The sequence below is a fragment of the Hibiscus syriacus genome, unplaced genomic scaffold, assembly GCF_006381635.1.
Source record: "Hibiscus syriacus cultivar Baekdansim isolate YM2019G1 unplaced genomic scaffold, ASM638163v2 tig00000405_pilon, whole genome shotgun sequence".
Lineage (NCBI taxonomy): Eukaryota > Viridiplantae > Streptophyta > Magnoliopsida > Malvales > Malvaceae > Hibiscus > Hibiscus syriacus.
Window position 1 is genome coordinate 505,350 of NW_024061786.1, and position 72,089 is coordinate 577,438.

General features: G+C 33.6%; 1 long non-coding RNA gene and 2 pseudogenes across 1 annotated transcript; 1 reads left to right on the forward strand and 2 right to left on the reverse strand.

Moving 5' to 3' along the window:
• Positions 1–9,500: 9,500 nt before the first annotated feature.
• Positions 9,501–16,166, reverse strand: LOC120205285 (annotated as a pseudogene).
• A 6,150-nt stretch (positions 16,167–22,316) lies between these two features.
• Positions 22,317–40,267, reverse strand: LOC120205171. The gene is made up of 4 exons (XR_005524008.1): positions 40,247–40,267; positions 40,010–40,076; positions 39,835–39,909; positions 22,317–22,328 (listed from the first exon to the last, which is right to left on the reverse strand). It is a non-coding gene; the product is annotated as an uncharacterized LOC120205171 (long non-coding RNA).
• A 22,395-nt stretch (positions 40,268–62,662) lies between these two features.
• On the forward strand, positions 62,663–65,477 carry LOC120205366 (annotated as a pseudogene).
• Positions 65,478–72,089: the final 6,612 nt, after the last annotated feature.

A 72,089-nucleotide genomic window follows, 5' to 3' on the forward strand; every position in this document is an offset into this window, starting at 1 on the left:
ATAAAGTGCATAAAATTCAGTTACTAAACTCATGGTTTACCCATTTTTTATGGGATGAATTATAAACCCCTTTGTCGTGCTCAGTTTCCATATTGTTTCCAGCTTTCCTCTTCCCCTCAACCCTCCTTTCAACTCCGATCTACTCGCCGTCCGACCTCTGATCGACGAATCAAAACCTCCATCGTGTTTGTTTTCGACCGATGAACAAAAACCCTCAAACCTTTCGTCGTGAATCGTCTTCGTGAATCGTTAATTTCAGTTGGAAGTATCGTTTGTTTTAACTCGATTTCCGTTGGTTTTTCGTCGATTCACGACGATCTGGCCATCCATTTTCAACACCTCCCTTACCATCGTGTTCCTTGCATCGTTCCGAGTCCACCGATGTTCACCATTTCTCCGTCGTCGCCAATGAGTGGAGGGGTGAGAAAGTCAAAGTTTTCGATGTTTCGGAATCGAGCTCTCCACCATTCAAAATTGTGAACCGAGCTTGGTAAGTTTCTTAAAATGCCTTAAAATAATTTCTAGAAAATTTTCGGGAATTTTTCCGACACCGTATCACTGTTCACGCACCGCACGTGCTGCAACTGCGCGTAGGGGTGCTACTTTTGTAATTAATTTATGTCTGGGTGATATTGTGTAAAACTCGGGTGCTAGTTTTGTAAACATTGTTAAAGGGTGCTAATTTTGTAATTAATTTTTTTTAGGGTGATATTTGTGTAAATTGTTGACTGTTGACATGCGTTAACCGTTGACCATTGATCACTGTTGACCAGAACTTTGACGGGCGTTGACTTTTTTCGGGTACACCTATCCTGACATTTTTCGATGTCCTGAGTTCTATTCCGCAATCTGTTTTTTGAAATTCAGACCCGAAAGCCTCGAAATTGCTAGTCAAACCCGTTAACTTTGACTTTGACCAAAAGTCAAATTTTTGAAAAGTCATATTTTATGTTTTTCGACGTCCTGAATCCAAATCCGAAGTCTGTTTCGCCAAATTCGAACCCGGTAAGCTGGGTTTCACTGATTTATCACCTGATTATATCCGTTTTTTCGGAATTAAGCTTCGTTTTTATGTAATTTCTGTTGATATGCATATGAGGAATTATTGAAAGTTGATTTCAAGATTGAGGGCGTTCCAATGGAATTTAATGGTCGATCATTATTGCACAGAAATTGAGGTAATACATTACTATCTCTTTATGCTTTATAGAACATGTTGAAAATAGAAAAATGCATGGATGTATATGATTAGACTATTATGCCTGTTTTTTATAGATTGACTCGAATCGAATATGATTTAAGCGATAAATTATGAGAATACTTCAATTAGGTAAAATTACGAAAATACCCTTATGTTGTAAAAAGACAAGAACCGATCTTGAAAGTTGGATAAGAAATTTGTAAAGATATATTGATATGATGAAACTACTGATGTATATGGAAAATACTAGTTTTGCTTAGGAAATCTGGATAACCGATTTTTATACCCAAGATGGCTTGTACAAGGTGCTAGAAGTTGATAAGGAATAATTTAAAGTTTAAAGATTATCCAGAAAAACGATTAACCCTAGAATCTCTAAATTATAATTATCTTTGTTAAGAGTTTTAATACCGAAAGTATATGGTTAAGAAATTACAAGATTACCCTTGAAAGGGAAAAATAGCCCGAATTGACCCTGAATGGAAAAGTACTCAAGAAGTCATACCTAAATCGATGAATTACTAGTTTTATAGTTAAGTTCACATGTTTATATAGAAAATTCTTGATAAGCCGTAAATCTCTGAGTTATGAGTAAATACCTAAAGAATAATTTATTGAGGATGCTCTTCTGTCAGAATTATTCGAATGGAATGGAATAGATGATAAGTCTAAATTAAATAACAAGATCGGACGGAAAGAACTGATTAAAATACGTTGGATCTGTAAAATGACCAAAATACCCTTGTAATGGAAATAACTCAAGAATATCACCAAGCCAGGAATGAATGGATATCCTCAAGCTTTGAAATGTATGGAAAAATATTGAGCACCAAAATGCCCTTATGGTCTAGACTAAGTAAAGGTCTTGGGTTAATTAAGGAATTCAAATAAACATAGGTGTTGTTGTACTACCCTTAAATGTAATGGAACACAATTTAAGTGAGTAGATCAACCCTAATATTATGTCAATACCTGAATGGCATGGATATCACTTGAATGCATGTTCGTCTTCTTAAGTTTGGATCGATGATAATTCTGGAAGTACTTAGCTCAGCTCAACTCTAGAGCGCATTCGGTACTAAGAAGTGGATATTCGTAAGACAAATCAACCACGAATACCGGAATAACTTTATTATATAACTAAAGTGAATTGAAAGGAAATACAATGTGTATTTGAAATTCAGAAATGTCTAAATTACTTTGGAAAACTCTGAATTAACCGGGATAGAATTGATTGCTAAATGAACGAAGTAACCTCAATGACTGAGGATTAAATAAGTGATTGGATGAGTCTGGAAACACTGTTGAACTTACATGATGAATTATTCTTATGGGTTATGAACCATGAATCAAGTATGTCAGTATTTCCTGATATCGTTGAAACGTGGAAATGAAATAAAGATAATTGGAAGATCTATTCAGCGATGATTACGAAGATGATTTATGGACAAGAATTGTTAGTATTAAAGAGTGAATACCCTGGAAAGGGAATAAATTGATGGGTCGACATGCATTAGTTCTGAGAGTTGTTCAGTTTGAATAGTTCGATAAACCGATCGATCAACATGAATTGTAAATGTCTGGAATCTCCGTTTCTCTTTTATTAGCTCAAATCACTCCGGTTATTCCTGAACGCTTTCCTGATACACATGAATCATAGTGGAATTCTAAAGTATCAACCTTAAATGTCTTATTAGATCCGTTAGCATTCGATTCCCTTCAATAGGACCTTGTTCCTGGAATCCGATCAAATTACATCAGTTTCATGTTATCCATTTTGATAACTATCAAGTGTCTATGAGAAAACTTGGATATCCTAGTGTATTCCACATGTACTACATGACGATTTTATATGTTTTTAAATGAGTTTCATCAAATTATGATTTATTGGTTTATGAACCATGGCAACATGTTATATGTTTTCCGATTACGGTTTTCACCGAAAAATATTAATTATTCCTGATTTACGACATCATGGAATCTACTGGTTTTATGATCTATAGTTACCTGAAATATGTTATTGAGTTTCCTATTTTCACTGGAAAATATGATTATAATAGATCACATACTGAATATTTTTATGAGACAATACCCGATATTCTGAATACATTTTATTTTGATATCTGATTTACTACATATCTCTGATATGGTTTCTGGTTACAGTATTTTTGTACCTAATTTCTAAATATGGAACATTTTCATATTTTAATGGATTAATTACAGTTTCCCCATGTTCCTTTGTTTTGTGAAAGGGTAAGCCTTACAGTTTCCCCAAGTTCGTTTGTTGTGTGCAAGGGTAAGCCTTACAATTTCCCCCAGGTTCCTTTGCTGTGTGCAAGGGTAAGCCTTACAGTTTCCCCAAGTTCCTTTGTTGTATGCAAGGATAAGCCTTACAGTTTCCCCAGGTTTCTTTGTTGTGTGCAAGGGTAAGCCTTACAGTTTCCCCCAGGTTCCTTTGTTGTGTACAAGGGTAAGCCTTACAGTTTCCCCATGTTCCTTTGTTGTGTGCAAGGGTAAGCCTTACAGCTTCCTCAGGTTCCTTTGTTGTGCTCAAGGATAAGCCTTACAGTTTTCCCAGGTTCCTTTGTTGTGTGCAAGGGTAAGCCTTACAGTTTCCCCTAGGTTCCTTTGATGTGTGCAAGGGTAAGCCTTACAGTTTCCTCAGGTTCCTTTGCTGTGTGAAAGGGTAGGCCTTACAGTTTTCTAGGGAAAATTTGACCAAGGTTAAATATTTTAGACCCCAAAGCGATAATGAAGATGATGAAAAACAATTAAGTGATGGTAAAGGAATCTCCTCAAATTGGAATAAAAAAAACAAAATCCACCATTGGGATAAGAAAAAAAGAAAGACAACCATTGAAGTGCTACTTTTTTATGGTCCTCACATTATGAGAGTTTATCTTGAGAAAAACCACCTCATTGTTACTATCAATAGTCATGACAAGTTATGAGGAGAAGTGACAAGTCTTAACGTAAATAGAAAGGTTAAGATTTTCAAATCGAGAATCAGGGTGGAACAATCAAAGTACTATCAATATAAGGGGTTATATAAGAGGGATGGATGCCAAAACCAAGTCAAATCATCCCAAAATAATAACAAATCCTATAGTAGTACGACTAAAAAGCTCGATTTGATGATTCTCAATTCTATCAAGGCAAGAAAATATCGAAAGCAATAAGGATAAACACATATGACATCAATATTGAGGGTTAATTGAGGAATGTTCCACAACTAACCTTTTCATGTCTGAAAAATTGCCAACAAGCTTTTTCTTAAAATTAAAAGTTCAATAAGGTGAATCATGATTTTTATTTTTAAAGAAATCTTAATTATGGGAGTGGCACGAATGATCCAACTAAAGATTGATGAATGGAGAATCCAAGAAGACTTTAAAGTAATCATTTTGAAAGACTTTAAAATAATTCCTTTGGATGACTATGACTTTGTCTTTGGTTTAAGCTTCCTTAACCGCATTAATGCCCTTATTTTCCCTTGTGCCGACTTTGTTTGCATCTTAGATGCCTACAAATAATATATTTTGTCAATCCATCTAGACGTAAGGAAAATAGTTGAGACACTGACAATTTTCCACTTTACTAAGTGTTTTTCGAGAAAAAGAAGCGAAGCTACATGGTGGCATAGGCAAAGGCAAGTCATCCAAAGGCATTAGAAGGAAGATAAGTCCTTCATGGAGATTCGTGATTATTGAGTCCAAGATAATTCCAGAGAAGAGAGGACATCATCAAATTTAGTGAATGACAATGCCACGTGTCACGAATCAAGGCTCAAGTCCTATGAAAACATAGACACTCAAGGAGTTTAAAGTAATGCGTCAAAACCAAAAAGTCCTCCAAAGTCAAATTACAATTACTACCATCCAGAAGGTCCACATTCAAAAAACTCAATTAATTAAGTAAATAGAAACATAGTGAGATTAATATTCAAAAATAAAAGATAGACTTCAAGTTGAATTAGGAGTTGACCTTGTGGATAGATGTTTTAATCCTAGTCGTAAATGGGGTTTATGTCTAATTAGGCCATTATTGATTGTAAAGATACTTTAGTAGGACACTGTTAATTGTAAAAAGACTTTAGTATTAATTAGGACATTATTAATTATAAAGAGACGTTAGTATAAATAGAGGTTCTCCCCACTTGAATTGTCAAGATCGATTTAATAAGAAAATAAATAGACATGAGCATTCAACTATAATCTCTCTTGTCATATTATCATCTTAGGTCTTTGTTTTTCAACCATTCGATCTGTTATACCCTTTTTAAACCAACTATGCGTATTTTATGGAAAGAACCAAGTGGCTTCATTGGTTAAGAGATTTTTTGTTATACCTTAAGATTCCAGGTTCAAGCACCGCGTATCCAGGGGTATGAACGTTAAAAGGTTAAGAACCTTTAAATAAATACTATATTGTATTCACCCCAGATTTTATCAAAAATGCATTTTAGTATTATTCATCCATTTTGAAGGCAGAATTAATCACACAAATCATGTTTATTGATGTTATGATAATGCTACAACAAAGTGCAAGCATACGCTATCGTATCTAAGTAATAAAGTGGAAGCTAAAATGCTTCGATGTCGAACCCACAAAGAGAAAAACATATTACAATAAGTTGTGTGAAAGATTTCAAAGGATGTATGGTTGGATGATGGAATAAGAAATAGACAGCAAAGTATAAAAATCAAAATGGTTAGTGTCGGGCAGTGCAACAACATTAAGGAGAGCAACATATCAAAGATTTAATGGATGTGGGTGTTATTTTTCAGTTCCCACTATGGATACATCTATGTGTCTCACAATGATTAAAACCATTTGATTAACAAGAATAAAACTTCATTAGTTCAATTTAATCAAATAGTTAACAATGATGGACAATTGGCAGCATATATTTCTATATACTAACTTTTCTTTTCACAAACACCAACACTGCACAAAAGATAGTATGAAAAATCTATAACTTTTATTTCTAAAAAATATAGAAATCACATACAAAAAGATAAATTTATTTCTAAATCTTCCCATAAGCACGATAGCACATAAAACAAAGTTTAAACATAAAACATAACAAGAGACATTTAATCAAAAAAAAGCTTATGTTCAAAGACCAAATAAAATCCAGATTAAACAGATTATTCAATTAAATAGTCTTCACTTATTTATCTCAACAAAAAGGACAAAAATAAATTAGAACTCTTCTTGATCATCGTTGCTACACGACAATGCTCCCCGCCTACTGCTGCACTCCCCGGTGAATTGTTTAGGCGGCCATGTAGATGGTAGGAGAAAAAAATAAAAGGTGGTATAGAAAAGTTTTTAGAAAATAGTATATTTATAGCTATCAAATTCAAACTATCAACCAATCGAAAATTGTTTTTTTCTAAAAATCTTTTTTAAATTCAAATTCTAGACTTTTATCCCACAATTTTATCAACTCTTAAATTTTCTCCAACCGCCTTGTGACTCAGCAGTTGCTGCAAAATCATCTCAACAATCAAGTCCAGCATCAGTGTACAACAACAACAACAACTACAACATTAAAAATGTCACAACATCAATATATCAATTTGTAGCAAAAACATTAAAATTAGCCCAAGTATCAACAATTCACTCTCAATATAAAATGGTGTAAAATATGCTAAAATAGATCTAAATATGATTCTAAAAATGCTAAAGTACAATCTTAACCTAAGTAAAAAGACTCTAAATAATGATTTAAATAATAACTCTTTTGGAAAGTTATCATACCCTTAAACCTAAGTGTTAGCTTGTCCTCAAGCAACTACAATGCAAGGAATATTATGTTGAACAACAATGCTACCAAGCCAACTTAGATTTTAAACCAATCTTTTTAGTTCTTAGAATTTTCATTGATGCCACAAATGTGATAACATTAACTGATCTCATATTAAGGAATGCATTGTCAGCTTACCAAAGTCAGAATCCATAGAGTGATGTAGTGTGCAAGTATAGTGTATCCTATATATACTTAGCTAAATTAGAAAAACTTGATCCTACTCACTTATTTAAATTTTTAATTATATAGCAACATTATCCTCACTTTATTTTATTATTGGAGCTAGTGTCAGACACCTCTAGGATTTGATTTTATTTTCATTTCATTATTAGAACCAGTTTTATGCACCTTTAGTAAATTAGAAATTTTGACAAGTATTTGTTTTCCATCTTTTTTCACTAGAGTCGATTTCGGGCACCTCTAGTATCTTTTTGTTCAAATCAATGCTAGAGCCAGTGTTGGGCATCTCTAGCATTTTTTTGAAGTTTGAATGTTTGCTACAATACTTGCTAATGTTGTGAGATTTGTAGGGTTCAGCAGTTTCTAATGTCTATAAGTATTTAAAGCATACACTCATTGTGTTAAAGTTTTTCCATAAAATCCTAAGCTTAGCAAGAATCTAACGCATTCCTCATACATTTCACTACAAAAAATTCCTCATCAAACTTCGTAAAAAAGAGTTTAAAATTTTCATCTATTAAGGAAGTGTAGTAACAATAATAACAAATGCATCATGACATAACAAATTCAATTGCAATATGAAAAAATGAACAACACCGCCCCCCAAACTTGAGATGTGTATTATCTTCAATGCATGCAAACAAAATGAAAAATCAAATCAAATCAAATCAAATATAACAAATCTTGCGAGAAGAGACAACAACACTCCCTTAATTCGGTGAAAATACTATGTAGCAATAATTGTGTGGTTGTTTTACCAATGCTATATAGTGATGCAATCTAGAATTCAAAACGGTATTGGCAACAATGGTGGTTTGTAACTCCAACTGATATTGTGAAGCAGAGGCAACATATGATGACTGATAGTGTGACAATTGTTGTGGTGGGAACCTGACCTTAGAAAAAATATCAAGAGAAAATTGTTAAACAAAACTAATCTAATGTCATAAATGACTTATTAAAAGCATGTAGAAAAAGAACTGATTTCACATAGTGAAATTGAAGGTTGTGGTAGATTCGTCTGGATCCCAATAAAATAATTCTCCTTTATGTTTGCATATGGTTGTTGTGACATCATCACAATTCTCTAGGTTCTTTATGCCTATAGGATCACAATATTGTTCACAGCAAAACTCTTGCTTGTCGGAATCAGTCGTGAAACGCACTTCTTCATTGTCACAATATAAATGTATAGGCTTGATGGTTTGAATCTTCAAATAAGTGTTTTCATTGTAAGAGCCTTGTGAGATATTCTTTGATGTCTTGGCTACTACTGTGTTTTTCTGCACCATGGTAGCATTTACAGTTTTCCTCAAGTGCTCATACGACAACACTGTAGTCGTCATTGTAGATGTAGAGTTGCAGTTGATTGCAGGATCAATGTGAAAGCTTTGGTTCCCCTTGTTTTTATTGGTCTCTTTATGATTTGGCTCATTTAATTCTTTTTTTGATATTCTCGACATCGGGAATATCAATCTCAGTGTTGTAACATATTTTCATGTGTTCCTAAATAATTTCATCAACGATGTTAATAGAATGAAAATAAACATTATTATCAATCATAACAGGATTTAAAACATTAAATGTAATGTGTTCGTCATTAAGATGTATAGTAAGTTATCCTTTTTTAAACATCGATTATTGCTCTACTTGTAGCAAGGAATGGTCTACCAAGTTTGATCGACAATTCTTTGTCAGCTACACAGTCTATAACAATGAAATATACAGGAAAATAAATTTATCCACTTGGACCAACATGTTGTCTATTATACCTTCGAGGTAAACAATGGATCAATCAATAAGTTAAAGTGTCACGGTAGTACGTTGGGCCTTACCAATGCTAAATTTCATGAAAATAAATAGAGGCATTAGGTTAATGCTATCACCTAAATCACACAATGCTCTACCTACAAATCGATCACCAATAACACAAGGGATAATCAATCCCTTAATTTTGGTGGCAATCAATCCATGGCACTACACCCTTCAATAAGTGTAACAGTTTCGAATTCACCAAGTCTTCGCTTCTTCGAGAGTACTTCCTTGATGTAATTCAGATTTTGCTCCAATGCATCAACCAATGGGATGTTTATTGTCAATTTTCTCAGCACCTTGATGAAATTTCTAAATTAGTGGTGGAGTCCTTGGGTTCAACTGTCTCGACATTGGTGGTGGTATAACAGGAAGTACTGATGTTGATATTGTTGCTGGCATTGCCCTAAAATTACTACATTTTCATGTCTCCCTTCCTGTAACATCAATAGTTGATTCAAGGTTCACTTATATTTTTTTACCTTTATCTTGTTATCCAGGCCCATCATCATCCTTCTTCTTAGGCTTCTCAGTAGGCTTCCCAATATAGAGATCGCTTCTCACTATGATGGTTTTGCTATGCTCATAGCAATAAGCATTCCCATATGGTTTTGGATTCTCGGTGTTGCTAGGTAGTGTTTCTTGCTACATATTACTCAAAGCATTTGCTAACTGCCCCACTTGATTTTCCAATACCCTCAGTGATGTTGATTGAACTTGGATCAAAGTGTCATTCCTTTAATTCGTTGCTTCATATCTTTGATTTGTTTTCTCAGTTCTTGAAATGAATTCTTTCAGTAGATATTCAAGAGATGTTGAGGTCAAAGCTTGATTTAAATATTATCCTTGATAATTTTGACATTGTTGTGTTTGGATTGCTTGTTGTTGTGATTGACGCTAGGGTATCATCTATTGACTGTAGTGTTGTAATGGTTGGCAATGCTACTGCTATTTTATTGAATTGCTATGTTGGGATTCACAACATTTTGACTCCTCCAAGATAAATTTGGATGGTTGCGGAAGTTGGCATTGTACTCATTCCTGTAGGTATTTACATTGTCTTGAAATTTCTCACAAAATAGATAGATTTATGTTTTTGGGGGTACTCCTCATAGCTATTATCATCTCCATAATAAACACATGAGAGAAGAGATATTGTCTTCACGTCTTACATACCTCCTGGCTTTTACAGCTTTTTAAACATATATGTCAATGATGTGATTTGGGAAGCCATGAAATTGAAAGCATCAGAATCCACTGCTGCAGTATTGCGTCTACCAAACATGTTTCTCGTGTTGGAGTATTGATAATCATTATTTGATATTATTTCCAAAATATCATATGCCCTCATTATATGTCTTGTCCAGCAACGCTCCGTTTGTTGAAGCATCAACCACCATATGAGTGTGCATGTTCAACAATGTTCAACCCATTGTAGAACATTTCCATTTGCGTCCAATGTGGAAATCCATGCATTAGACATTTTTTAAGCAAGTCCTTGAATCTTTCCATGCCTCATATAAATTCCCATCCTCTAGTTGCTTGGAGGATGTTAAATCATTGTGCAGCTTCACATTCATATTTAGTGGATTGAATCGCAACAAAACCTTTTGTGCTAGCTCGTTCCAGGATGCTATAGCACCATGAGGTAGCGAGTTCAACCAAGCTTTAGCTTTATCGTAGTGAATAAGGGAATAAATTCAACTTTAGTGTTCTTATTGGACTCTTTGCAGAACAAACAAGTCACACACCTCTATAAATGCTTGAAGATATGCTCAAGGATCTTCCGTGAATAAACCATCCTATTGCCCCATGGACTGCAAAATCTGGAACATTACTGGATTTAGCTCAAAGTTGGCAACATTAATTACTGGTCGCACAATGGCAAGATGTAAATCATTGAGTGTTAGCACCACGTGCCCTCAAATTGGCCTGTTATAGTCGTCAATATTGTAATAATGTTATTGGTTAAATCCATTGCCAGCCGATAATCCATTCTTTTCATTTGGCACTGGTGGCAAAGTGATATTACCATCACCCTGTTGGGCCATATTCGCTCTGCTCACCTACGATGTTCATGTAATGTATGTTCAATTTCGGGATCAAAAGGCTTTAGATTTGATTGTTGCTATTGGTTATGCACCAGCAACACTATGTTAGAAAAAAATAAATACCTACAAAAAGAAAATAAACAAAGTAAGTAAATAAATAATGAAACAACTCTAACGTAAAACAATTACTGTCCAGCAACAGTGCCAAAAACTTGATGCTATGATAATGCTACAATAAAGTGCAAGCATACATTATCTTATTCAAGTAATAAAGTGAAAGCTATAAAAGCTTCGGATGTCAAACCCACAAAGAGCAAAACAAATTACAATCGAGTTGTGTGAATGATTTCAAAGGATGTATGGTTGAATGATGGTATAAGAAATAGATAGAAAAGTATAGAAATCAAAATGGCAAGTGTCGAGTAGTGCAACAACATTCAAGATAGCAACAGATCAAAGATTTAACGGGTGCGGGTGTTATTTGGCAGTTCCCACTATGGCTATGCTTAAAACATTGCATTCATGTGTCTCACAATGATTAACACCATTCAATTAATAAGAATCAACATTCATTAATTCAATTTAATTAAATAGCTAATAATATTGGATAATTGACAACATATATTTCTATATACTAACTTTGCTTTTCACAAACACCAATATTGCACAAAAGATAGTATGAAAAATCCATAACTTTTATATATAAAAACTACATAAATCACATACAAAAAGATAAATTTATTTCTAAATCTTCTCATAAGCAAAACAACGCATAAAAACAAAGTTTAAACATAAAACATAACAAGAGACATTTAATCAAACACCTTATGTTCAAAGACCAAATAACATCCATAATAACAAAATTATTCAACTAAATAATCGTCACTTTTCTATCTCAATAAAAGGGACGAAAATAAAGTAGAAATTTTTTTAATCATTGCTGCTACAAAGTAGTGCTTTCTGACTGTGCTGCACTCCCTAACAAATTGTTTAGGTGGCCATGGAGATGGTAGGAGAGAAAAAAATAAAATGCGGTTAGGGTTTTCCAATATAAGAAAAGTGTGTAGAAAATAATATATTTATAGTCCATCAAAGTCAAACATTCCACCAATAGGAAAAAATCCTTTTTTCTAAAAAGTCCTTTTTAAATTTAAATTCAAACCTTTATCCAACAACTTTATCAACTACTAAATTTCTCCAATCGTCTTGTGACTCAATAGTTGTTGCAAAATCGTCTCAGCAATTCAGTCCAACATCAATGTACAGCAATGGCTATAGCATTAACAATGTCACATCATCAATATTTCAATTTGCAGCAAAAACATTAAAATTAGCCCAAGTATCATAAATTCACTCCCAATATGCAAATGATGTAAAATATGCTAAAATATATCTAAATATGATTCTAAAAGTACTAAAGTTCAAGTTTAACCTAAGTAAAAAGTCGCTAAATAATAACTTTTTTGGAGAGTTATCATTTATTTGTCTAAAGTCACACGGTTTGCTAGTTTCAACCCTAGCCTCATGACTCTCATGACCTCTTGAGGCATATGTTGAAGTAAACCTTCTAGGAAAACGCTAGCATGCAAATGGATTAATAATTTCTTGGAAAATTTTGTTAGAAATTAGTTGAGTTATTGGATTGGAGGCCTTTACCAACTCAAATTTGTTTGAAAAGATTTTCAACCGTCGAGAAAGTGAAATGTTACACAAATTAATAAGAATGTGAAGTTAATTGAGATAATAAATTTCAAAGCAAGTATGAAAAAAAACACATATAAATATGAAAGTTATGCTAAGGATTAACTGATTTTATGGTAAGAAAATTGATGATGTTATTGTAAGAAATTTGTTGCATATAATAGAAAGGTGAAACTTGTACAAGTTGCAAGAAGTTGAGAAATAAAAAGAAACATTATGATTATGAGGGTGATGAGTTTGATGAAGTAAAAGAGTAACCATGTGTCTCTTTCAGAGTAAGAGATCAAGTATATTTAATTTTAGTTTATCATATGTCCTAATTATTGTATTTAAATTTACGATCTCTAAAAAAGATGTCAATCAAATTAAAATATAATTGGCATCATCTAATAAAATTTTTAGTATTGATCTAATATAAATTAGGGCAAAGAACGTAAATGGTCCCCTGAATATATGATACTATTTTATTAAGTCACTCGACCATTAAAAGTTATAAAATGGTCCTTTAACTATGGAGTGTTATTTTTTGTTGAGTCCCTCAACTATTCAAAATTACAAAATAGTCACCCGACTATTCATTATGATCCAGACTCGTCCTTTTCCATTAAAAAATGGTGGTTTTTAAGTTAAATGTTAACATGATGACTGAGATATGATAGTTGTTTAAGATTTTGAGATCAAATTTTATCATATCACAGTCAACAAGTTAACGTTCAGCTCAGAATATCATCCATTTTTTAACAGAAAAGGATGAGTTTAGAACATAATGAATAGTCGGGTGACCATTTTGTAACTTTTAATAGTCGAGTGACTTAATAAAGCAATATCCTATCATCGGGGAGCATTTGCGTTATTTACCATATAAATTAAATATTAGATATAATTAATAACTAAGAACAACAACAAAAAGGAAAATTGTGATTGTTTAATTGGTATGATCTGTGTTATAAAAAATATGAGATTTAAAGTTTAAATTTCATGACATAATTATATTAAATATGAATTTAGCATAAAAAATTATTGAAGTATAATCTACAGTTAATAAAATAAATGTGATTTCGTAAATGATATGCTCTTTATAATAAGTGCTTTTGGAGATGGTAAAATAATTATAAGAATGTATAATTCTATATAATTACAAAAAATAATTTTGTAAACATATTTAATTAAAAAAATAAATTTATATTTTAATTTCTATGTCATTTTAATCCTTTCCATAATAACTAAGGGGGTGTTTGGTTCAAGGATTGTAGGATTCCCATGAGATGGGAATCCCACATTCCCATGTTTGGTTGGCCGGGAATCTCATTCCGGTAATGTTTTATTACCAATAGTATATTTTTTTTGAGTATATTACCGGGAATGTCATTACATCCATTCTCTTAAGTATTGTAACATTACCGGCGTTTTGGACTAAAATGCCCTTAAATTTTTATTTTTTTTCAAAAATACCATTCTTCTGTCATTGAATAATAAAAAATTCTACGAAGGTTAAATTACAAATTTATCCTTAAATTATTTTAGATTTACAAAAAAAATCTATAATTAAAATTTTATATGAAGTTCAGGGGTTAAAAAAATTTTACCCTTTCATTAAACCTTTTTTATATTTTTAATTTTGTAAAAAAAATTATATAAATATTATGAATTTAATTTTTTAAAGAAAATATATAAATATTTTACAATTTGTAATATTATACAAATATATAATAAGGATAATTTTGTCAAATATACATTCCAATAATCTTTTATTCCTTTAACCAAACACGGTAATCTTACATTCCTGTTAAACCAACCAAACACAAAATACAACATTCTCAGTAATCATATTCCCTGGTAATCTTTTATTCCCACTGGTAATCTTACATTCCGTGAACCAAACGCACCCTAAAAGTATATCTATGTTCCTAACTCTAATGGTAGCTTCATTATAGTGGACCCAAAATGTGAGTTCAGATTACATCAGATAATTTTCTATAATTATCTATTTATATAAAAATATATATTTGAATAATTTCTCTATCTATAAATTATATGAATGAGTTTTCTAATTATTTTTATACAGTATTAATTACCGTACAATCTTTTATAAATTAATTACCTCTGACATTCTTGATGTTCAATTCAGGACCTAAAAAATAACCACAATTAATATGAAAATGAAAATGATTTTGTGTCAAATGTTGGTGTTCGGTTGAGAGATGAACCAAATTATATCTCACTCTATCAGTTTGAGACAAAATGAGTAAAATAGATAATAATGAACATGGATTTACAGGAAGCCAACGGCAATTGCATCGATACGATGCCAAAAACGGAGTTCTAAGGACTCAAATTCCAGGTAGACTCATTTCCTACACTAAAACTTCAGCAGAAAACAGCGGCCGGGCGGTCAGCAGACGACATATACCAGTAACAAATACACCGAGAAAGAAAAACCCCACATGTCGCGGATGCTCCTCGGAATCCCCTGCCATATTAGCTTACGGCCGTTTGCACCAACTTCCAGACTATAACTGAACTTCTTTGCTTCATTATCATCCCCCATGAAACGTAAAAAGGCCATGTACACAGGTGCCATCCCAAGCTGGAAAGCCTCGAAATGCAGGCAGAACTGTCTTCCAAAACAATTGAAAACCTGCACAAAATGTCAAAGAAACCCTTTGTAAGCACAAGATTTGTAGTTTCAAGAAACCTGTATAAAATGAACTTACAGTAAGCATCCATGTGGCCTTTTCAACTTCATGTGGATTTGATTTGACATAACGATGGTTGAAGGTACATCCATCATGCATGTCAACGTTGTGATCATCCTTGAGATGAGCAACAAGGGTAGGTATGTCACCTGTGACGGAGCACTCAGAACCAGCATAAGGGCAGTTGTAGGGACGGAAGCGACAGTGTTGCTCATGCTTAAGCTTGCTGTAATAGGAGAAGATATCGTGGCAACCTAGGTTCTGGTATTTACAAAGGAGTTCCAACGATTGTGCAACTTTCTCCAAAGCTAAACACCTTATATTTCCAAGATCGTAGCGGCATGTTGGGCAACAGTTGTGCACTCAAATCTTGCAGTTGGAACACAGAGTGTGTCCATTTAGGCACTGAAATAGAAGATTGAATGCAAAGTATCAAAATTTTTAGTAATCTAGTCACTTTCACACCCAAAAAAAAAGTGTATGCATGCAGAACACACCTGGTGAATTGGTGGATACATCAGATTTGTACATACAGGACACTCGAGGAGCTCGTAAACACCGTTGTTTGAATGAATTCCATGTTTTCCAACAAAACTAACAGCATTTTTCATCGTTGTAGTATTACTCTCAGTTTTTGTTGGACTGTCATGATCTGCAACAGGGGAATGAGATTCAACAACTTCTTTGCAAGCACTTCCTCCGGGAGCCATTGCTACTCGTCAACTACTGCAATTATTGTATATTTATCTACTTTTGAGAGGCTTCGCTCTCTATTTCCCTAAAATAGAGGATAATAGTTAGATGTCGACGGGAAGAACAACATATTATAAACATACCACTCTGAAAGCATATTACTCAATCATATGCAGAACATCATTAAAACGAGAACTGTTTTGGTAACCAGATTCTTTTATCAATGGCTAAACTTCATGAAGAGTTCCTAACATCGTTCATTAATTTTGCAATAAAAACAAAAAAATTGCTGGTAGCATTTTCAAATGTACTCGACCCTTTTAACGAAAAATCTCGCTACAAATTACAATCTTATTACATTCTGCCAGGGCAACTCAATATCCATGGCGATGATTGTTTGTTAATGTTGCACTAGAACACCTCAATGTTCATGTAAGAAGCCTTCTTTCTATTCATTCTCTCTTGTTCTTAAAATTTCTAAAAGATGAAAAGAAAGTTTAAATTCTTCCAAAACATTGGACAGTGAAACTAATATATAAACAGATAGAACAGGAAAAGCAACATCCTAATACGGAATATCGTTTTCGATCTTTCCAGTTCAGAATTGCAACATGGGGAATTATGTTCTATGAAGATAAGATTAAATGTTTTCCATGTTGGAGACGTTCACACAGTAGGAAAAGAAGAAGAAGAAGAAGAAAGCAAATGCATAATAAAAGGGTTCATTCTTCCACCAGACAATTAATTCAGACACCACAGACAACAAGAACATACATGCATTGAAAATCGAATTCCTTTGATGAATGTCTTATAGCACAATTTGATAATTCCTTGTATGAATGCTATTATAACAGAAATTTGCTATCTTAAAGCAACCAAAAGGAAGGGCCACCAATCAAATAGAACCCAGATTTGCTAAAAACTACCTTATCACATGGCACGATCAACTAAGAAAGCAAGAAACATTCCCAGATTTTTAATGAAAATACTACTAGTTTCAATCAAATATAAAGATTGATAATGCAGCATAGAACATGAAAAGCAACCAAAATATGAGACAAGAATGGCATAAAGAACAAAACTTCCTCCAATTACAATCAAATCCACAATTTTGAATTTGATATTACACGTCAAGAAAAAACAAAATCTTCAAATTTTATATCTTGGAAAGAAACCATAGAATGAGACAGCGAAAAGTGAATGAAAACAACCCTTCCACGCCCAATGTCAAATCCCAACAAAGTTTTCCTCCCTTTTCGATGCAATGTCAAACTATGTTTGTCCAAAAACCAACTTTCCCACTCGGATTAATCAAAACATAAATCACCAATGGAACAAAAGAAAGAACACATAATTTTTCCAAGCTTCAAACATTACCAATCGAAAGAAAGGACAAACCCCAAAGAGGAGGAGAAAAAAGAAATACCCAGTTGAGATTTCCAAGCTAAGTGTCTTAATCATTAAAAAAGCCACAATAAAATCTGGGTTGCGCTCAAAACAACGAAATAAATAAAAATAAAAATAAACAGAGGAGAGAAAAGAAAACAAAAAAAGACAGAATGCCAAAGGAGCAGCGAAACTTACGGGTTTTAAACCAAATACATAGAAAAAATAGGAGAATTGTTTTCCATCAAATGGTGAGCATGTTTTTCTTTGCAAATGCAACCGCAACGCCAAACGCGTTTGCATACAGTATATTTTGAGATTTTGGCTTCTTCTTTATGGAGTTCTTCGGAAGTAGCAAGTGGACCGATGCCTTAGGCGCACGACGCAACATTTGAAAATTCGATTTGCTTCCTTTATATATATATATCTATCTTTAAGCTTAGGTCTTTCTTTTTCATTTTCACCGTTGACAACTATTTTAACGATCAAAAACGTGTAAATAATTCAAATTTCATCTTACATTTTACTCCTACATATTGTCATTGAAAGACCTTGTAAGGAAAGTTCCTCCTTTGGTCCTTAAAATTGTTTTTAAAAAAAAATGTAAATATATTTTGACCCTCTAAAAACAATCTTGGCTTTACCCCGACTCTAGTAGTTTTGGTTACATGATTTAAATGCCTTGGGTTCAGCATCTGAAGGTGTGGCTGTGCTTATAGATTTAAAACATTCATGAAAGTGTACAATTAAACCACATTCTTATCTAATTGTATTGTGGTAATATGGTTGCTCGGTGTAAAGCTAGGAATTCCAGATTTAGTATTTTTATTTCATGTCATTTCAATTTTTGAGATATTTTCACTTAGATTTATTTTTATTTTTACATTCATTTTCATTTCTGTCTTCATATTCATTACATTCATTTTCATTTCCATCTTCATATTTATTGCATCTCTTTTCTAGATAATTTTCATTTTTTAGGTAAAGAATGAGTTGCTTGAAAAATTTTAAAATACATTTTATGAGAGATGATTATGAATTTTCACAAGTCAAATTTCTTTTTGAAATGTATGTGTAGACACTCGTTTTTGTCCGGGTCTACAAAAAACATTTTATTATATTATTATTTATTTATTATTATTATTACTTATTATTAATTAATTATTATTATTATATTTGTGCAGGCCAACACAATTCAGCAGCCCAACAAATTAAATCCAGCAGCACTTAACCCATTCAACTCCAACCCCACATATCTCAATCGTTCCTATTCATGGGGAGTTGGTTGCGCCCTCACCTCACGTCTTTTGCTGAGGAGGGGGTCTTCTTTTTTGGAATATAAAATGGGGGAAGCACATACAGTTGAGTGGGGGGGGGAACAAAAGAAAAAAACTGGAAAGGGGAAGGTACTTGAGTAATGTGCTTTCTGCTCTCGCAGTGCCAATTCCTCCTGTCCTTGCAACATTTCAAACCTGTCCGGGAACTCATAGAGATCAGCTAAAAGATTTGTTAAAGTCTGATAATGTTGTTTCCACGCCTGAGATGCAGAAAGGTGAAATGACTCAAGAATCTAATCTGTCAAAGCTCAAACCTGAAGAACGTTGCTTCTCGAAACGGTGTTGGCAACAAAGGTGGCCATTGGAACCCACCAAGAGCGAGGACCTTTAAACCCAACACCGATTGTGGTGTGAATCCCATGACTATGAAGCCGTCCAGCGTTGGTGTGATCAGAGACGGCAGAGGAGACTGGATCGTTGGTTGCACCAGAAATATTGGCTGCAGCTCAATTTTACAAGCTAAATTCTTGCAGGTTCTTGATGGCCTCGAGGTTGCTTGGGAACGAGGCCTGTAGAAATTGATCGTGGAGGTGAATAGCGTCGAAACCGTTCGTTGCTTGGAGTCTTCCCCTCGCTCTCATGAAACAACAATTGTCAGACGAATCCGAAGACTTATAAATCGGTAATGGATTATCAAATTCAGATACATGCATGCCATTTATTTGTTTTGCATTTAGAATTTGTTCGTTCCATCACTCTTTAATTGCTTCAATAAATACATGGGCTCCACGTCTAGCCTTAGAGAAACAAGGTGAAGGAACAAACAACACGACTGATGAGATTGATTTTCTTTCATGTCACTTTCATACAGGCATCTAGTGATTGAAAATGGAAACCAATAACTTTCACAAAGTACTTAGTTTTTGGTTTTAAAAAAAATTTGATCATTACGCATTATAATAAATCATTAATCTTATTAACTAGGCTTCTTGTGAACTACGTTAGTGGCATTTGATTTCTTTTGGTACTGCCAAAACAGCTCGACCATAGTAAATATTGTATATGGGCAGTAGCATTTCAAATCTAGTTTTGGAGTTCAATCTATACCATTTTGCTTTAAATTTGGAGCTGATGGCTCAAGTTAGAGCAGAAAAATTACAATATGTACGCCAATATGAAGAGATGAAATGAAATCCTTTTTCCATTGACTACTTTTTCATATTGGACATGCTTGGAATTCTAACTCTTTGGTTTTTTTGTTTTTTACTTTATTTATTTGATTTTTTTTACATATAGGATAATTTCAATCAATCAAAGGTGGGTAATTTGAATCGAATGTTTTAAATTTTAATTTTAATTTTAATTTTCGCAATTAAAGATAACCGATAAATTAATTGGTACCGAAAGGGCGGTTCAAGGGTGCTAATCCTTCCTTGACCGTAACCGACTCCCGAACCCGACATGTTTCTGGTAAAATGCATATCAGGTAAGATGGTGTCTGACCCACCTAAATTCGTTTTAAAGTGGTCGGTGGCGACTCCTAACCACATTTAATCCAAGTCGAAGCCCAATTCCGAGGCCCAACCGAAAGACGGTTCCGACAGCTTGGCGACTCTGCTGGGGACAGGTAAGTGAGTCAGGCCAGAATTAATTTTCGGTTGTCTTTTTGTGCGAAAATTGTAAATTTTAATTTATTTATTCGATTCCATTTATTTACCTTTGATTATCTTTCAAGTAAATAGTTGTACTGACATTTTTTTCAATGATTTCAAATCTTTAAAAGTTTCCATCTCTGGCTCTATACCCGAGCTCCGAACCCTTTTAAGTGGGGGCGAAAGCGACGCCTTCGTGTGAATTTATTCACCGTATGGGCCTAGCAAGTAACCTTCGGGATTCATATACCTTATGCCTTCGTGTGAATTTATTCTCCGTATGGGCATAAGAGAATGTTTCCTCTCGAGTTTAACTTAGTCCACATAAGCTTGTAATGGGCTTAGGACTAAGGGTCTGGTAAGCCCAAGGGGGCACCAGCAAGGGTAACTCGGGTACCTCTTTAGAACCTAAACCGGGAGAGTGCAGGGAATTAGAGCCCACCCCAAAACCTCATTCCAAACCCTAGGCTCCTTTTATTTCCTATTTTACTTTCTGTTCAAAGCATGTGAATTAGAAAAATATGCGGTTAGGATTTGTTTGAAATTAACATGCGGGATAGAGATCATGTCCGGGTAGGAATAATAAGCATGTGGTGTAGATATCATGTGGGGTAGGATCATTTTTATCATTTTTTTATTATCATCATTATCTCACTTACTTTTTTTTTCCTCCTTTCATTTTTATTCTTTGGCATTTTTTTATCATTCGCATCATTAAAACGAGGTGTTGATCCACTAAAAATGTGTTTGTTAAACGTAAATAATTTGCATTAACGGACAAAGGGGTTATAATACAAAGAGATAAAAAACTCAGAAGTCCAACCGTGGTCAAAGAATACTCAAAGGCAAAGTTGTAGGTGCAAGACGAGTAAAAGGTCACTGACCCGGTCGCTACTTTCGAAAACTACAAGAACAAGATGGTGAAACCCTAGCTGAGTTGGATGCCATTGCTGACGAATTCAAGAAGCAAGCTTCGGATAGTTTCTCTCGATGGAGGGCTCCAATGGCACTTTCGTTAAAAACAAGCTCGGCAGAGAGTGAAAGTCGGAGATGCAGTCCTTCGAGACCTTTTTTGGGGCAAGCAGCTCGTTATTTGCACATTTTAGCCAAAGGAGCCGAAACGGTTTGACAGGGTATTCAACCGGTGACAGACGAAGGCAGAAGACTAGTCAACCTATCAGAAGCTGTTCGGGGTCTATGCCTTCAAGATATTTTTGTCTCTTAAGACGTAACACTTTTGTCCCAATAAGGATTATTTATAATAACAGGTACATTTTTTTGGATCAATGCCTCGAACATTTCATGCATCATGCATTCCGACATATTGTGCATTTTTTTATTTTTCTTTACATTCGCATTATTTTTTCCCTTTTTTTATTACATTCACATGTCTCATAAAAAATGAGAACATTTCGATCTTATGACATATAAGGAGTTTTACCAACAGTTGTTTGACGCACACGTGGTGTCACCATATCCAGAAAAATCCATGAAGCCCCGTACCCCAAGTAGTATGATGAGAACACTCATTGCGAAAATCATAGCGGAGTCCCAGGGCGTACTATCGAGAATTACTCCACAATCAAGAGAATCATACAGAAAATACGTAACAAGAATCGAATCGACTTCAACAACTTGGGGGCATCCAAGTGAGGAAGATCATTTTATCATTTGAGGCATTCTGTTTGAATATGTTTTTTCATTATTTCTCAAGTTTTTGTAAGGACTTTTAAATAAATTTATGTTGCTTTAATGATGGCGAGCAATGAATCACATTTGTAAACTTGCAATTCTTTGAATATCATCTGAATTAAGAAACTCTGTAAATGGTTCAAAGTTACAGATCTTTGACAAGTAACATAATCTGAAACAAGGACTTTAACCTTACCCAGAATATACACTCAAACACCGTACCGTGCTCTTGCAATTAACCAATGTAACATTTTCCTTTCATAAGGTGCGGACAGCGTGGGGCATCATTTGCATATGACATTACTATGCTTTTTATTTAAGACGTTCAGTGATGATAATGATCTTTACAAATGGAATAGTCGAGTAGGTGAATCTAGTTTAGGTCAGTTGCTTGAAAATTGAACTCTAAAGATGAAATTTTTTACTCTCAACAACACCTAAACTATAACAGGTTCTTCTTGACGATCTTAAAAAATTAAATCCGTAAAACTGAGCTATTCCACTAAGGCAATTGGTTATAGAGGAAACTCGAAAGCCCTGGCTTTATGAATAGATTGCATTCAAACCATGATATTGCTCGGACACTTGGCAATTCGGTGTTTGCTCCACTGCTTTTGTCAGGTCGAAGACTTTGTGATGAGATGAACCCTTCAGTTAAACCTGATAAAAGTGATTATAATATTAAGCTGTCCCTCTAAAGCAATTGGTTGAACGCCCCAGCTTTATGGATTCGGCTATCCAGATAACGGCAAATTAAATCAAATTTATCTAAACAAGAAATTTTCGGTAATGATGGACTAAGGGAGTTAAGGAACACCTGTTATAGTCAGTTTCACACGAGCACTCAAGAATTTCATTTTTAGACCGATATTTCTGCACTACCTTTGTTAGAGGAGTTTACAAAGCTTGAACAAAAGAAAGGTTTCAGAGAACCGATATAAAAGGTCTAGTAATTGATCTTGCTAGTTGCGTCATTTTGTCCGCATCCAATCAAAATGCCAAAACATGTTCAATGACCAAGAAAAATGACATTTTTTTCTTTTTGCCAGAACCTTAGAAAATAGGAGGCCAACCTAAAGCCAACTCATCCCTTTGAACATTTTTCAAAGAGCTGTAACTCTGAAATCATAAAAAGTGCTATTGATTCCTTTGATATACTTTGAACTCATGTTTACAATTTGATTAAATTACGAACAATATTTTACAGAATTTTCATCATTTTCCCTCCTAAAACAAGAAAAAGGGAGAAAAACATTTTCAAACAGGACAGTCTCAGATATGAAAGGTCTGTAAAGCCAAAGCTCGAGAAGCAAATGGGCCACGATCAACTCCATGAACCAGATTGGCAGGCAAAACCCGGGACTCCAACCCAAGAGATAAAACATAATTCATTCATGTTGCATGCATCATAGACATGCTTAGGTGCATCACATTCATCATTTTAACATACAAGATTTTTGCATCTTTTAGAATCAAGTTTCGACTTCAGGATGAAGGATACTCGATTCGCAAGTGCCTTTAAATGACGATGGTGGTTGCTTAACTCAGCAGTGAGAAGTTACACCTCAACCGACTTGACGTATCTACAGATCTCAGAACCAATTCAGATCAAATCCAGTTCAACTCAAACTCAACCATGAGTAGCATGTTTTCAGTTAACACTTTCAAGCTAGATTTCAATTCCACGACGGAAGATATCCGGCTGACAAAATTTGGCGAAAGGGGCCATCATTCATTTAAAGGAAGTTTATAGCACAACTGAAGTTAAGAAAAGTTGTCTGTCAACAAACACATTTCCCGATTTCAGATCCAATTTCAACTTCACAACGAAGGATATTGGACTCCAGACAACACAAGTTCAACTTCACGACGAAGGGACCGCTGGTTGTCAATAAACAATTTCCCGATTTCAGAGCCAATTTCAACTTCACAACGAAGGATATTGGACTCCAGACAACGCAAGTTCAACTTCACGACGAATGGACCACTGGTTGTCAATAAACAATTTCCCAATTTCAGAGCCAATTTCAACTTCACAACGAAGGATATTGGACTCCAGACAACGCAAGTTCAACTTCACGACGAAGGGACCGCTGGTTGTCAATAAACAATTTCCCAATTTCAACTTCACAACGAAGGATATTAGACTCCAAACAACGCAAGTTCAACTTCACGACGAAGGGACCACTGGTTGTCAATAAACAATTTCCCAATTTCAACTTCACAACGAAGGATATTGGACTCCAGACAACGCAAGTTCAACTTCACGACGAAGGGACCGCTGGTTGTCAATAAACAATTTCCCGATTTCAGAGCCAATTTCAACTCCACAACGAAGGATATTGGACTCCAGACAACACAAGTTCAACTTCACGACGAAGGGACCGCTGGTTGTCAATAAACAATTTCCCAGTTCCAGAGTCAATTTCAACTTCACGGCAGAGGATATTGGACTTGGAACAATACAACACATTGGATTTCAACTTCACGATGAAGGATATCCAATTCCAAAGCTCAACTTCACAACGAAGGGGTCATCCACGGTTTCAACTTCACGACGAAGGGAATCGTGCTCACCATTGTCTCTCTTGAGACAGTTTCCCTTGAAACAAATTTTGTCTCTCTTGAGACAGTTTCCATTGAAACAAATTTCGTCTCCCTTGAGACAGTTTCTCTTGAAACAAAAGACCTTTGAGTTCGACTACGCTTAGCTCCAAGGCACATCAGTTGCAGCATAACTCAAGGCTAGAAGGGTTATCTACCAACCAAAGACCTTAGAGTTTGACTACGCTCAGCTCAAAGGCACATCTTTTGCAGCATAGCTTAAGGCGAGAAGGGATATCTGCCAACCAAAGACCCTCGAGTTCGATTACATTCAACTCAGAGGCAAATCAAATTTACAACATAGTTCAAGGCAAGAAGGGCTATCTGTCAATAAATTTGTCGAGTTCGATTCCATTCAGCTTGATGACACCTCAATCACACTACTGCCCTGCTGCAATCGAGATTTTCAAGTCGAGGAGAAGACTTGGGTTAACCGTGCCTTAGTGACAAAAAATCACTTCCCGGCAGTATAGCTTAAGTCAAGAAAAGTCATATGTCGACGAGGACCTTTCGAGTTCGATTTTATTCAGCTCGAAGACCTATCAGCCATATGGTGGAGTCAAGGGACTAATTTCCAGTCGAATTTTTAGCCAAAGTCTTTAAATCGAGAAGAAGACCAAGGTCGACCAAGATTGGCAACAAAGAGTCACTTTCCGATTCACCCATGATTTCAACTTCACGAATAAGGATATCATGCCCAATGGATCGACTTAGTGTCACAACAAACACTATCAAGTCTAAAATCAAAGAAAACCGGACAAAAACTGGTTGTCTTTTTCATCTTTGTCCTATTCTTGTTAACACAAAAATGTGCAAAGAGGGGCAGTTGTAGACACTCGTTTTTGTCCGGGTCTACAAAAAACATTTTATTATATTATTATTTATTTATTATTATTATTACTTATTATTAATTAATTAATATTATTATATTTGTGCAGGCCAACACAATTCAGCAGCCCAACAAATTAAATCCAGCATCACTTAACCCATTCAACTCCAACCCCACATATCTCAATCGTTCCTATTCATGGGGAGTTGGTTGCGCCCTCACCTCACGTCTTTTGCTGAGGAGGGGGTCTTCTTTTTTGGAATATAAAATGGGGGAAGCACATACAGTTGAGTGGGGGGAACAAAAGCAAAAAACTGGAAAGGGGAAGTTACTTGAGTAATGTGCTTTCTGCTCTCGCAGTGCCAATTCCTCCTGTCCTTGCAACATTTCAAACCTGTCCGGGAACTCATAGAGATCAGCTAAAAGATTTGTTAAAGTCTGATAATGTTGTTTCCACGCCTGAGATGCAGAAAGGTGAAATGACTCAAGAATCTAATCTGTCAAAGCTCAAACCTGAAGAACGTTGCTCCTCGAAACGGTGTTGGCAACAAAGGTGGCCATTGGAACCCACCAAGAGCGAGGACCTTTAAACCCAACACCGATTGTGGTGTGAATCCCATGACTATGAAGCCGTCCAGCGTTGGTGTGATCAGAGACGGCAGAGGAGACTGGATCGTTGGTTGCACCAGAAATATTGGCTGCTGCTCAATTTTACAAGCTAAATTCTTGCAGGTTCTTGATGGCCTCGAGGTTGCTTGGGAACGAGGCCTGTAGAAATTGATCGTGGAGGTGAATAGCGTCGAAACCGTTCGTTGCTTGGAGTCTTCCCCTCGCTCTCATGAAACAACAATTGTCAGACGAATCCGAAGACTTATAAATCGGTAATGGATTATCAAATTCAGATACATGCATGCCATTTATTTGTTTTGCATTTAGAATTCGTTCGTTCCATCACTCTTTAATTGCTTCAATAAATACATGGGCTCCACGTCTAGCCTTAGAGAAACAAGGTGAAGGAACAAACAACACAACTGATGAGATTGATTTTCTTTCATGTCACTTTCATACAGGCATCTAGTGATTGAAAATGGAAACCAATAACTTTCACAAAGTACTTAGTTTTTGGTTTTAAAAAAAATTTGATCATTACGCATTATAATAAATCATTAATCTTATTAACTAGGCTTCTTGTGAACTACGTTAGTGGCATTTGATTTCTTTTGGTCCTGCCAAAACAGCTCGACCATAGTAAATATTGTATATGGGCAGTAGCATTTCAAATCTAGTTTTGGAGTTCAATCTATACCATTTTGCTTTAAATTTGGAGCTGATGGCTCAAGTTAGAGCAGAAAAATTACAATATGTACGCCAATATGAAGAGATGAAATGAAATCCTTTTTCCATTGACTACTTTTTCATATTGGACATGCTTGGAATTATAACTCTTTGGTTTTTTTATTTTTTACTTTATTTATTTGATTTTTTTTACATATAGGATAATTTCAATCAATCAAAGGTGGGTAATTTGAATCGAATGTTTTAAATTTCAATTTTAATTTTAATTTTTGCAATTAAAGATAACCGATAAATTAATTGGTACCGAAAGGGCGGTTCAAGGGTGCTAATCCTTCCTTGACCGTAACCGACTCCCGAACCCGACATGTTTCTGGTAAAATGCATATCAGGTAAGATGGTGTCCGACCCACCTAAATTCGTTTTAAAGTGGTCGGTGGCGACTCCTAACCACATTTAATCCAAGTCGAAGCCCAATTCCGAGGCCCAACCGAAAGGCGGTTTCGACAGTATGAGATATGATTATGAATTTTCACAAGTCAAATTTCTTTTCGAAAGCTCTGAACGTTAGGGGTGTGCAAAAATACCCGACCCGTCGACCCGAACCTTAAAAAGCCGGGTAATTTTCTATAAAAAAAATTATCAAACCGGATCGGGTACCTGGCCCGACATTTCCCGGGTCTGGCCCGAGTCACAAAATTGAGTTTTTCCGGGTACCCGGTTACCCGTGCACCCGGTTAGTTATATATATATACAAATAATATCAATATTATTTGTTAATGTGAGTGAATTGTTGTATGTATGAAATGAGTGAGAGACAGAGAGAGACAAAGGGCAGTTGTAGATAATCAATTGTAAGTGAAAGTGAAATTATAGGCTTCGCTTATCAATCAGAGGAGAGGAGGAACCGCCCTTCACAAAACCAGCCACCTCCACTGAGAGCAAACCCTCATTCTTTAACTAATGACTCATTAACATGATAATTTGAGAGCCCCTCTTTTATCCGCCAGTTACTAATTGAGTTTTTTTATATAATATAATCCAATTATTAAACCATTAACATGATAATTTGTATAAATATTGATATTATTTGTAATTGGATTATAATTGGTTTTGATAGTTTAATAATTGGATTATGACTATCAAATATGATATTAATTTAATTGGATTAATTTGTAATTGGATTATAATTGGATTAAGTTTTGATAGTCTATGTAATTAAATTATATAAATGAGTTGTGATTATAATTTAATATCATAATTGGATTAAGTTTTGATAGTTTAGTAATTGGATGTTAACGACTATCATAATTCATATTTACCCTAGTTAGCTATGATTTTTTATGTTTTATTTATATTATAGATTATTAAATTTTGTATTTCGAACTTTTAAATTTTATGTTCGGATGTTGGAGTATGTAATTTAAAGTTTCAAGACATTTAAATTTTTGTATATTTTTTTAAAATTAATAATTTTAAAATGAAAAAAAATGGTACCCGGAAAATTCGGGTACCCGATTGTCGGGACACGAACCGACAAATCAACTACCCGAATATCCGGGTACCCGGTTGTCGGGACACGGGCCGACAAATCAACTACCCAAAGACCTGGGTACCTGGATTTGAACACCCCTACTCAACGCATTCTTTCATTTGTGTAGTCAAAAGTAAAATACGACAAATTGATCATTTTTCGACAAAATTACCCTTAGTTTAGAAAAAAAATATGAGATATCGCCAACATTTAATAGAAATGTTGACATCGCAGTTAATAAAATTAGTATAATTACACATTTGATAGAAAGAAAATTAAGGATATTAAAGAATGAGAACCTTGGGATTCAAACTTGCATCCATTGGACACGAAAGGAGAATCTCAACCATTGAGCTAAGTTGATTTCTTAATTTGAAGTTAATTGCATGTTGTGTGTATATATATATATATGTATATCTCAGTATAATCTTAAATTTTTTAATATTATATATATCTTAACCTAAATTGATATATTAAATTAAATTAACATCTTAACATTAAAAAATATATATATATTTTTTTTAACTTATGAAATATATTTTATTATTATCTTAACTAAAATTATATATTTTAATCATATCTTAATTTCAAAAACTTTTTTTGTTATTTTAAACTCATCTTAACTTTAAAAATATTTTTTATTCTTACCTTAACTTAAATATATATTTTATTCTTATCTTAACTTTTAAAATTTTATTTTATTTTATTTTTATCTTAACTTATTACATTTATTATATTCTTAAATTAAATTATTAAATATATACTATTTTTACCTTAAATTATTAAATATTTTTTATTCTTATTGTAACTTAAAATATATATTTTATTCTTATCTTAACTTAAAAAATTATTTTTACTTTTATTTTAAAATATTATAAGAATAAAATATAAATATTTAAATTAAGGTAAAAATAAAATATGTTTTATCAATGTGGGTTGGTTCAAGTGATAGACAACTTGATATCGCTTAAGAATGTCTCGAGTTTGAGTCCTTGTGTATGTAAAAAATCTCCTCTAGGAACTCACCCACTAAAGTCAGGTGTGCGACGTGGGTTAATCCAAATTAGTCAGGGTGAAGCCCTGAAACCGAAAGGGCAAAAAAAAATATATTTTTAAGTTGCGATAATACTAAAATATATATTTTTACTTTAGTTAAGTTAAGAATAAAATATATTTTTAAAATTGTTAGTTTTATGATGCTCTATTGATCAACTAAAAAAATGTCAATAGGGGGTGAATTGGCTAAATAAAAAATTTGGAAGTACAGAGAGAAAAGATAGAAAATATGCATAAGTATTTAGAGTGGTTCAAATTCCTCAATGAAGTTTACATCCACTACCTTAGCTCCACATTAAGGATTTCTAACAAATTTACTAATTTGTTCTTTCTTTTTCTAGGCTCAAGAGTAACCTTTTACAACTCCCTAGTTTTCAATGGCTAAACTAGAAACCAACCCCTTTTTCAAAATGATAAAAAGAATGTAAACAAGAAACCACTCAAAGGAATGTGTTTACAAATTAAACTCACTAAAAACACACTATTTACAAGAGAAAATGAAGAATAAAGAATGAAAGCTTTTCTCTTGATTACCAATACTTGGAGAGGTGTTGTGTAACCTTTTTCAAGTGTCTTAAACTTTATTTTTATATGTTGGAATGTTTTTGTGAACGCTTATAGTCGTTGAAGATGTTTTGGAGCCGTTGGAGACTTAATTGCTGCATAATAAAACTGCCAAGACCAGGGAGTATAGGTACTCGGGCTTGGAGTATCGATATTGTACTAATAAAAACTAGTCGTTTTTCAACCATTGGGCTGGGAGTCACCACTGATCATTTAAAATTAGGTTGACCGGACACATTAGCTTACCATTTGTCTGATCTTCGTTTTACCAAAAATTAATCGGAATCGGGAGTCGATTACAGTCAAGGAAGGATTATCATCCTTGTATTGCCCTTTCGGTACCAATTTGATTTCTCGGATTTTACCTATTTTCGTGGAAACTCCTTTGTTCTCGGTGACCGTTCTTCCTCCGAGCTTATTCTGATGCTGGCCTTGGTTTTTTGTTGTGACTTTTCCAAGCTATTTTCGTGTATTTTCGCTCGATTGTTATGTGTATATTGCCTTGTTTCTATCGATTTCAATTGGTTTTCTATTATATATTGCTTGGTGGATTTCTCTTGGTGATTTATGTTGTTTGCTTATGCTTTCTCCGTTGGTTTTCTTGTGTTTCCACTGTGTTTTATTGGCTTTCTTTGCTTGCTTTGGATATAGCTTGGTTTTTGTGTCTATTGCTCGGTCGATTTTTTCATTCCCTCTGTTGTGCCTCACTGGAGGCTTTTATACCCCACTAAAGGGGTGAATCCAGTCATCGAAATCCCGGTTTTACTGGGATTTTACTTGCGTTCTCGTTTCTGTTGAGCCCATCACCATGTTCCCGAGAAAATCGAAGCAGAAAATGGACTTGGAATTTTCGGTTTGGCTCGTTCTTGTGTGCTGTCGGTGCGTGATCCTCACGCTCCCTTCGAGTTCCCCCATGCAGCGCCTTCATCTAATGTTAAAACCCTAACATGTTAACTTGGGCTGAATCAAGCCCTCTCCTTCTAATCGAGTCTACTTTGTTGGGTTAGGCTAGCATGGTTCGGTTTGGCTCCCTAGTTGGACTCTAATTTGGACCTGGACCTGAAAAACAGAAAATAAAATTAATAAAATAATAAATAGTAATAATAATATAATGAAATAATATTATAAATATAATATATAAATAATATATATATATATATAAACTAATATATAATATATACTAAATATATATATATAATATAATATATAATAATAATAATAATAATATATATATTATATACTATATCATATAATATACAATATATAATATATATAATATATATATATATATATATATATATATATATATATATATACCATAATATACTATATAGTGTAAAATAGACTATATATTATATAGTCTGGACGAAAATAGGTGCCTGCAACACTCAAACACCCCTACAACGACGTGTTCGAACCCGGAATCTCTGGGGATAACAATCATCATTTAACCACTGAGATTGTTTGATTCGTGTTGTATATATTATTATTAAATTATTTAAAATGTATATACTATGAATAAATTAGTTAAATTTTAATATAATATATATTTATAAAATATTAATTTTTAAAATTCATATACTTTTTTTATAAATTATAAGGAAAAATGAGACTATAGGAGAAGGAAGGGGAGTGCTCTTAATAAATAAATAATTTTAATATTTTTTATATAATAACTGGTATTCGATCTATTGATCAATTAATCTGAATCGAATATTACATAAACAAGAGCAACCCTTCCATTCCAATTTGTTTCCTTCAATAATTTTAGTATTATTCATTAATATATTTCTTTTATTGTTTAGATTATAATTGATTTCACTGTCGTTGTCATTAATATGATTGGATACTAATATCCAAACATTTATTAGTCATAAAACACAAATCTCATAATTATCTTTGGATCTCATCCTCTTTCCAAATAAACATCAAAACATCACTCAATATAAATATCACGGGAAGAAGACTATGAAAAATATTAATTAAACAATATTTGATTTGATTTCTTTTCTAAAAAAGTCGGTAATTAAAATTCGCAATATAATGTATCAACAAAGATTTTTTTTAAAATATTTTATGAAATTCACTCTGGTTTACCATTTACCTCAACATGCTTAAAAAACTATTTGCAATTAAGAATGAATGGGTGAAATAAGTTATAAATGCATTTTCCCTAAAACCATTAAATGAAAAAAACATTTATCATTTGATTTTTTTCAATAAAAAAAGAATTACATTCAAATTATTTAATTAAAAGATATTAATGGATAAATTATGGGTTACTACAGTTGCAGGTGATTCACTTCAAATGTAAAACAAAGAGTTAGGGTCCATAATTATATGTGCCAAAAAAAATTCCTTAGAAGAAGATATTATATATAAAAAAAATAGACATGAGTAACCATATTTTATTGTGAGTTTATTTTCTTTATTTTATAATTTTATTAATTTGATGGGCTTATGAATATTTTACACAACTGAATTCATCTTCTAAAATACACACATAACTACATAAGACAAAATAACAACCATAGTAATAAATATATATGTTTGTGTATCCCTGTAGGTTAAGTAAGTAGAAAAGGGGGAAAATAGAAAATTGTAACAGAAATCGGACGGATTGATAGGTTGAATTTCTAAAGGACATTCAAAGAAATAACAACCATGTCTCTCTCATTGCTGTTTTCTGTCAAACATTTACATAATATCCATTTGTTCAAGAACAAGAAGAAGAAGAAAAAGTTTCTATTTTGGTCACTCTATACACCATTTTCTTCCCTACTAGTTTGCTGTTAGAGTTCAGCTCCATCGCTGCTAAAACAATGGAACAGTGTCCCTAAGCAAGCTACTAATGCAACGAGCCTTCCTTAACCCTCTTGTTTTCCCCTTCTGGTTTCCACAAACAGCAAACGACGTCGTCCCTTCTTCTTCTTCTTCTTCCTCATTTCCGGTGGTGGCGCAGTGGGTATTTCTCGTCCTTTGCATTTCCAAATGGTGATTGCACAAGCTACGGCCTTTAACCCTCGTTTTGTTACACCTCCATCCTTTCCCGTTTTCCCTATTGCACCTCTGGTTTTGATTCCTCTCCTCCATTAATGCATCCATCACTACTCTCCTTTTCTTCAATGGCTTTGCCTTTTCTTCCTCGCACCAGCGCCCTAATATTCATTTCAAATAAAACCAGTTTTGCAGGGGGAAAAAAGGTATTATTTTCATTTCAAAGTTGGAATTTTTACATACCATTCAAAGATAGGGAAGACGAAACGGAGTTGCTTGAAGTTGATGTCTGCACAAAAATGGTATGCCCAAAACTGTAGAAACACGTCAAAAACAATCTCACATAACGATTCATATGACAGAGAAGAACTTAAAAAGATGGGATTATTAAACTTTTTTCTTGTTATTACCTCTCATTAGTTGACATGGACCAACTATCCATGGTATCTTTGGAATCCGACCCATTGTCAATGGAGGAAAGTCGAGCGTTGATTCGACTGACCATGACATGCTGCGGCGGCTGGTGATCATACGGTGGGTTAGAAGGCGGAGGAGAGGACAACGGTTGTGGTGGTGGTGGTGGTGGCGGGGGTGAAAGGGAGGATTGAGGGTGATTTCGAGTGTTTCTGATCCTCATAGCTTGACTGGGAGTGTTTTTGTATGGAAGAAGACACAAGGAATGCGGAAAGGGATGGGTTTTTTTGGTTTAACAAATGGGTGAGATTTGTGAAAGTGGCACCGAGAGGGATCGTTTAGCAGGCAAAAAGACGCGACACAGGACGAGACACGCAGCAAGCGTGTGCGGTGTGGATTTGGGGTTTTTCTTCTTCTTCTTCAGATTCTATTGTGTAGACTATTTTTTTCAATTTAATTAGAAAAGGTACATTTTAGGTGTACATTCATATAAGCCAAAGGCGTGTTATGCAGAAAACTTTTCATTTACTAAGATGAATTTTTTTTCTTTTTTTGTAAAATACATCTTCGTATCACGTAATAGAAATGAGTATTCTCACGAATTAATTAGTAATGTGTGTTATTTTGATAATTAATCTTTTTAAATGAAAATTCAGTAGAAAAAAACTCAAAAACTGAAGGATGAGCTCATCTCCGTAGTCTTTCCCCTATCGCTGTTCTTCATTTATTCTATCTTCTCTATGAGAACAGGAAGGTTTTGTGTGAGAAAGGATCAAACCTTTTGAGCCTTAAAACCATCCGAAATTGAAATGGGTAAGAATCATCTCCATCCTCTCAAAAGCTTCAAGAGAAGTTCATGGCCTTCATATGTAAAGATGTTTTCGTGTTTTGAGAGGATTTTAAGTTATGCATGTTGTTTCATTCTTTATTCATTGTATTTTTATGGGTTTATATTTGTATTATTATTTCTTTTAGCCTTGTGTTGATTAAAATATCCTGTTTATACTTATTTTATTAGTAAAAGATGTTTGTGAGTTATCCAAAGAAAAAATTAGAAAACCTTGAGTTAAGAGATTCCTTGAGTGTTTTGTACTATGAAAGTACACCTTTTAACTTCCAAATATTTCATGAAAATCGTAAGTATGATCCATCGGATGTACAATGGATGTGCTTTATTGTGTGTTTGGTTGAAATGTATATTTTGGTGATTTGAGTGACATTTTACATTAGAAAGTTTTTAAAATAATGTTACATGATGTGTTATTGGTGCTAGAAATTTTATGAATCATTTAGTATCTTAAACCAAGTGTTTATATATAATTTAAATTGATTTTTTAGGGTTAAAATTGCATTCTCTATGTTTGAATATATATCATTCATACGGTATTGATATCATATGAACATAAATTAAAAATTTAAGTAATTTAAAAAAAAACATCGATACTATTAAAATTTGACTCAAATTCAAAGTGACTCAATTTAATTGGAAAAATAATAAACTTAATTTGATTAAAGGTATATAACTTTATTAAAATAAAGAACTTTATTAAAATAACTTTTATAAATTATACTTTTTATTTTATTTAGTTTCTTTTGTAATCAAGTATATATCTTATAAATAGATATTAAGGGTTAGGGTTAGAAACTAGGTTGTCCATGAGATGTATTCTTCTTCTCTTGTCATCAGTGAATTTTCTCCTCTTCTGCTCATGATTTTTCTTAAAAATATTTTCCACCTAAAAGTTTGATATATATTTTATTGGGCAATCATTATGCAAGTCGGTATCTTATAACATATACTTATTCTTGATGTATCCATCTAGTATCGAAATTGGGACAAAATTAAAGAAGATGCACAAAATAATGGTCTAATAGTTAAGGGTCATACGCGAAAATTATCGAATATATATAGAGGAAATTGCTGAGGCGAGTGCCTTCACAAAAGGCATTCACCTTGTTCTCGAGAAAAGCTGATAATGATTGAGGGAGATATTAACCGGCTGGCCAACCCAAGACTGAATATGTCCGTAGTGGGCTTCAATTTGAGAGAGGTAATGGATCTGTCAAGTGCTAAATATTTTGAATTATCTAAATATACTTTACTAACTATCAATAGATATCTAAATATTTTACAATGCAAAATAAGGGGTGTTTTTACCCCCAAAAAATATCCTAATATTAAAATATTCCTGATCAGACACCCAATTGATGATAGACGGATAAATCTAAATATTTAGATACATAGTTAGTAAAGTATATTTATATGGATAATTCAAAATAAAAATGATAAATTATATTCACATTATATATATTCTAAGCAATTATCAATAAAAACAAATGATGATATACGGAGAAATCTAAAAATAATGTCACAAGCAATACAATATCTAATTGTTTTGAAATAGCATAACAAAAAAAACTATTTACCTGCCCAAAAAATGTACTAATATGAGTAAAAATATTATATATTAAACATATATTTTTAAAATTTATTTAATAATGATCACAGATAGAGGAGAAAACAACTTATATAGAATATTATCGAATATGTGTTTGATTTTTTTAAAGAAATAAATAATTATATAGAATATTTAAAGAACTATTCCCCCGGTCGTTCCCGTTCACCGTGCCCCACTTATCTCCATCCCCTCCATTTCCAGCCACCCATACCTCAATTAATTAACTATAAAAAAATCAGAACGATTCGTTGCAGGGGAAGTGCTTTCTCTCTTTTTCCAAATAATATATGTCATGTCATATTGTCTCATCCATCAAATATATGGCGTTTATGGAAATAGTTCCCCAACTACTGACATAAAAATCTCAGTTGTCTGAGAGGCTCATTCAAATGGAAGTGTTTTCCCTTTTTTTAGAGAGTCTCTGCCATGTCATAGTGTCTTATCCATCAAACATAATTGACGAAAATAATTCTTCGACTCTTAATCTCTTAAACTCTTAAGTTCTCAAACTCTCAAACTCTGAAACTATCAAACTCTCAAACTTTCGAACTCTTAAATTCTTAAAATGACTCATATTTCAAATGTTATTTATTATGATAGAGAAATTCGAGAGATGAATTCGGGGTTATTTTCTGATCAGATCATCATATCCTCGTTACCTTCAAAAGAAACATCACTATTGAGGAATTAGTAACAAAAATCTCAAGGAAGGCTCGTGTTGGAAATACTAGAAGACTGTCTAAACTTTAGTACATATTTTCAACTAAAATTTTTCCTTTAACATATACAACATTCAACCTCTTCACCGATGGAGATATTGCTATGATGGTTGATACTTCTAATCAAAATTCAAACTTTATTACAAAAATGTATGTAATATTTGTTGACGTTCATGTGTTCGTGGTATGTCATTATTCTCCTACTATGGGTTGCCTCAACCAGTTCATCAAGTTCAAAGTCCAACTCAAACAATCTGTAATGATTTCACATCATTAATGGAAAATCCACCTCCTGGTACCATTTCATCAAGTTTCAGGGAGAGATATTCATCTGCCAGCTTCTTCGCCCTCAATATAGAGATGCCTTCGACACAACACTCCGTGTATAACCCATATGGCGACATCCCTTCAAGTTCTAGAGTAAGGCATCCATCTGCGAACTTGTTCGACCTAAACATCAGAATCACAGAGGGACCCTTATCTCCACCAGAAGAATCTCTTTGTGAGACAAGAGCGGATGGTGCTGAGACTGGATTATTCATTGAACCTGAATCACTGCAATTCAACATGGACTCCGATGGTGAAGCGGATGAAGTTCCTATAAATACGTTTCAATATGAACCTCCAGCACCCATGTCTGAAGCTGACTATAGAGCGATGTACGGGCCAAAATTTTCGGATATGCCTAATGTTTGAGACTATGGGAGGCACTTACGAGTCAACGATAGTGATTTATATCATGGAATGGAGTTCACATCTAAAGATGAAGCAATGATGGAAATAAAGAATTCCAATATTCGTAATTCAATTCACTCCATAGTCACCGATCTATCACCGAAAAGTATGTATGTTATTGTGTCGAATGTGATAATTGCTGCAACTGGATGCACTACAGCAAAATAGAATTTTAGCGGTGCTTTTTAGTCTTATAGCGGCGTTTTTAAGTGCCGCTAAAAGTATTTGCGGCGATAGGAAAAACGCCGCAAGAAACGCCGACAATACCAGCGCCGCTAAAGTTAGCGGCGTTTGAGAACAAAAAACACCGCAATAGGTCAATATCTATTACGGCGTTTTTTGAACAAACGCCGCAAAAGGTCGATATCTATAGCGGCGTTTTTGGAATAAACGCCGCACAAAGTTATGATATATAGCGGCGTTTCTAGAAAAAACGCCGCAAAATGTCAGATCTATAGCGGCGTTTTTGGATACAAACGCCGCAAAAGATAAGACCTATACTGGCGTTTTTAGAACAAACGCCGTAAAAGGTCATACCTATAGCGGCGTTTTTGGACACAAACGCCGCAAAAGGTCAGATATATAGCGGCATTTTTTGATACAAACGCCGCAAAAGGTCAGATCTATAGCGGCGTTTTTGGACACAAACGTCGCAAAAGGTCGGATATATAGCGGCGTTTTTGGATACAAACGCCGCTAATTACCATTCTTTAGCTAAGATTAATTGATATTTTGCATATTTTATTTTTGTTATACATCACCTAAATTCAATATCATGTAATTTTATATAAATTTTAACAACAAAATAAATTAAAATTTATAAACATTAAAATTAAATGTAATATAGCTTTGATGTTCATTACATCGAAAATATTGAGTTCAAGCCCACATATGGAAAGAAAAATAAATTAGTATGCATATAATATAAGCTAGAAATGCCATTTGGCTGGATTCCTGGCCTAAAAGCTATTCCAAATTTTCTTGGAGATTCAACTTCTGCAACTCCTCCCATTTTTCTTTGTCTGCAACCATTTTCAAGGCCATTTTCCGCACTGTTCCTGTGACAAGAAATGCTGCTTTAAGATTGGCACAACCTTCATAGCAAGCTCTACTTTACAAGAAAGGAAACCATCTACATCAATATCATTTATAAGAATTAGATCAATATTCAAATACAGTATAAGATGAAACAAATAACTTGTCTCCATAATTGATCATTTTAAACAGCATCAACCAGATCACCTTCACCAAAAGTAATATGTGGAAGTTAATAAAATTTTTAAACTAACATAAAAAAGGAATATATGGTTGTACCAAGCAGAAACAAAAACGTGGAAGCCAAGGACCTGCTAGTCTTTTACCACAATAGTGTTACTCCAACTCATTATACGACAAAATTACACCCAAAATCTCCATACTACTGCATTCACACTTTTGCAGAGAAAGAATTTAAAACAACCTCCGGGTTAAGATTATTTTCTTATTTTGACATACTGCCTGACCTAGTACCTCTTGGTAAGCCGGCCCTATTGCTAATTGCTAAATGAGCTTGATAGTACTTAGTTGCCAATGGTCTAATCCAGATAAATTGCTCATCTAAATTCTAACAAAACCCCAAATGCCACACCCATGTTTTAATAATAGTAACCAGTTTAAACAAGGAAAAAACGCTAATAGGCATTTGGTAAAATTAATATCATAGAGGACGTTGATCAATATCATACCATCGCTAGAAGAGAAAGCCTTGCATGACTTTTGCAGATAGTCTCCGACTGAATGCTAGAGATGACATCCCTGCACATAAGAAAAGCTGTCAGGGGAAAGAAGTGCCAAGGAGCGGTAAACTGATCTAAAGAACAAAAAAAGCACGGGCATTAGAATTTCCTTTCTAATTTCCCTGCCTAATATAGTTTCTGGATAAACAAAAATGAGGTGGACTAATTAACACTGAAATAGACCTTCTGGTAATGATAGATATGCTAATCACCCTACATAAATCATATCACTCCTGCAGTTCACTCATATCCTCACCGTGATAAGAAATGACAAACAAGTGACAGTACAATTCCAAAAATTGATGTGGGTTACAAAAGTTCACTACCAACTAACCTTTTCTTTGTCAAGCCAGTAGAAGAGCCTGAAATAATGAAGAAATAATTTCAATTAATAACAACGACAATCAACAGAATTTTACCAAAATGAGAACAAAACAAAGCCAAAGATTTACCTGGTAGAACAAGATGAGAGAAGTTGCGGACATGGACAATTCCCCTCAGTTGAAGAAACATAATCTGTTCAAACACTTAAATTTAATTCTCGTGAGAATGGTTACCAATGTATGATAAAAATCCAAACATCTTCTACATAAATTAAAGGTTTAATAGCAACAAATAACGACATCAATAAAAATTCAAGAGAAACCGAACCACTAGCATGGTTATTGAATCATATTCAATTTCAACTGAACTATTTACCTCTTTTCCAACATTTGAAGACACTCTAGATGCTGAAACGCTCGGCCGAATCACCTGCAAGGACTTCCCTAATACCTATAAAAGAAATGGAAAAAATAATTCAATAAAATCCAAGTGCTTTATCCTTTAGCTGAACAAACCACAATTAAAATAAAAAGAGGTTAACAGTTCTAACTGAAGCTGATGAACCTCCGGTCGCAACTTTTCTCCTTAAAGCGCCCAACATCACCACTGTCCAGAAGCTAAACGTAAAACTCAATAATCTAAAGGAGAAATCAAATAATAATTTATAACATAATAGATAGTCAGATATAACTGCGTGGATCTGAATCTAAACATTGAATACAAATGAAAAGGGCAATAATGAGAGGCGAAGAAAAAATTATATATGGAAGAGAGGTTTAACTTAAACCTGATTTCTGCAGACAAATATAAGAGTCCTCTCGAATACACTGTGATTTGCTAAAGAAAAAAGAAAATATCTAACAAGTTTTTTTTTTGGTTTCTTTCTTCGACAGTGAGGGAGAGAAACAATGAATATCATGCCAAATACCTCGCGATTAACAACAAAAATGGGGCAATGTTTTTCGATAACGTCATGCCAAACAGTTCTAGACTGAAGACAACTTTGCATTTGCAACCTTTTTTGTAGTGAGAATTTGTTTGAACGAAGCGTTGAGAAGAAGAGCCCCCCATTGGAGAAGAAGCAGCAGATGGGTTTGAGTAAACGGCGGGAATGAAAATATAGGTGAAGGGAAAAAAATGAAAAAGGGTTAAAGGGGTCTTAAAACTGTAAATTTGCGGTACAAACGCCACTAAAGTACGAGTCTTTTGCGGTGTTTTTATAAAAACACCACTAAAGTACAAGTCTATAGCGACGTTTGTAAACAAAAACGCCACTAAAGTACGAGTCTATAGCGGCGTTTGTAAACAAAAACGCCACTAAAGTAAGAGTTATAGCAGCGTTTTTATAAAAACACCAGTAAAGTATGAGTTATAGCAGCGCTTTTATAAAAACGCCACTAAAGTACGAGTCTTTAGCGGCGTTTGTATAAAAACGCCCCTAAAGAACGATTCTATACCGGCATTTGTGTAAAAACGCCACTACAATATTAATCTTTAGCAGCGTTTGTATACAAACGCCACTAAAGTAAGATCTTTTGCGGCGTTTGTATACAAACGCCTCTAAAGTTAGGTTTTTTGCGGCGTTTGTTCAAAAAACGCCGCTAAAAATGCCGCTATAAACCCATTTTGCTGTAGTGATGGTTCGTGTTTTAAAGAGGAAGAAAAAGAATGACATATGAGAACTAACAAAATAAAGTGGTCCTCATACATGTTGTGCACGATAGATCCACCAGGACTATCGAAACTTGGACTCCAACGTAATTTACCAAGCCATCATGCCCATGGTCAAAGAAAGCTTTGACATAGCTATTGGAGTGTTGATTTTTGTAATACAATCTCGATATAGGTACACCTTCTCCTACAAAAAAAATGGAAGGCAAAACATAATGCCATTGTAAAACTACACGATGAGTGGGATGCATCTTACAATGAACTACCCAGCTAGTTTAACCTGCTGGGAAAACTGAATCCTGGGACAATAGTTGAGTTAGAAACTCACCATGCTTTGAAGACTGAATTCAAAGGGTCATTTATATAGGGGATGGGGTGGGCATGAAATGGTGGCAGGAAAGCTAGGTGGGAACGACCGGGGGGGAAGGCGCACTACGTTGAACGTGTCTTTGTGGGGTGGCTGACACATAGCGAAGGCGCGATCCACCCAATGCACCTTGGTGGGTTTTTTGTAAATGGGTATTGGTTCGATCATATTTGGTGCAATGGGTGTCTGATTGGGACTATTTTAATATTATGATGAATTTTCGGTAAAAAAACTAAAATGAAGACATCATTGCACTTAAAAAATAATGAAATAAGATAGGTGGGGTTTATTTAGGGATATGAAGTACTTTTCTATTGATGTTATGCTTTTTATCTGACTTTGAATTTTTCTTCTCGTATATTCATTCTTGCATATAACAACGATAACACACGTATATGAATTTTATCTTTAATCATGAACATGTTTAAAAGAATATATATGTAACACCCCTAAATCGATGCGGGTGACCCGATCCGATCCGATGTGTCACTTAGGGTCACCGGAGCGACCCACTGTAAAAATCTCAGAAAATTAACGTTTTTATTAAAACATGTAAAATCATAAAATCATTTATAAATACGAAAGTAAAATTTACATTATTCAGAAATAAAATAGATTTCCATACTTATATATAAAAATAAAATACAACCTACATGCCCCCTAATCACATGTATCATACTCTATAATTAACGCCAGAAGAACTCCCCTACTGAAGTCGATAACTGCGCTGATACGATTCTTTTAACCTAAAATGGAGAGTGACAGTGAGCTTTGGAAAGCTCAATAATATAGAACTACCTAATGATGTAGAAGAATATGCAGATAACATATAATTATATGTTTCCTTATTGATTCATACATCTATAAATTTTTAGGCTGAGTTGAGGTCCCATTGATATCTCAGGTAGTAACAGACATTAAGTTTCCCGTTCATAGGGAAATATTTCGGATGACTGGGTTCAGGAGATCATGATAGGGTATCTACTATGTTCCCACAAAACCATTTAAAACATGTATTTAAAAACCATAATAGTCCCTCCAACCGAATGACATATGTAACTCCCCAGAACTGCATAACCTAAGGGGGCACCTTGGGGCCAGAAAGCTTACCCAAGAAAGTTCTTGGGGCCACGGAGGCCTACCCAAGAAAGATCTTGGGGGCCGTATAGCCTACCCAAGGGTCACCTTAGGTCCGTAAAGAATTATCAGTCGGTGCAGAACCTATAAAAGGAATTAATCGCATCAACTAAACCTGCGAGAGCCTTCATACCAGATCCCAGAATACCCCAAATAAAACATTTTCAGTCAGAAATCAGAGAAAACATCCTTATGATAAGGGAACACACTAGAGGTTTCAGATATTATTCAGAGATATTGGATAATATTATCGGGCAGAGAAACACGGATCTTCAGTATACTGATAGAATACCGGAAGTTAGAATCACTATCGGAATAGTTCATTAGTTGACAGAATCATCAGTTATTCAGAATGTGATGTATCAGGATCATATTGTATTTGAACATTTTTCAGAGGCATTAAGAAATCATAAGGGTATTGCGTCCTTTGTATTTGAGTTACTTATATTTTCATTTATGTCCAGAGTGATTCGAGCTGATAAGGGAGAACAAAGATTCAAGGCATTTACCATCTATGTTGATTGATCAGATTATCGAACAACTCCTAGAATTGATACTTGTCGATTGGTTAATTCATTGCCCTTTCAGGGTATTCAATCCTTCATGGGCTTGGTGATATTATTGGGTCATTTGTATTCTAGGGGTATTTTGGTTATATTACAGATCCAGAATATTGTAATCTTTTCCTTCTATCCAATCTTATTATTTAATTCAAACTTACAACCTATTTCAGTCCTTTCGAACGATTCTGATAAAAGAGCACCCTCGATAAATTATTCTTCAAGTATTTACTCATAACTCAGAGATTTTCGGGTCAATTGCCTTCTCAAATGTTACGAACGAATTATCAGGAATTTTCTGTACCAAAGTAGGATCTTAACAATTAAATCAGTAATTTATCGGGTTAGGTATGAATTCTCATGGTACTTTCTCATTCATGGTCAACTCAGACTATTTTTATCTCTCAATGGCATTTTTGTAATTTCTTAACCAGGTAATTTCGGTATTAGAACTCTTAACAAGGATAAAAAGAATTTAGAGATCCTAGGGTTAATTTATTTTCCAAATAATCTTTTAACTCGAAATTATTCCTTATCAAACTTCTAATTTCTAATACAAACCATCATAATTTTATTTAGTTACCGACTTTTTACCGCATTCGGATCGATTGTAGGAATTATTTAACTACCCATATGAGACCAAACATTTTCATTCATGCATTTACCAATACCAACATGTTCCATAAAGCATGAAAATGTAGTAATGTATTACCCTGATTTTTGTGCCATATCGATCGACCAATTAATCTCCATTCTGTCACTCTCAAACTTGAAATCAACTTCTAATAATTCCTCAAATACATAACAACAGAAATTTAATCAAAATCAGGACGTCGGAAAACATCAAAATCAGGTGATTAATCAGTGAAAAACAACTTATTATATTCGAATTTGGCGAAACAGACCTCAAAAACGGAATCAGGACGTCGAAAAACATCAGAATAGGTGTACCCGAAAAAAGTTAACGGTCAGTCAACGACCTGTTAACGGCGGTCAATGATCACGATCAACTAGGCTCGGTCAGCTCGATCATGTGGCTAGGCTCGGCTCAGACCGGTCCAGCTGGTCAGCATGTTCCCCAGGCTGCCAGACGAAACCCATGCGTAAGGGTTGGCACGTGCGGTGGCTCTGATCATCGGACATTGACGAAAATTTCCAAATTTTTAGATCGACTCCCCGGGAGTCTCGTGCAAGTGTTATTTTTCAATGAAACATAACGGATTGCAGAATTTTAAAACATACCAACTTCTCCAACGGTGGTCGGCGAGTGACAATGTCAGAACAACAACAGCGCGACGATTTCGGTCGGGTTTTGAGCGCACGATGATGGTGAGTCTAGTGGAGGCGGAGCTGAGGTGAAACAACATTGGACGTGACCTGATTCGACGAATATACACTCGACGACGGATGGTTTTCGAAGGGACTTTTCGATGAGTTTCACGTTGAACGACGACGTCACTCGACGGGCTGAAGGTCGGGTTATGATCACCGTTCAACGGTGAGTCGATAGGTGGCGGTGACTCGAGCTAGGATGACCAGACGATGATAGAATATGACAGTAAAAGAGGGTTGACTGGGAAGGAAATTGGGGTAAGCTTATGGAGAAAACTATATTATTCGGGGAGGAGATTTTATTTTTCAACATCTAACAAAAATGAGTAAATTCAGGACGAATCCCTGAATTGAATTTCCTGCACATTTTAAAACTGACTATAAGTTTCAAAAACTTATAATTTAACCCCTAAATTAGGGTGTGATAATATAATTGTTATATATATATATAATTCTAATAAGCCAATGCTTGGATCTAGATGAGTGCCTATAATAAGAAGAAGAAGAATAAAAATATACCAATGCATCTTCCATTTTAGCGTTATTGTTATCAAACAAATGTTAAATAGTATTGGTTCCAATGAAAAAGACAAGTGACAGATCATGTATTGCTGGCAGTAAACAAGTCTACATGTGGCAAAATCATGTAGGTGCAGCTCACAAATCAAATCAAGGGTATGGAAAACGATTTAGAGAGCAAAATCCCACCAAATATTGGGATTTGGGTTTAGATTTCTGAACCCTACATATTAACTGGAGATAAATCCAAGTGTGGAATCATATTTGTGTGGTTGCAATCTCCAAAAATGCGTGTTAGTTGTTGTAAGTGTCGGTGGAGAGTCGCATTTCTTTGGTAGTTGAGTTGGATGATTGAGAGGGGATTTAATCACCCTCCATCCTTATTTCTCATTTTCCTCAATTTTTTTTAGGCCTTTACCAAAATTTATGATATTTACTGCAACTTTTTCAATTATTATGGTTAGACCTTATATATCATTTATATAATAAATTTTTGCTCAACTAAATATAACGTAAATATATGAATATATAAAAAATAACATAAATATTTTTTTTGAATGGACTAAATTAATTATAATGCAATGTTATTTAATAAAATATTTTTAAATCTATTAACAATATATATTTTATATATCTACTAAGGTGTGTATATTATGCTAACTTTATTATTTTAATCTATATCCTTCGTAAATACTAATCTAGTGTTAGTTAAAACATTACTTAATGAATAGAGAGTATCGGAACATTAGTTAATATTCTGAAAGGAGTAAAAGGAAGAATTAGTTGGTGATCGGAAATAATAAAATCTTAACAAAGTAGAAAGTATAGCACCGACAGACATTGAGCGTAGATTTTCGGAGTTGACGCGTAACACAGCAGTCCACCCACTCCGCGCTGGGATTGTAGCCGAATCCACATTTAATAAATTTAAATTTAAAGAATTAATAAATAGGACAATTAGCTGTAAAATTTTGGGTAAATTATTTATTTAATACTTTATATATTCTGGCGATGGCAAAGATGAAAATGATTTCTATTGTTTGTTCATGTCATGGGTTGTGTGCACTCTCCCATCAATTGCTTTACTTTTCCATTAAGCCAAGCGTTTCATTCATCATCAACTACACCCTTCACGCCTATCCGTCATGATGGAAGCATTTCATGAGAGGCTTTCACAATTAACATAAAAAAATCGCTTTCATTTAATTGAAATTTAATAATTGCTTACTTGAAACATATTATTTATATCTAATATTGAAATTAAATATAATGCATTTCGAAGCAGTTAATTAATATTTTGTGATAAATTTGAAATTTGATTTTTCAAGTAGAAGACAGGCAATAGAAAAGGTGAGACAGCCGGCTTATCAAAGGCGAAAGCGTAAGACACTTGGAAGTTGGATTTAAAACACTTTCATCCTTGAAGTTCAAACCCCCCAAGACGACAAAGGAAGTGGAGCAAGTGCAATTGTTTGTCACGCGCAGCTGGTTTTGGGTGGTCAACATTCCAGAAATATTTATTATTATTAGGGTAAATTACAAATTTGACTATTAAACTTTATTATCTCTCCTATTTTACTTACTATATTTTATATCTTTTATTTTTCTAACTTAACTTATTATATAGGGTTTTTTGGTTGCTCGTACATTTCCTCACTAATAATGTTATGGTGTGGTTTTTTTCTGTTGCTAATAGAGGAGTGATAAAAAAAATTTAATGTATAAAATTCGATGATTAAATTGAAAATAAAAGTATAGTGAGTGAAAAACAGAGAAATTAAAGTTCAAAGGTTAAATTTGTATTTGACCCATTAAAAATAAAATAAAAAAATCACGTCATAACTTTGTCATTGAGAAAATGACCGAGTGAAAAAAGAATCAAATATATTAAATTTAGTGAGAAAATTAAGAAATTTAAAATACAACAACAACAACAACAAAACCCAATTCCCATATGTATGGGGTAAGGGGAGGTAGGGTAGTAGGCTGCCCCCAACGCCAGGTTGAGAGTAGCTTCCGAGAAAGACCTCTGGCAGTCAGAAAATTAAAAATATAGATAAAATGCAATGCATGTATAAATAAATACATAAATACATAGCTAAACAATATTCATATGCAATCATTAAAATCATATGTGCGTCTGTAATGAGAATTAATCCCTGCAAAATAATCCATGCGAAAGAATCTCTGCATATAGACAGAAACATAAGACCCGACTAAATTTAAAAGAGGAAACATGAAGAGAATGATACACAGAAGTCAGCGATATCAAGCCCAGTTCTAATCCTTCATAAATACCAATAACAGAAACGTATAAAAAGTAGAAGTCATAGAAATTACTACAAAGGCATTAAAAGAAGACAGAGATGATACACCCTATAGATGTGACCCACATTACTCGACTACCCTAGTTTTTAGCCTCCATATTTTCCTATCAGAGGTCATGTCTTCGGTAAGGGCTAAATCCATCAAATCAGATCTCAAGCAGTCTTCCCACTTCCGCCTTGGTCGACCTTTCCTTCTGGCACCGTCGACTGTAATCGACTCTACCCTCCTAACCGCATCCGACGGTAGTCGCCTAAGGACATGCCCAAACCACCGTAGTCTTCCCTCCCTCAATTTTTTGGAAACAGACACCACCCCCAAGGACATCCTAATAGCAGAGTTTGTCGTCATATCCCACAGAGTCCTACCACATGTCCATCGAAGCATTCTCATTCCTGCGGCCTCTATCCTCCTTACGTGATCCTTCTTGGTTGCCCAACATTCTGATCCATACAACAGCGCTGGTCTTATTGCCATTCTATAAAATTTTCCCTTAAGAAATTTAAAATACAGTGAATAGAATAGAAAAAGAGTACAGTTATGTCACCAAATTTGTAATTTACCCTTATTATTATTTGTAAAGACATAGGCCCTCTTTGTCTGTGACAGGGGCCCTCCTCCAATGAAAAACGCGTCACTCCCTCATCTGTTCATCCTGAGCTTCAGTTGTCGGTCCTCCTTTCCATCTCAATTCTATGTTCGTATTAATGTTTTTTTTATCAAGCAGCCGTACATGTTTGACACATACAGTTAAAAAATTATTCTTCTGACTAAATTTTTAACAGAAAAAGGATCTTCTTTACTCGTCCAACCACTGCTGTAATTTTGTTTTAGCTACTCAATTACTACAAAATTTCATTTTACCCACTTTAACCGAAGATAATTTTCTTATTTGGTATAATAACATATTCTGGTCCTCAATAGTTTTGCAGTATTTTAGTTTGATCTTAATTCTAAATAATTTAATAAATTTAATCATTAATATTTATAAATTTTATCAATAAAACGATTAAATTGTTAGTTTACTAAAAATAAATAATCTTCAGAAATCACATAAAAGATAAATAAATAAAGGACAACAGTTATAATGGGCCCCACTTTGATGCTTATTTTTTAAAAAACGGATAAGAGTTGGAAAATCGCATTAAAATCGTTTTCTCAAAAATAATTGAATCTAAAGGGTAGGTTATTTAGGGGATATTGATCAATATTACAAGTTCTACCATTATTAATATTTTTTATGCTGATTGATTTTTGAAATTCCATTGGAAAAACTTTATTACTCAATCACTAAAATTTCACCATCATGCACAATTAGATATTAAATATTTGAATAACAATTAAAGCTGAAGACTTGTTTAAGCGGTAAAAAGGTTTATTAGAATATTAACCATTTTTAATTAAGCAAATTTAATCATTTGAAATTAAATAAATAAATTCCCTTTTTTTATTTAGGTAATAAATAAATAAATTTTCTTATACTCTCATGGCATGTCTTATTAGATTACATTTAAAACAATTTCAAATAAAAGATTCCAGGGATAATATACTATACTTCCACATGTAAAGTCTATACAACCATGCATACAACGTCAGTTCAATTGAAAAACACTAATTAATGTCCACTACAAAACAGGAAGTCATTCAATCGGTTGATTAATTTGGAATTGGATTAAGTAAGATGCTAGTTTATTTTCATAACTAAACTGAACGTGTTCATAAAAAATTACTAGCCAGCTTTAATTTTTAATTAGCCAAAAAAGTTTTATGAGTTATATTAGAGTTGCTCAATGAAGGGTTCAAGTTATATTTTTAATAATACGAGTCGAATATAAACTAATAATTTTTAAAACATTTTTTTATATTAATTGACAACATGTGTATACTTGATAAATATAATTATTCGTATTCGATTTTTTTAAAAAGATAATTTTTTATTATTAAAATCACCCAATAAATTCAAGAGTTTAAATTATTAAAGGACCGAATTGTGTTGTTCATAATGCCTTGCTTTGAGTATCATGCAAATTTTGAGGCGATCAAGGCTGGTTTGCAGTTCAGCACATCCGTTTGGAGGGTAACCGATTTACGAATGAAATAGCAAATTTGGCTCTTCAAAAACCATTGGGATTTCATTTGTTCGGTTACCTAATGAGGTTCTTTGCATTCTTCACGATGACTTGAATTCGGTCGTTTTTCCTATGATAGTGTTGGGAAATAAAACGAGTACTTTCACTATAACCAGATTAGTGAGAATGTGAAATAAAATTGGAAAAATAATACCCAAAATTAATAACGAAGTTCAACCAATTATGCCTATGTCTCCGGATTGCTGCAGATTTGTTACTAAAGAGAGAAAATTTACAAGTGTTTATAAAACACTCACAACTCACAAGAAAACTCTCTAAACTCTTTAGTATTTGGAGAAAGAAATGATTTTTGGGGATGATTTTGAAGCTAAATGGGATAGGATATTTATAGTTGAAGCTTAAGGACTATTATTGTAAATACCCTAAAGTGTACAGGGACTAAAATGCATTTTCCCCATTTTTATTTTCAACAAAATTAGGCAGCCCACCTTTGAATTCTTATAGCCATCGACTGCCATCTAGAAAGCCATGCAAAATTGTTCAACAATTGTTGGCTGACATCTAGAATACCATGCAATTGTCAACAATCTCCCACTTGAAGACTGATTTTAATATGTCTTCACACCTCGATCAATACAGCAGTATTTCTGGTCTTGTTACTCTAGCATGCCAACTGAAGTTGAACACAACTTCAGTTTGTCCGTAGTCACCGTCTTTGTCAACATGTCTGCTGGATTTTGAGCTCCACTAATCTTTTCAAGTTTTAAAATCCCATATTCCAGAAGAGATCGGATAAAATGATATTTCAATTGTATGTGTTTCGTCCTGGAATGAAAAGACGGATTCTTTGCTAGATGGATATCACTTTGAATGTCGCAATACAAAACATTGTTTTCTTGTTTCTTGCCTAACTCTTTCAAGAAACTTTGGAGCCAGACCATCTCCTTGCTGGCTTCCGTAACAACGACATATTCTGCTTCAGTTGTGGAGAGAGCAACTATATTCTGTAGTTGAGAAACCCAACTCACTGCAGTACCTCCTAGAGTATAGACATACCTTGTAATGCTCATTCTAATGTCAATATTTCTGGCTAAGTCAACATCTACATAGTCTGCCAGTATCGTATCTCCACCATTTAAACAAAGTGCTTTGTTTGTGGTACATCGTAGATATCTGAGGATCCATTTGACTGCTTCCCAGTGTACCTTGCCCGGATTATTCATGTACCTGCTAACAGCTCCCATTGTATGAGCAATATCTGGTCTAGTACAAACCATGTCATACATCAGACTTCCAATTGCTGAGGCATACGTCACCTTCACCATGTGTGCACGTTCTTCCTCTGTCTTTGGTGATTGTTCTTTGGAGAGTCTAAAATGAACACCTAAAGGTGTACTTACTGGTTTAGCATCTTGCATGTTGAACCTAGAGAGTACTTTGTTGATGTACTCAGCCTGTGATTACATCAAAGTCCCCGACTTTGTGTCTCTCTTAATCCTCATCCCAAGAATCTGCTTTGTTGTGCCTAGATCTTTCATTGCAAACTGCTTCGATAATTTTTGCTTCAAGTTTATAATCTCTTGCATGTCTGAGCCTGCAACGAGCATGTTATCAACGTACAACAATAAAGTAATGAAGTTGTTGTTGAACTTCTTGATGTAACAACAATGATTTGCTTGACATCTGATAAAACCACTACTACTTATGAAACTATCAAACTTCTTGTACATCTGTCTAGGAGCTTGTTTTAAACCATACAAGCTCTTCTTCAACCTGTATACCAGGTTTTTCTTGTCTACCTCTATGAAGCCTTATGGCTGCCTCATATAGATTTCTTCCTCCAAATCACCATGAAGGAAAGTTGTCTTCACATCTAACTGCTCGAGATATAGATTCTCTGCATGTAACATCCCTATATTGGGTTAGTTACTAAATTGTAAAATTTCAGAACTTGGTGACTAAAGTAGAAGAATGAAACAGTTCAATGATTCATTTGGAATATTACTAGAAAGAGGTGAGTAATTATTAGAGAAAGTGAAGGGTAAAAGGGTCTTTTGTAAGGGAAATAATTAAATTATAGAAAGATTATATATTAACCACGTGGAAGGGAAGAGAAATCTATAAGCTTCCAGAGTTCTCTTTTTCTTCCTTCATGCGTGGGAACCCAAAACAAAGGTGAGTTTCTGGTTAGTTATTTTCTTGTTAAATTTAAGATTGGTTTATGATTATTAGATGATAACTAAGCTTAAGGAAATCTTAAGTTATCTTAAAATCAAAAGATGATGGAATTAGAAGATATTAAAGATAGTGAGTTTTTGAATGAAATCTTGGAATAAAGTTCATATCTAGAATTGGAAGTTAAATTTGACTTGTCATCGATCTAGTTAAGATAAACAAAGTGTTAAAAGTGGAATTTAATCATGTTGCAAAGTTGGTATAATTCTTGAATTTCATGAGGAAGATAGGATTTTGAGGTTTAAGATGAAATAAATGAGTATATATTGGTTTAAGTATGTGTACTGGAGTTAAGACTATAAAAGGGGATGAAAGATGAAGGATTTAAGCCAAAATGGATAAGTTTTCGGGTTCAAGAAATGAATTCTGGGCAGAGTGCATCGATACACATTCATTGTGTACCTATGCATCATGAGTAAATCCTAGAAATTGTTCAAGGTGCATCGATGCACATGAAGTGTATCGATGCACTCCATTAAAATAAAAACATCGAATGTCATCAGTGTATCGATGCACAAGTGGTGCATTGATGCACCCCCTAAAATACAAACATCGAATGGGATTTATGCACCAATGCATAGATAGTGCATCGATGCATAGATAGTACATCAATGCACCCGTCAAGGGATGCATCGATACATGATGTAGTGCATCGATGCATACCTTCATTAAAAGATAAAAATAACTTTCTTTTTAGCCTAAGGAGTGATAGTTTCGAATATATCAATTAATATACCGATAAGTATCAATGTATTACTATGTAGAGTTAGAACGTAATCTCGTTCTGGACCAATTGAAGGATTAGAATCGAGTCAAAGCAAGGCTAAGGTGAGTACATATTATAAGTATGGTACAATGGAATAAGACTTGTGATAAGTCTAATTCCTATGTTGATTTTCATAGCATAATAGTTATGAACATGCATACATGATAATGATTATGATACATGCATAAAGTATATATGTGCATATGATTTGATAAATGATATATGTGAATAGATTCAAATGTACATATGACATGGGAAGTGATATGAGTGATGTGATCACAAGAGAAATGACATGAATACATGAACATATGAAACATAAGAATAATGCCCATGGTATACGATATGAGATCTATAGGTATAGTTGGCATGCCAAGAGTCGAGGGTTCTACGTGGTCCTTCGGGACATATATGTATCATTTGGAACATTTATAGGGTCTTTTGAGACAGATTTGATCCACTGGAATATATATGGTTCTTAAGGAGTGGTCATTCGGGATAAATACAGTACATAGGTCCTTCGGGACAAATTTCATAGCCCCTAGTGGGACCCCATATGAGCTGTGATGAAAACAATAGTGCACAACCTCAATGTACTCGAATACCTTAAGTTCTCAAAAATGTACATGGCCTATAAAAAGTTATTAAAGGTAATTGCATTGTTATAGTTATATGTTACCATATTATTATTGTTTACATTGAATTGCATATGACATGATAGAATGAATAGATTGCATATTCATATTCATACGAAATACATTTTTATTATATTTATATGTCTCACTAAGTCTATGACTTAGCGTGTAAGCGATTTACAAGTAGGTACCAAGGATCAGGAAGAACGAAAATAGGGTGGCAAGAACAACAACACTGCTAGAAGATCGGATCAGAAGTAACTGTTAAAGTATATATTTTGTTGTGTATAGTATGTTGTCATGTAAGTAAAGTGTCATTTATGAATGCTCTGATCGATTTTGGTTGTTTTGGTCATTTTATGTAAATAAACTGCTTTGGTGTAAATGAAAGTTTTAAATGTTTCTTGAATTTTGTCAAGAGTCAAAGTTTGAAAAGTCAATGTGACACCTCGGACTCGTATCCGGGTCGGGTACGGGTTGGGGGTGTTACATTCAATGGTATCAGAGCTAAGGTTTAGCCGATTCTAGGCTTAAACCGAAGTCAAATGAGTTTTAAAAATGTGTACGTGCCAACATAAAGTGAAAATTTCTGATATGATAGTGTAAGGAGTGTGTTATCTTGCTAATAGAATTAGATTGGTAAGTTATAATAGAAGTATGATTATGATCATTCCGAAATAAAGTGAAAGGTGATATTCCTGATTGTTATAGCGATTCACCTGCCCTGGCCAGGCAGGATGAAGAGTGGACACATCAGGAAATGCCTCGTAAGCTCAAATGATGATTTCAGGAATTTGAAATCATATCAGAATAGTGATATAAGGTATTCATTGTTTTGAATTGGAAAAGTAATATGGAGTAATTTTGTTATTTTGTGGATAAGATAGAATATGGTGAACAAGTGTCACCATAAGAGCGTTAAAAGATCAAGTGAGGTGGTTATCATTGGTAGAAAAGTTTAAGAATAAGTGCATCAGTGATATGTTTATAAGATAAATGAAATCAGAGTTATGGATTTGAGCAAAGGGGTAGTATTGAGTATAAGCAATAGTGTGAATATGATAAGGGTTGGTACTTTAGAAGAAAGAGTTATAGTTGGCTAACAAGATTACATGATGAAAATTGTGTTGATTATATGAATATGATATAGTGAAGGAAATAATGATTCTTATGTTTGAGGGAAAATAAGGGAGTATGAAAGAAAAGACATGAGCGATGTTATAAGGATATTTTGATTTATGGAAAGTAATGGAATAAGGAAAGAAAAGGATAGAGTTACAGCATTAGATATGATAAGAGTTATACAAGAAGTATCGATTATAAGTTTGATATAGAAATGAAAAAAGTGCGTAAAGTAATATGAAAAAATCATGTGTATTGAAGTACAAACAAGGATTAAGAAATGATGAAAGGTCGAATGTATCTGATTGGTTAATTAGGGCTTGTTCCCTAGATTGAATAGTTGTTATTAATTAGCAGTAATATCAAAGGTGATTGAGTTATAAGATTTGGAAAAGATATAAGATTGAGTTAATCAAGTATAACGTGGATTTGGATTTGGTAAGATATTTTGAGTATGTAAAAGAAGATAAAGATTTTGTATACAAACAAGAATTATGGGCAATTCATATGGATTATAAGAGTTGCGAAGATGCGATGAAGATAGATAATCAGAGATAAGTATAAGCGATATGAAAAGAGCATGTGAGTCTGAAGAAAAGATATGATATATGTTACAAGGAGGTTTTTATTTGTGAATGAGTAAAGGTATAAGGAAATTAAATGAAAAAGGAAATTAAAGGGGTAAGTATGATAAAGGTTATATAGAAGTGTAGGTGATAAGTTAGATGTAGAAATACGATAAGTGTGCAAGGAGATGTGAGAAGATTGTTTGATTATATAAAGTATATGTTTAATCACATTTGAAGAAGATTTAAAGTTTGGTATTGTTATAAAGTAATTTGAGGATAATGAAGAAATAGATGGATTAATGATATGGAGTGATGAAAATAGAGGTTATTGATTATATGATAAGCGACAGTGGATGAATATATAAGGGAAAAAGGTAGTTGAAGAAATAAAAGAATGAAAGAGCAAGTAATGGAGATAACATCAGAACATTAGAAGACATTTTCTTATTAATGTGTGCAATGAAAATTCGAGGATGAATTTTCTTAAAAGGAGGGGAGATTTGTAACATCTCGATCTTTGGGTTAGTGACTAAATTGTAAAATTTTAGAACTTGGTGACTAAAGTAGAAGAATGGAATAGTTTAATGATTCATTTGGAATATTACCTGAAAGAGGTGAGTAATTATTAGAGGAAGTGAAGGGAAAAAGGGTTTTTTGCAAGGGAAATAATTAAATTAAAGAAAGAATATTAACCACGTGAAAGGGAAGAAAAATCTATAAGCTTCCAGAGTTCTCTTTCTCTTCTTCTTCCTTAATGCGTGGGAACCCAAAACAAAGGTGAGTTTCTGGTTAGTTAGTTTCTTGTTAAATTTAAGATTGGTTTATGATTATTAGATGATAACTATGCTTAAGTAAAGCTTAAGTTATCTTAAAATCAAAAGATGATGGAATTAGAAGATATTAAAGATTGTGAGTTTTTGAATGAAATCTTGGAATAAAGTTCATATCTAGAATTGGAAGTTAAATTTGACTTGTCATCAATCTAGTTAAGATAAACAAAGTGTTAAAAGTGGAATTTAATCATGTTGCAAAGTTGGTATAATTCTTGAATTTCATGAGGAAGATAGGATTTTGAGGTTTAAGATGAAATAAATGAGTATATATTGGTTTAAGTATGTGTATTGGAGTTAAGACTATAAAAGGGGATGAAAGATGAAGGATTTAAGCCAAAATGGATAAGTTTTCGGGTTCAAGAAATGAATTCTAGGCAGAGTGCATCGATACACATTCATTGTGTACCGATGCATCATGAGTAAATCTTAGAAATTATTCAAGGTGCATCGATGCACATGAAGTGTATCGATGCACTCCTTTAAAATAAAAACATCGAATGTCATCAGTGCATCGATGCACAAGTGGTGCATCTATGCACCCACTAAAATACAAACATCGAATGGGATTTATGCACCGATGCATAGATAGTGCATCGATGCACCCGTCAAGGGATGCATAGATAGTGCATCGATGCACCCGTCAAGGGATGCATCGATACATGGTGTAGTGCATCGATGCATACCTTCATTAAAAGATAAAAATAACTTTCTTTTTAGCCTAAGGAGTGATAGTTTCGAATATATCAATTAGTATACTGATAAGTATCAATGTATTGCTATGTAGAGTTAGAACGTAATCTCGTTTCGGACCAATTGAAGGATTAGAATCGAGTCAAAGAAAGGCTAAGGTGAATACATACTATAAATATGGTACAATGGAATAAGACTTGTGATAAGTCTAATTTCTATATTGATTTTCATAGCACAATAGTTATGAACATGCATACATGATAATTATTATGATACATGCATAAAGTATATATATGCATATGATTTGATAAATGATAATGTGAATAGATTCAAATGTACATATGACATGGAAAGTGATATGAGTGATGTGATCACAAGAGAAATGACATGAATACATGAACATATGAAACATACGAATAATGCCCATGGTATACGATATGAGAGCTATAGGTATAGTTGGCATGCCAAGAGTCGAGGGTTCTACGTGGTCCTTCAGGACATATATGTATCCTTTGTAACATTACAGGGTCTTTTGAGACAGATTTGATCCACTGGAATATATATATGGTTCTTAAGGAGTGGTCCTTCAGGATAAATACAATACATAGGTCATTCGGGACAAATTTCATAGCCCCTAGTGGGACCCCATACGAGCTGTGGTGACAACAATAGTGCACAACCTCAATGTACTCGAATACCTTAAGTTCTCAAAAATGTACATGGGCCTATAAAAAGTTATTAAAGGTTATTGCACTGTTATAGTTATATGTTACCATATTATTATTGTTTAAATTGAATTGCACGTGACATGATAGAATGAATAGATTGCATGTTCATATTCATACGGAATGCATTTTTATTATATTTATATGTCTCACTAAGTCTATGACTTAGCGTGTAAGCAATTTACACGTAGGTACCAAGGATCAGGAAGAATGAAAATAGGGTGGCAAGAACAACAACACTGCTAGAAGATCGGATCAGAAGTAACTGTTAAAGTATGTATTTTGTTGTGTATAGTATGTTGGCATGTAAGTAAAGTGTCATTTATGAATGCTCTGATCGATTTTGGTTGTTTTGGTCATTTTATGTAAATAGAATGCTTTGGTGTAAATGAAAGTTTTAAATGTTTCTTGAATTTTGTCAAGAGTCAAAGTTTGAAAAGTCAATGTGACACATCGGAATCGTATCCGGGTCGGGTACGGGTTGGGGGTGTTACACTGCAACTACAATTTTCAACACCAGTCTGATTGTAGACAGTTTCACGACTGGAGAGAAAATTTCATTGTAGTCAATACCATCTTTTTACTGAAAACCTTTGACAACCAATCTTGCTTTGTAGCGTTTACTCCTATCTTGCGCTTCTTTGATCCTGTAAATCCACTTGTTATGGAGCGCTTTCTTTCCTGGTAGTAATTCAACTAATTCCCATGTCTGATTTGAAATAAGTGAGTCCATCTCATATTTCATGTAAGACTCACACTTGACTGAATCCTCCACCTGCATTGCTTCATCATAGCACTTTGGTTCACCATTGTCAGTCAACAACAAGTAGTGCAAAAAAGACGAATAACGCTGGGTTGGTTTAGGAATTATGGAGGAGCGTCTCAGTTCTGGTGTCCCTGGTTCTTCTTGAACTGCTTCAGCAGTGATTTGAACATCATTTCCAGAAATCTCCTCAAACTCAACAAATTCCTTTATTTCAGCTTCGGTATTGGAGCTACTTGATTATACGGTTAACCTGTCTTTCTACATCACATTCTCATTGAAAATGACATCTTTGTTTCTGATGATCTTTCGATTTTCGTTGTCCCAAAACTGGTAACCGAACTCATCACCACCATAACCAACAAAGACACATTTGTTGGACTTGGTATCAAGTTTACTTCTTTCAGCAGAATTTATGTGTACATAAGAAATACAACCAAACACTCTTATGTGTGAAAGGTTTATTTCTTTTCTGCTCTAAACTTTCTCTGGTATTTCACCATCCAAAGGAACTGAGGGCCCACGGTTGATCAGTTAAGTTGTAGTGTTGATAGCTTCAGCTCATAGCAATTTGGGCAAGCCGACATGTATCCTCATGCTTCTGGCACGTTCATTCAGAGTTCTGTTCATGCGCTCTGCTACGCTATTCTGCTGCGGTGTCATGAGAACTATTGTCTCTATCTTCATCCCATTATTTACACAGAAATATATAAATCTATTGTTTATGTACTCTCATCTATTATCAGACCTCAACCGCTTGACTTTCAAACCAGTTTCATTTTCCACCATGGCATTCCATTTTCTGAAGGTATCAAAGACTTCTGATTTCTTCTTCAGAAAATAAACCCACACCTTCCTTGTAGAATCATCGATGAAGGAGATGTAATATAATGAGCCCACAAGAGATGGAACTGGAGATGGTCCCCATGAATCAATATAAACCAACTCTAACTTTTCAGCCTTGGGCGTCTTACCAATATTTGTAAAATTGACTTTCTTTTGTTTGCCAAAGATGCGATCTTCACATAGTCCGACATCTATATTCTTTAGATCCGACAATTTCCCTTTTGACAAAAGTGTCTTCAACCCTTTCTCGCTCATATGGCCAAGCCTTTAGTGCCATAAGTTTGATTTTCCTTCAGCATCTATTGCTTCAATGATATTCTCCATGTTTGAGGTTACATAGAGAGTACCAGTCTTCTTACCACGAGCAATGACGAGTGCTCCTTTAGTAATCTTCCATTCACAGCCTGAAAAGGTTGTACTATATCCTTCTCCGTCAAGCTGTCCTATAGAAATCAAATTTCTTTTGAGGCCATGAATATATCTCACTCCTTTCAGGTTCTAGGTGGTTTGATTTGACAACTTTAATCAGATGTATCCTTTTTTGACAATCTTTAAGGTTTCATCATCAGCTAGATGAACTTTCCCAAAATCACCACTGACATAGTTCTCCATGATTTCTTGGCATGGGGTGGAGTGGAAAGATGCCCCTGAATCCAAGATACATGATTCAATCGGACTGTTGACGCTTAGAATCATGGCATCACCTGTCTCCTCTGTCATGTTGGCAGATTCCTATGCGCCGGTATCTTTCTTTAGTGCTTGGCAATCTCTTTTAAAGTGACCCTTCTTGCCACAATTATAACAGGTAAAATCTTTTTTCCAGTTCTAGATTTTCCCGTTCTGGATTTCGATCTGCCATGATTTGAATTTCTTTCTGAAGTTCTCCCTCTAGACTCTGTGTGCAAGGCTGAGGAGCTTGATGCTTCACCCGATTCTCTCCGTCGAATTTCTACACTCAATACCAGATCTCAAACATCATCGAATTTTAATTTGTTATTTCTCGAAGAGCTACTGACTGTTGTAACAGTAGCATTCTAACTGTCTGGTAGAGATGATAAGAGAATTAAAGCTCGAACTTCATCATCGAATTCAATTTCCACGGAAATCAACTGGGTTGTGATTGTGTTGAGTTCATTTAGGTGTTGAGTCACTGATGCCCCTTCCGCCATCTGCAAATTGAATAATCGCCTCATCAAGTGAACTTTGTTTGAGGCTGATGACTTCTCATACATACTGGAGAGAGCCGCCATAAGACTCGCCGTGGTATTTTCCTTTGCTATATTGAAAGCAACATTGCGGGATAACGTTAGTCGGATAACGTTGAGGGCTTGTCTGTCGAGAAGAGCCCAGTCTTCATCCTTCATGCCCTCTGGTTTCTTTCCTGAGAGAAGTTGATATAGATTTTTCTGCTACATAAAATCTTTAATCAGCATCTTCCAAAAACCAAAGTCTGCACCATCGAACTTCTCAATTTTCACATTCCCTTCGTCTGTAGCCATCGCTCCCACTCGAATCTAGCTTCATTTGGATCGTTTCTGACAATTTCTGCGAACTACCGTGTATTAGAACACTTTCGTCGACCAATTCGTATCGCCGACAAAATTTTACTATTAACAAAATTCACTATTCATATGAATAGTAACCCCACAGAAAAAAACCTACAAAATTCACAACCAAAAGCTTTGATGCCAGTTGTTGGGAAATAAAACGAGTAATTTCCCTATAACCAGATTAGTGAGAAATAATACCCGAAATTGAGAATGGAGTTCAGCCAATTATGCCTACGTCTCCGGACTGCTGTAGATCTTTTACTAAAGAGAGAAAATTTATAGGTGTTTACAAAACACTCACAACTCACAAGAAAATTCTCTAAACTCTTTAGTATTGGGAGAAAAAAATTATTTTTGGGGATGATTTTAAAGCTAAATGGGATAGGGTATTTATAGTTGAAGCTTAAAGACTATTCTTATAAATACCCTAAAGTATACAGGGACTAAAATGCATTTTCCCCATTTTTAGTTTCAACAAAATTAGGCAGCCCACCTTTGAATTCTTACAGCCACCGGCTGCCATCTAGAAAGCCATGCAAAATTGTTCAACAATTACTGGTTGCTATCTAGAATACCATGCAATTGTTAACAGATAGTGGCTATGTAATTCAGCTTATTGTTATTTTCTATTTTATAAATTATTAATTGATTGAGTAGTTAAATATTTTTTTTATATGTAATATAAAGAACTACATGTACAAGGAGATAAAGTCCCATGGCACAAATTGATATGGTTCCCCCTTCACATTCCCAAACATAGCTTGATTACATGGATGTTGCTTCTTGATAGACTCCTAACTAAAGAGAGACTCCTCAAAATGAGAATTGTTACTGATGGCTCATGTATTATCTACAAAGAGGCTACGGAGACTAGAGATCATCTGTTCAGTGACTGTACTATGGCAATTTCCATATGGAATAATATTCTTCATCTCTCTGGTTTAGACATACCTCCTTTACCATGAGTGACCATGTTAGACTGGGCCTGTAGTGCTTGGAAAGGTAAGTCCCTTCTCACTACCATCTTGAAACTTGCTTGGTGCGTTTTTATTTATTCCATATGGGAGGAAAGGAATAGAAGATTATACCGAGGAAGCACAAGAAGTGTGGAAGAGATAATTAACTCTATTAAGGAGACTGTAGGTATTCAATTAAGAGGAAGGAATATAAATAGATTAGATAGTATGAATTTTTACCTTTGTAATCGTTGGGGAGTTTAACCATCGATTTTGTTGTAAGTAGGTTGTAATTTATACCATTTATGGGATATTTTTTGTAGCAGAACTCTGCATCTTGGGTAATAAAATTAAAATTATCCAAAAAAATATATTTTTATATTATTTTAGTTATGTGAATTTAAATTTTAGTGTTGATCTTAAAAATATAATATTTTTCTATTAAATATGATGAGAGAAAGAGGAAAACTTGTTTAGGATTGAACATGCTATCTTACAAGAATAACAAACTAGAAAATGACGATGTAGAATTTAAAAACAAAAATTGAAATTGAAATTTTGAATACTTTTTTATTGTATTATCATTTTTTAATAGTCTAGTATTAATGATTGATTCAGAAATATTTTTCATGGTTAATATATATGTAGTGATAGTAATTTTTTTCGTATAGGGTAGGCAATAATAACATTTTAGGGTGGATACCAATAAAATTTTAAGGTGAGGAAGTCAGTAAAATGAACAACAAACAAAAAAAAAAAATCAGATTTCAGGGTGAGCACGTGCCCACCCTAAAGTATACATGCATCTGCCACTGTCTAGTATGACTATAAGACAATATATATAATAATATTTTTTTAATTAGTGACCATGCACACACATTTTACATATGCAACTGCCTGAAATTTTAGACATCTGAAGAGAGTAATATTTCTTTTATCATTGAAGTCGATTAGGTTGTACTACCATTTAATATATAATTATTTAATTTCTAATATTATATAATATTAGATCAATCAAATATCGATTAAATTAAGATAATACTAAGATTAAGAAAAAAAGTTAAAGAAATATAGATTAAGATAATTATTTAGGAAAAATCGGTGAATTTTTATAGTAATTCTAAAATCGTTACAGATAAATACGATTTAATAAATTAATATTTTGTTTAAAATTCAAAATTCAAAATAATATTTATTTAAAATTGAAACATCAAATTAAAGAATTATCCCTTTAATTACCAGACCACATAATTAAACTAATTCCATTTAAAATCCCACATATATCAAAATATTATTTTTCTAAATTTAATGATAACAAATGAACATTTGTGAAATTAAAGTAACCATTTAAGTAGTTTACGCAAGATAAAAAATTAGGTCAGGGACGAAAATAACTTCTTCAATGGTAGAACCGTTAATTGTATACAAAACGGAGCCCTTTTCCCTTCAACCACTTATTCTTCCTTTTCTTTTAACTTTTGTTTTTTCATTTTTCTTTTTCTGTGTCTCTGGGCTTCTGTCTCTCACAAGTCATAAAAGAGTCCTCGCACTCTCTACATTCACAGCTTCCTCTTCCTCATGTACAGTCTTTTTCACTTTTGAAAACTGATACCCCACTTCCCAGATTTTCTCTCTCCCCAAACACCATTTTCCCCTTCACTTTCCAAAATTTTCCATCAGGCATTGGCCTTTCAATCCCATGGCGGATATAGCGAAGTACATGCCTATCAATGGCGGAACAACCGTCGCTACAGACTTTAAGAACCTGTTTTCGATCATCAAAACGAGAAGAACCGTGGCTTTCTTCGTGTCTGTCTTCGTCGGTTTCACTGTTTTCTTAGCCTTTTGCCCTTCTTCAAACTCTTCTTCTCCCTGGGTTTCCAGCATCTTTTCTGCTAGTTCATCCACTTCCACAACTGCCGGCTCTAGTAGATCTCAATTTCCTTCCCTCTTTAATTTCTTTTTCCCAACACTTCTTCTCCACTTCAACAACAAAGCATTAATTTCACTTCTAATAATCGTACCAGATCTTTTAACGAAACCAATCTACTCCCTAGTTCGAGAAACACATATTTTTTGCCTCCCAAGATAACTACAAACAAAACCCAAACTTCAGTTTTGCATGCAAATCAGACCAAATCTCCCAATGTTAATGGAAATCCGGCCATCACAAGCAATCAGACCGAGAAGAAAGAGAATTCCGGTAAACACCAGCAGATTAATCAGACTACAACAGTCACCGAAACAACTCAAGCGGTAGTGATACCGGTAGCTAACCGGAGTAGAAATTCTCCGGCCAAATCTGATTCTTCCGACAATGTTAATCAGACTGTAACAGTGATTGAAAAAACTCCGGTGCTCTCTAACGTGAGCAGTAATTCTCCGGCCAAGTCTGAGAAAACTGCAGCTAAAAAAGGAGTGGCGTCAAACTACACCGCTTCAGGACTGTCAGCTAAACAGGGGATTGAAAGTTTGATTGAATCTTTGATGAATTGCGATTTGTTTGATGGAGGATGGGTGAAGGATAATTCGTATCCGCTTTACAAACCAGGGTCTTGTTCATTTATTGATGAACAGTTTAGTTGTATTATCAATGGAAGGCCTGATAAAGATTATCAGAAACTGAAATGGCAGCCTAAAGGCTGCACTTTGCCAAGGTATTTTTTTAACTTATCTTCAGTTCAACTATTGATTAGATTAATTAAGCAATTTTTGGGTATATCTTGATCTTTGATTTTAGCTTATAGGGAATTTACATGCAATTGATCCTGCACTCAAAAGCTACATGGAATTTGTTTACTTTTTTTATTAAGCTAACATATAAGAACTTGTTGTTTTTGAAGATTGAATGGTGGTCACATGTTGGAGTTATTGAGAGGGAAACGTCTCGTTTTTGTCGGTGACTCACTGAATAGGAACATGTGGGAATCTCTAGTTTGCATTCTGAAAAATGCTGCGAAAACACCAAAAAATGTTTATGAAGCTCACGGAAGAAGCTACTTTCGAGGGGAAGCCTCGTATTCGTTCATATTCAAAGTAGGTTTTCATATATCCTATTGATGAAATTCAATAAGATTGCTCAATTCTATCCTTGAAACTTGATGAAACATTACTTATTTACCATTTCGGGACTGGTTTTGATGATTAATAGGATTATAACTGCACGTTGGAGTTCTTTGTATCTCCATTCTTGGTCCGAGAATGGGAAATGCCAGACAAAAACGGAGCGAAGAAGGAGACATTGCGGCTTGATCTTGTCGGAAAATCGTCTGATCAATATAAATCGGCTGATATCCTCATCTTCAATACGGGACATTGGTGGACTCATGAGAAAACTTCCAAAGGGTTGGTTGATTATATTTTTCCCGTTTCACTTTTATTGCTGTTATGTAACCAATTGGTTTCAATGAATATGTCCGTGCTCAACAACAGGAAAGATTATTACCAAGAAGGCAGTCATGTTTATGATGAACTCAATGTTCTTGAGGCCTTTAGGAAGGCGTTGACAACGTGGGCTAGATGGATTGATGCCAACGTAAATCCAATGAAGACTATGGTGTTCTTCCGGGGTTATTCCGCTTCTCATTTCAGGTAAAGGGGAAAGACTTTGCCGATACTATCTGTTCCCTCATATGCCATCCAGTTTTGAGATTGAATAAACCAGCAGGATAACAAGTTACTACCTTGTAGCACATTGAGAATTATGCAGGCATTTACTGAATGTTTTATGGTTGCTTGAATCTTTCTTCAGTGGGGGGCAGTGGAATTCAGGAGGAGCATGTGATAGCGAAAATAAGCCGATCAAGAACGAGACATATTTAACGGCATATCCGTCAAAGATGTTGGTGTTAGAGTCGGTGCTGAAGGGGATGAAAACGCATGTCACCTACCTTAACATTACTCGGTTGACTGATTTCCGAAAGGATGGCCACCCGTCAGTTTACCGGAAGCACCCGAAGCAGCAACTGAGTGAGGACGAAAGAAAAGCGCCTCTAAAATACCAGGACTGCAGCCATTGGTGCCTTCCGGGCGTACCGGATTCGTGGAACGAGCTCCTCTATGCTGAGCTGCTCGTAAAAGAAAACAAGATGAGACAACATCAAAGGAGAGCTAGGTAAAAATTAAATCTCACGAACTTAGGTTATTTTATTTATTGTTTCCCTTCCACTTTGAAATTGTAGAAAGAGAAGTAAGAGAGTAGATTAAGTTCTGAAAAAAAGGGAAGATAGTATATTACACTGAGCTCTTTTCATGGTAATAAAAATTTCTTGTTTATAGTATAATAGAAAATTGAGAATGTGATTTTGATTGGTAAGATTTGGAGATGAACCAAACACTTTTCTAAAGCCTCAAAATTTCTGAGGATTGTAATTATATCTTCTTTTTTATTTTAGAAAAATAAATATAGTGGATGGAACTCAAGTTTATATTTAATACTCTTAGTATATAAATATACCATTCCAGTATTTGTTTTTAAATAAATGCAATAATTATTATTTTATAAATATAATGACTTAATTTATTAAGAAAAATATTAACCTATCAAATCTAAATTCTTGTAACATTTAAGAACTAAGATTTCAAGTCAGTAAGCCTTTTATTCTTTATAATAATTCTTTTATTCTTATCATTTAGTAGATTATTTTATTTCCTCTCAATGATGGTATGCTATCGGCAGTTTTTTTTTAGATAATTGCACATGACATGATTTTATTAATTTATCGTCTTTATTATATTCTAAGCTGTTTTTTCAAAATCTTATATTAATTTTTAAATTATATTTTTTTCACGAACGAAGCGATCTCAATACTAAAGGAATTGTTATTATATTTTGAGTTTGAGCAACTTGAATGATATAAGTGTTTAATGTCAAATGATTATTCTGAACATAATATCTTGTGTTTATTAAACAAAATTTAATTTTTTAAACTTAAAATATTTTATGTTATTTTATAGATTACCATTATCATTTTATTCGGACCATTTTATTATATATTATTAATTTTATAAATTAAAAAAATTAATCTGATAAAACATTGAAAAGTAATTTGTGATCTTTTAAAATATTCAGATTTTAGGAACACCTTATATTTTTGGGTCATAAATTCAATTTTTACATATTTAGAAATAATACATATATACTTTAAAACGTTGCGAGTTGAATTTATAAAGAACTAATTTCCAAAACTTTCAAAGATCAATAGAATTAGGATAATTTAAAGATTTATATAAATTAGGAATAAATTAAAGGTTTAGCTCATTTTAGAATATAGTAATAAATTAGGAATTTGTATACAAAATACTTAAAAATTAATTTAAAATAAAATCATTTTTTAGATATTTTTATTTAATTTTTTTATTATATCACAAAATAAGGTTATTTAAGTTGAAAATTAAATTCTAAAATACATTCAACATATTTATATTTGAATTTGTATTTGATAAATGTTTTGAAAAAAAGCAAATTGTTTTAGCTTTTCTTTCGTTACAAAATTTGAATTGAAATTTCTTTTAAAATGAAATTTAAATTTAAACTCTCTTATCTTAATATCTTATTTTTTAAAATTTTATTTATTTTTATATTTTAAACTTTTTAAACCTTGATTTGATGGGAATATTTAAAATTTAAAATTTTAAATCACTTAATTCTTTCGTTCTACGTTTCTATCTTTTCTCTATGTCCTTTTTTTCTCTCACCTTTTAATTCAATATTCTAAAAAAATCTATATAGTATTTCAATATCGTACGCTCTCTTCCCCCTTTTGTGTTATAAAAACAATTTTATTAGTAAAAAACTCTTTTTTTTAAAAATAAATTGGTGTTTCATTACAAAATATATTTAAATTAGGGTTGTAAATGAGATGAGATAGATTGTGAACTATTTAAGATTGATTCGGTCAAAGTTCGATAAATACTTGAGCTCGAGATTGACTCAAGTTCTTAACGAGCCGAAATGAGTTACTTGATACTTAACTCGAAAAGTTCGCGAGCAACTAAAAAATAATATAATAAGATTTTCTTTTTTTTAAAATAAATTATAATAAAATAACATTATGTGTTGGTTTTAAAAAAATGCAATATAAAATTTTTATGTATTTAAAGTTTAGATTTGAGCTTGAGTTTGAGGCTTCAATCGATTTAAGTTTAAGATTTTTTGCTTCATTTTGAGCTTTTACATGCTTCAATTTATGGTTTTAAATTTGAGCTTGAAAATTTTAAGATTACAAGTTTTCGAGTCGATTTGAGCTCTATTTTAGAGTTTTTGAGTCGAGTCAAGCTCAGCAATACTCGAGCTTGACTCAACTCGTTTACAACCCTAATTCAAACAAGTCTTTACATATATTTTAAAATATTTGAAATATTTTGGGTAAACTACACCAATGATATTAATATTTGAGTAATTTTTTGTTTTTTCCACTGAAGTTTCAAAAGTAACAAATCAGTCACTAACATTATCAATTTGTAACAAAATGGTTACTAACATTATCGATTTGTAACAAAATGATCACTCCACCATTATCTTTGTTAAATTAATGATGTGGCATCGTTAATAAAAATGTTAATATTTATTTTTACCGCTAAACTATTGCTAAAACATCAAATAGATCATCAAACAATGAATTTATATCTAAATTATCCCAAAAGCTTTCTAATTTCCATTTTTAAACATCCCACCATATCAATTATATTCTAACCACTTTCCTTACAAGATGAAAATCATCCCAAAAGCATTATTCTTTAAATTAAAATTAATTGAATATGTAACACCCCATCCCGTATCCGACCCGGATTCGAGTCCGAGGTGTCACATTGACTTTTCAAAACTCTGTTCTTTACAAATCCGAAAAATCTTAAATTCATCATTTAAGAAAAAAATACTTTACATTAATTAAAATCATTTAGTTTTACAAAATATATATCAGAGCATCTTCAATTCAAATCTAATAGTAGATGCCAACTATATTCAAAAGAACAAAATACATATTAATCATTACTTTTCTGATTTGAAATTCGTAAGGGAGATGCTGACCTGTCTTGCTCCTCTTAACTTCTCTTCTCGCTTTCCAAACCTATGTGTAAATATTCACACGCTAAGTCGATGACTTAGTGAGACATATAAACATATAATGAAAACTCTTACTCATAACAATGCATGACCACTTAATATGCTTATATCATCCACAAACATATAAACATTTCATATAACAAATACACACATGCACATGCATATCATCATCTTCACACTTATCATTATTGTCAATCCTTCTTATCATATGATCTTTTATTCACTAAATGTGCACATCATATATCACTTAGAACAATTCAAAAAGAATCAAACATATCATCATAGGGTTTCCATAATTCATCTCTTATAACCCAATCATATACATCACATATATAAGGTGTTTTTTGTTATCTCTGTCTTAGCCCTTGTACACATATGAGAACTAAAGATATGTGAGTACATAGAGGTTGTGCACACATATGCTGTCACCACAGCTCGTATCATGATCCACTGAATGCCATGTGAAATATGTGTCCTGAAGGACCTATCCATATGTTCCGAAGAACATAGGTAACCTGTCCATATGTCCCGAAGGACATAGGTAACCTGTCCATATGTCCCGAAGGACATAGGTAAACTGTCCATATGTCCTGAAGGACATAGGTAACCCTCGACTCTTAGCATGCCAACTATACCTCTAGCCCTCATGACACATAACATGGGTATGATTATTATCTATATCATTTCACATATTTATATGTACATATCACTTTTCATATGATTCATATTCATATGTCAGTTAGGTTGTAACACTTCTCGTGTTCTCATATAACATGTATATCATTGCCATCTCTTGTTCACATATGTTTATATCAAATAATTCTTTAGCTTATAGCCTATGTCACATGTTCATTTCATTCCTTATGTCTTTATCACATAACTTATTTCATATCCTTATATAATCGTATAGATCATTTATACTGTTTCACATGACTTATCACACTAACATATACTTATACAAATCATGTAAACACTAAAATATACTTATACAAATCATGTAACATACATAATAACATGTTAACTCATAAACTCATGTACACACATAAATCATAACAAACACATACTTCTATCTATGAATTCATGCATTTTACTATTGGAAATAGACTTATCGCAAGTCTTATTCCCCATTAATCATCATATACTAAATAATGTGTACTCACCTGACCTCACTAGTCAGTACCAAACCTTTATCTCTTCTCGATGACTATTACTTGTAACTTGTCCAGACTTTGTCTTCGATCGATATCTACACAATCATGTATACATATTACCATTCTAAATGTTATGACTATATCCTTAATTTCTTAAGCTAGAAGAAAGAAATAAATCTCAATTATCTCATGCAATGTATCGGTACCTCCCCATAGGTATCGATACCCTTAATGCATTCTGTAATTTTCGTTCAAAGAAGGTATTGATACCTTCCTTAAGGTATCGGTGCCCTGGGTATCGATACAGGTCTTCATGTATCGGTACCCTTTGAACGTCTTCCTGAATTTTACTCTTGAGGTATCGGTACCTGATGAATGGGTACCGATACCCCCTTGCCCAGAAATCACTTTTAAGCCCGAAAATCACTCTAAATCCACTTAAACACTTCATGTTTCGTCCCCTATCATATTCTTAACTCACATACACATGCTTAAACCCATTAATACTCATTTATCACATCTTAAACCTCAAAATTCTATCCACCACATGAAATTCAATAATTAAAACTCAATTTCCAACATGTTCTAAATTCAATTCTATCACTTCATATATCTTAATTCAACCATTAACAAGTCAAATTTAGTCTTGAAATCTAATTAATACCTTTCTATCAATATTTCACTTATCCCCATCTTTTCTTTAATCCCACATAACTCTCTTATCTTTGACATTTAAGGTAACTTAAGCTTTCCTTAAGCTTAAGTATAATCTAAAGAACAAAACCCAACTTAAATTTCATCTAATAATTAACTAAATAGAAATCTCACCTTTGCTTTAAGCCCTTCACGTATGAAGAAGAAAGAAGAAGAAAGAAGAAGAAACAAGTTCCAAATTTCTCTTTCTCTCATTTCCTTCATTCCACGTGTATAGGTCTTTTATAAAGGAAAATACAATTCTTCCTTGTAAAATGACCATAATACCCTTATTACTTTCAAACTTTATTATTAAATCCATCATCAAAATTTTTCTAATTAAATCCCTGACTTTTGGTCACTAACCTGACTTTTGGGATGTTACAGAATATATGAGTTTAAATACTCATGTATTTATCTTTAACTAGAAAACTCCATTTATCTATTCAATGTGACTTTCTTTTTGTAAGGAAGGTGGTTTGAATATAGTTGTGGTGGTGGGATGTTTGAAAATATTATAAACTAGAAAGCTATTGGGGATAAATTAGATGTAAAATCATTGTTTAAGGACTTATTTGATGTTTTAGCAATAGTTTAGGGGTAAAACTAAATATTAACATTTTCATTAATGTTGCCACATCATCAATTTAAAAGAGATAACGGTGGAGTGACTATTTTGTTACAATTCATAACGTTAGTGATCATTTTGTTACAAATCAATAACATTAGTAACCAATTTGTTACATTTGAAATTTTAGAGGAAAAACGAAAACTTACTCAAACATGACTGACCATAAACTGTTATAATATTAATATAATAATCTATTTTGATAGTTCACGTGTTATGTGACATAACAAAAAAGATTTGTTTGAGTATATTTATTATGTACTTTTATCTCAACATATTATTTTTGGTGAATATATTAACTATGTACTTTCTCAGAGAGAATAATTTTAATTTTTTTATCAGGGATAGGCCGAGGGGACGGGTGAGAGTGGATGTCCCCTTAAATTTTAAAATTATTATATATTTTAGATTTTTTTCTTTGTATTTTCTATTGAAAATCTATTTTCACCCTCTTGAAATTTTATAAGCTCAAGTCCGCCCCTAAAGTTTTAAAAGTTCATGTTCACCCGTAACATAAAATCCTACGTATGTCCCTCTTTTTGATCTAGTTATCTTCACTCCTAATAAAACATTTGAATGAACTAAGGTCTTTATTTTTAAATTTAGCAGCCAAACCCTTTACTTTTTTTTATTTGTTTTTATTTTTTTAGTGTTATCACTTATTATGATGATATCATCTACATGTATCATAAGAATATTCTTCCCATTTTGTGGAGACATGTTTACGAAGAGTGTATGATCAAGTTGGCACTATTTGTATCTATTTTTTTGTCAAAGCTTTGATAAATCTGTCAAATTAAACTCATGATAATTACTTCTAAGTCATACAAGGATTTCATCAACTTTTATAACTTGTGGTTGTTAGAGTATTTTTTTCAAACATGAGGAAATTTTGATGCATACATCTTCTTCAAGGTTTTAATTTAGGAAGGCATTTTTAATGGTTAACTAGAAGATGGATTAGTCTGTTATAACCTAACCATAATAAATATGAAAAACAATCAGAATTTAATCATGCCAAATCATCAAGAATAAAAATAGTAGATGCGAAAACATACATGAATTGATTGATAGGTTGAATCATTGAATATTTCTTTGGTTGTGATTTTGTAAGAAGATAGAGTTCCCTTAAGTATAAACTCTTTGACGGGGATAAGAGTAAATACAATATTATCTATTTCTTGGGGATCATAACCCCTTTATATAGCTGATTTAGAATCAATTATTGTTTATACTTATAACTTTGCCCCTCATTGAATTATAAGTACAACTTTAATAGTATCAATACTTTTATTTCCATGAAACTTATAATATCTTATGACTTTATAACATAATTGGTCACTTAATTTGTGTCGTATTTTATGATAACAATTTACTTTATAAATATGGGCACATTGTTATAGG